Genomic DNA, 69,421 nt, shown 5'->3' on the forward strand with positions numbered 1-69,421 from the left:
AAGTTTGTCTAAATTAAAATAAATAATTTCATAAAACTCAAAACAATGAAATGGTTCAGTTTACTTAAAATAGTTCTGTGAACTTGAAAGAAAAAGAAAGTGCTAAATACTCATAAAAGTTAATTTGACTGAACTAATTAGTTTAATTTAAGTTTTTCCTACTCAAACCAATTAATTATTTTGAGCGTTAGGGTTTACAGTGTGCTTAAAGGGCGAGACGGCGTGGCCTGGCCTTGAAAGCCTAAATTATTTCATCCAGGTCCAGTGTCTCTGCGAGTTCTCGTTCAAATGTCAGCAACGAGAGGCTATTTAGTCTTTCTGTGAGCATGGTTGCTCTGTTGCTGGATTTGATTCGGTTCACTGCTGAAAACAAGCGCTCCACAGAACAGCTTGTAACAGGCAATGTGAGCAAAACACGCAGTAAACTGTTCATGTTGGGGAAAACGTCCTTCTCACATGAGTCTAAGACTTCAATTAAGGATGGGTACAGGTGACCCCCATCCACCTTTCGTTTGAGCAGTTGCACAAATACTGTAAATTCAGGACCTTCCACTCCAAGTCCATAGTGCTTGCTCGGTGCCTGTAATATTTCCATCTGGCCAAACGCGTCAGATCCGGGCAGCAAGGAGGCAGCAGCCTTCATTATTCCGTAGGAGTCACTCTGAAAACGGTTGTTAAGTTCCATTAGCTGTCTGTCAAGAATGGAAATCCACAAGGATTGCAAATCTAAGTCACTCCTCATGGGCGTACACCTGCCCACTGTAGAGGTCACATGCGAGTCGGAAAGCCTGGCAGGTAATTTTTTGTTACGTGCACCCACTATGTCCCAGTTGTGCACATCATTCTTCTTCATGACGTCATCAGTAAGCCCAATGATTCTTTCAAATTCCCCATCTGAGTTATTCCTAAATGTAGTAAAAGTTTCTTTTAAACCCTCAATCATGTGGACAGAGTCAGTAACAGAAACAGATAGGGACTGTAGGCCTTTTGTCACAAATTCACTTGCACTAAACAGCTTAGAAAATGCAACAAGGAGAAAGATGAACCTCTTGGTCTGTATTTGTTGCAAAAGAGACTCTGCATCTATTTTGGTCTGGCCTGAACCTTCTGCAAACTCACTCAGTGTTTCCAATATGACGTCATACAACTTCAAGACTCGACTCACAGACTCAGATTTTGAACTCCATTTAATATCCGTGGAGCGCACAAGCTCCAGACAGGGTTTGTCGGGGTGCAGCTCTTTTTGGATATGTAGAAACCGTGCGTGTCTGTTAGCTCCGGTCATGAAATGGTGCAGTGAATTTATAACATCAAAAAAAGTGACCACAGTAGGAGACACTTTTGAGGCTGTTGAAAGAACAAGATTCAGGCGGTGCGAGTGGCAGTGTACATACACTGCATGGGGGAAAGTGTTTTTGAGGAGCACCTGCACCCCAGCTCTCCCACCTGACATGACTGCCGCTCCGTCAAAACTGAAACCCACACACAATTCAGGATCCAACTGCAGCGGTTCCAGTACTTCCAAAATTTTGCCAGCGATGCCAGAGGATGTCATATCATCTGTTGCCACAAATCCGACAGCTCTCTCTCTTAGATTGCCATTAAATATATACCTCACACAGACAGCAATTAGTTCCTTCTTCGAGAGGTCCTTGTACTCATCAGCTAAAACGGCATAATAGGTGTCAGCCTGTGCATGCAATTCTGCTCTGATTTTTCGTCTGAGAAGTGATGCTGCAGTTTCAAGGAGGTCGTTTTGAATATCTGGACTCATCATTTTTGCATTAGCTGGAAGCTCATCAAGGCGTCGTTTTATCTCGGGGTCATATTTACAAAGCACGTTAAACAACTCCAAAAAGTTTCCTCTGTTAAGACTTTCTATGTCTTCCTTGTGACCACACAGTGCAATCCCTTGTTTCGCACAGAAAAGCAAAATATCAATGATAACTTTGACATGTGCCCGGTTTCTTTCAATCAGGTCAGTAAAATGCTCCTGTGTGTCTTTTGTTACCTGATGCATGATGTCACCTTTTCCAGCCCTTTTTATCTCCATGAAACCTTTGTGTCGGGCCACAGCAGCAGCATGGGCTTTACTGGCTTCATGTTTTATACAAAACTGACCAAGATGTCCCCAGTCTCTCAGTCCTGCTTTGCTGAATCTGTCCTCCTTTGCATCAGTGTTAAAGTGGCGACAGGAATGGCAAAAAACAGCATCCATTGTGATACTGTACTCTAACCAAGTGTACCGGTCATACCACTTAGCAGAAAAATTCCTCCTCTTTCCACTGACTGTTTGCGTGACTGGAAAAGCACACAGTTTTGGCTGACATGCAGGCTCATCTGCTGCGGAAAGGTTAGGCTTAAGCTCTGAGATGGAGGCCATTTCGGTGTCTTCTGATTCAACAGTTTTTTCCGTAGCCAGGAGTGCAGGAGGAGTCACATCTGTTGATGTTGGGCCCGGGGAGGGAGAAACATCCTCATCAGGTGTAACGTTAGGCCTTGTGTCTGGCTGTCCATCAAGCCGAGGTTTTTTGCTAAAAAAATTAAGAAGGGAGCTCTGCAACATATTGCTAGCTAGCAAAGTGCAATCAAAAATTCTCTGTTTATATGCGCGGCAAACATCTCTGGGGAGCTGCTGGGGTCACAGTCAGCTGCTGTTTGCTGATTGGTTGGCAGTCCGAACGTCGGCAGATATTTTTTTAACGAAAATAATTTAAAATGTAAATTACATTTTAACATTTTGAGCGTTATGACACCATATATTGGATTCTTATTTCTGTGCCCCTGAGAGTATGATTTATAATGTTCAGTGACGTCACAGAACTGCCAGATTCAAACTGCTTTCGCGCGTTGGCTGGCGCTGAGGCAGAGACGGACGCGCTCAGCGCTGATATATCACAACTAATATGCAGTGTTTTCAACCACATAATGTTTATTTTAGGTTTCATACATTTAAATATACATAATCACTAGTAAAACAATACATTGGTAGTTTGTAAAATACACACTGATGTCTATATGGAAGCATCAAAAACTAGATCTATTCAAATGTAATTTGCCGACGTTTTATTCATATATCAGACACACATAGCAGAAGAATAAAGTTGACTCTATTCTTCTCCCAGTTCAACAGCCACTTACTTTCATGTATTTCGGGAGAAACTGGGGAATTCAAGTGCTGTAAATCCGGCTGACAGGACTCTGAACTGCAGCGCTCATCTCGTTATAGATCAAGATAATTTATAAAGGTTTTTAAACGAAGAATCGGAATATCAGATAGTTGACATGGTAAACAAGTTTGTGAATTTTTTTTGATAAAAAAGGAAAAACGAAATAAAACGAATAGCGAGACATCTGTTAGTTATTGTGGCTGCGGTGTGTCACGTGACAATCATGACGCGTCGCCATGGAAACAAGGGGTCAGTTAAAATATGTGTAACTTACGCGTGAAAGGGTTGATTTAAAATATATATATATTCTAAGTAAACTACAATAGCCCAAGTTTAGTAAACATTTTTTTATTGAGACTATAAAAAATAATTCTGCATCTATTTTTAGGTGTGCCAGCTGCCACTGTGGGTGGCACCGGCACACCCTGGCACACCCGTGGCTACGCCCCTGATATATATATATATATATATATATATATATATATATATATCCCTCTATGGTACGGTGTTGCCTCCAGGCAACATAGTCTATTTTAGCTTTTTTATAATAAAAACTTAGTTTTTCTCGATTGCTTAAACACTATAACCAGGCTTTTGAACTAAAATTTCAAAACCATAATGCCATCTATCAAAAAGCACACCCATTTCACTACACTATAGACACTATTCCCTGTTTTGACACATGAGTCAGATTTGTTGAACTGTCACTGCAAAACTCTACACACAAATCCCTTCATTTCTCATTGCCTAGACCATGTTGTCATTTAGAAAGCACTAGCATTCAATATTGTTCACTCAAGTCAGCACAGCTTCAGCTCAGTTAGCACACAATTACCCAGGTGGAAACACTAAGAGTCAAAATTGAACACACATCAATCAGATCCTTCAATAGATAGATAAAAGGGCCCAAATCAGTTTATTGAGTTTTGGAACAATGGATCCAGAAAGACATGAAGGAAGAGACCGAGGAGGGATAAGGAGGAGGAGGAGGAGGAGGAGGAGGAGGAGGATGGGCAAGGGCAAGAAGACAAGCAGTCTCAGATGAAATTCAAGCCACTCTACTTGCCCATATCTTTATCAGTGGTGTGACTATGAGGGAGGCTGGGCTACGAGTAAGGCCAAATTTGAGTCGCTTTACCGTCGCCTCGAGAACCTTCATGGAGGTGCGGTGGCAAACAAAATTCAATCACTGAATAAAAGACAAACATTGCCAATAGTCTTTGATGAGGTGTATTTTCTTGCAAGAAAAGGCCAGCAGTCGTACAGTCACACAGAGTGTTTGTATAGTGTGACAGTGAAGGGAGGGCATCCTTTCTCCTTTTGTCACGGTTCATGAATTCACTGTCTCTCTCTCGTCTAACGTGCTGTTGTGTGTGTGTGTGTGTGTGTGTGTGTGTGTCTGTGGGCGTGGTCACTGATCATCAGTGATCAGTAGCGCCAGCTGGTTTCAATTGTATGTCTCTATATAAGCTCAGTAACTGGTGTCTCATGTTGTCAGATCGTTGTGGTTTCCCGGTGTGTTTCCCGTGCCTGTTCCTGTGTTCCCTGTGCCGTTTTGGATCTTCCTGTCTTCGTCGTGTCTTCCTGGATTACCTGCACTCTTCTCAAGATCATCGAGCACTTCACTAGGGATCACCACAGGATTACTGCACCAGCACCAGTTGCCCACCGAGGTCCCTGCGTCACTATTCCACCAGCGTCTGTGTCCGTCCACCTGTCCCGCTGTGTTGGCGTTCATCTGTGTGCTGTGTTTCTGTCCATCTGTGTGTTTTCAATAAAGAGCGTTGTTGCATATACATCCTGTCTGTCATCCGTTACAGAACGATCTGACCATCTATGGATGTAGCAGGCGCCACGAGTTGGGACGAGTTTGCGACTCGAAGCATTGCGAGAATGGACACCCAGGAAGAGAGCATCGCCAACACAGGTCGGGCGGTGCAAGCGCTTGTGACGCAGGTGTCCGAGCTCACCCAACAACTCCAACAGCTAAGAGTTCCCACTGCGCCGCCCACACTGCCCGTTCAGCCCAATCCACCAGAGCCGCCCCAGCAGCGCGAACCGAGACTACCGACACCAGAGGGATATTCAGGTGAACCGGAGTTTTGCAGAGCATTTTTGACCCAATGTTCTATGCACTTTTCATTACAGCCGCTGACGTTCAGTCAAGAACAGTCGAAGGTGGCATTCGTGCTGACGCTGTTATCTGGCAAGGCGGCTCTCTGGGGAACGGCAGTGTGGGAGAATCAAGATCCGTGCTGCGCCTCGTTCCAGGCACTCTCCGAGGAGATGAAGAGGGTTTTCGATCGTGCGGTGGCGGGTAGGGAGGCGGCCAGACTACTCGCCGATCTCCGCCAAGGTAACGGCTCGGTGTCGGAATATTCCATCCGGTTCCGCACCCTGGCTGCAGAGTGCCGATGGAACGAGGAGGCGCAGTGGGATCGATTCCTGCATGGGTTGGCTGACCGTGTCCAGAGGGAGATTTACATGCTGGACCTTCCACGCAGTCTGAATGGACTTATTGAGTTGGCGCTGCGAGTGGATGCTCGGCTGAGCAGAATGGGTCGCTTCCAACAGAACCTTCCGTTTCGCGGGATGGAGAACCCGCGCTCTGAGAACCTGGACACGGTCAGTCCCGTTTGTGATCCCGAGCCCATGCAGGTGGGTAGAGCTCGGCTTTCCCGGGAGGAGAGAGAACGGCGGAGGTCCCAAGGACTGTGTCTATACTGCGGGAGGGCGGGTCACTTCATCCACTCGTGCCCGTTAAAAGATCAAGCCCGGTAGTAACAATGAGGCTACTATCGGGTGGGATCTCCGCCGAGAAGACCTCATCATCACCATCATCAGCTACTCTCCTTCCGGTAAGACTAAGGTGGGCAACCCACACGCACGACACCAAGGGTTTACTGGATTCGGGGGCAGAAGGTAATTTTATGGACTCAGAACTGGCTCATCATCTTCACATCCCGGTTTCCCCTCTTCCGTACAAGATCTCTGTCAAGGCTCTCAATGGACAACAACTTCCTGACATTTCACACTCCACTGAACCTATCACTCTCATCACTTCTGGCAACCACACAGAGACTATATCATTCCTCCTCATGAACTCACCTCTTGCACCCATCGTACTCGGACATCCCTGGCTCACTTTACATAATCCCAGAGTCGATTGGGGTCACAATTCTGTTTCTATGTGGAGTAATACGTGTCATGAGTCATGTCTTGTGTCTGCGTGTTCGTCTGTACCTGTGTCTGTATTCCAGGAGGAGGCGGTGAATTTGTCTAACGTGCCCGGGGAGTACCAGGACCTGAGAGAAGTGTTCAGTAAGTCTCGTGCTGCTTCTCTCCCTCCACATCGTCCCTATGACTGTGCCATAGACTTAGTGCCAGGTGAGTCTCCGCCTAAAGGCAAGTTATATTCACTTTCTGTTCCAGAAAGGGAGGCTATGGAGAAATATATTTCTGATTCTCTAGCATCCAAATTCATTAGACCTTCCTCATCTCCAGCGGGGGCGGGGTTCTTTTTTGTGGGGAAGAAGGATGGATCTCTGCGACCGTGCATTGATTACCGAGGGTTGAACAACATCACGGTAAAGAATACTTATCCTTTGCCGCTGATGTCTTCAGCCTTCGAGCGGTTACAGGGAGCATCCATCTTCACAAAATTGGATTTACGTAACGCTTATCATTTGGTTCGCATAAGGAAGGGCGATGAATGGAAGACCGCGTTCAATACCCCCAGGGGGCACTTTGAATACTTGGTCATGCCCTTCGGGCTGTCCAACTCCCCAGCGGTCTTCCAGGCACTCGTCAATGACGTGCTGAGAGATATGGTTGACCAGTTCATATATGTCTACCTGGATGACATATTGATTTTTTCGTCTTCTCTCCAGGAACACGTTCAGCACGTCAGACGAGTGCTTCAGAGGTTGCTAGAGAATGGGCTTTTTGTCAAGGCGGAGAAATGCGTTTTTCATGCACAGTCTGTTCCTTTTCTAGGGTACATCGTCTCGTCTGAGGGAGTGCGTATGGATCCTGACAAGGTTAAGGCTGTGATAGATTGGCCAAGTCCAGATTCCCGTAAGGCCCTACAGAGGTTTCTGGGGTTTGCCAATTTTTATCGGCGTTTTATTCGCAATTTCAGCCAACTAGCCGCGCCTCTGACTGCCTTGACCTCCCCCAGAACGACGTTCTGGTGGTCCGATACAGCGGAAGCTGTATTCGCCAAACTGAAAAGCCGCTTCGTTTCGACTCCCATCCTCGTTGCCCCTGATCCATCACGTCAGTTCGTGGTGGAGGTCGACGCGTCAGAGGTGGGGGTAGGAGCAGTTCTTTCCCAACGTTCTTCCACAGACGACAAGATGCATCCTTGCGCGTTTTTGTCTCATCGTTTATCACCTGCCGAACGTAACTATGACATTGGTAATAGAGAATTGTTGGCAGTCAAGTTAGCGCTGGAAGAGTGGCGTCACTGGTTAGAAGGGTCAGGGGTACCTTTTATCGTATGGACCGATCATAAGAACCTAGAATATATCAGAACCGCCAAAAGACTCAACTCTAGGCAGGCTCGGTGGGCACTTTTTTTCGGACGTTTTGATTTTTCTCTTTCGTACCGCCCGGGTTCCAAAAACATCAAACCCGATTCCTTATCTCGTATTTTTGACCAATCCGAACGCCCGTCTACTCCCGAGTGTATTTTACCCGAGTCATTAGTGGTCTCCACTCTCAGATGGGAGGTCGAATCGAAGGTCATGAAGGCCTTAGAAGGGGTAACGCCTCCGCCCGATTGCCCACCGAATCGTTTGTTTGTGCCAGAGGGGTGTCGGTCCGAAGTCATTCAGTGGGGTCATTGTTCCAGCATAGCATGTCATCCAGGGGTTAATCACACCAGTTTTTTGGTAAGGCAACGATTCTGGTGGCCATTAATGGCTCGCGACATCCGCAGTTTTGTTTTGGCTTGCTCAGTTTGTGCCACTGGTAAGACTTCCAATCGACCCCCGGATGGGTTACTCCAACCGCTGTCTGTCCCTTCGAGACCCTGGTCCCACATTGCGCTAGATTTTATTACCGCCCTCCCGCCCTCCCAGGGCAAGACGGTCGTTTTGACTGTCGTGGACCGGTTCTCGAAGGCGGCTCATTTTATTCCCTTGCCCAAATTACCCTCAGCCAAGGAAACAGCGGTAACTGTCATAGATCACGTCTTTCGCTTACATGGCCTCCCGATGGACGTGGTTTCCGACAGGGGTCCCCAATTTGTGTCCAAATTTTGGCAAGAATTTTGTAAGTTACTGGGGGCGACTGTCAGTCTCTCTTCGGGGTTTCATCCTCAGAGCAATGGTCAAACGGAGAGAGCCAACCAAGATCTGGAGAGAGTGTTGCGATGTTTGGTTTCCAAGAATCCTTCCTCCTGGAGCCAACAACTCTCTATGGTGGAGTACGCCCACAATTCATTACCAGTGTCATCCACGGGCCTTACTCCGTTTGAATGTAGTTTAGGTTACCAGCCACCAGTTTTTGCTAGTACGGAATCCGAAGTCGCGGTCCCCTCCGCTCACGCCTTCGTCCAGAGGTGTCGCCACACTTGGACTAGAGCCCGTGAGACTCTTCTCCAAGTGGGGGCGCGCACCAAGGCTAAGGCCGATCGCCACCGGTCGAAGCCTCCCGTATACGTCGTTGGTCAAAAAGTGTGGCTTTCAACCAAGAACATTCCTCTCCGCTCCGTTTCTAATAAACTTGCTCCCAAATTCATCGGCCCGTTTCCTGTCACCAAGATCATTAGTCCGGTGGCAGTCCGTTTCAAACTTCCTCCTGCGTACAGGAGAATTCATCCCGCCTTTCATGTGTCAAAGATTAAACCTGTGTTTTGGGCACGCATTAATCCGCCAGTCCCGGTTCCCCCCCCGCCGCGTCTCGTAGATGGGGAACCAACTTATTCGGTTAACCGTATTCTGAACTCGAGAAGGAGGGGACGCGGATTTCAGTACCTGGTGGACTGGGAAGGTTACGGTCCGGAGGAGAGAAGTTGGGTTCCTGCTAGAGACATTCTGGATCACTCCCTTATCGATGATTACAATCGACAGGTAAGTCCGTCGGGGAACGCCAGGAGGCGTTCCTAGGGGAGGGGGTACTGTCACGGTTCATGAATTCACTGTCTCTCTCTCGTCTAACGTGCTGTTGTGTGTGTGTGTGTGTGTCTGTGGGCGTGGTCACTGATCATCAGTGATCAGTAGCGCCAGCTGGTTTCAATTGTATGTCTCTATATAAGCTCAGTAACTGGTGTCTCATGTTGTCAGATCGTTGTGGTTTCCCGGTGTGTTTCCCGTGCCTGTTCCTGTGTTCCCTGTGCCGTTTTGGATCTTCCTGTCTTCGTCGTGTCTTCCTGGATTACCTGCACTCTTCTCAAGATCATCGAGCACTTCACTAGGGATCACCACAGGATTACTGCACCAGCACCAGTTGCCCACCGAGGTCCCTGCGTCACTATTCCACCAGCGTCTGTGTCCGTCCACCTGTCCCGCTGTGTTGACGTTCATCTGTGTGCTGTGTTTCTGTCCATCTGTGTGTTTTCAATAAAGAGCGTTGTTGCATATACATCCTGTCTGTCATCCGTTACACCTTTATAGTCTTGACTCCCAGAATGTTATCTTTCTAGGCCAATGATGGTATTTCAACCATATGTGGAACATTCAGACTTGTTCATCATATTGTATCCTTGAGTGGAGGCCCTCCTTTCACGTCTTAACACTCTTTACCATTCCAGTACAATTCCATATTAGAATAAGGTTTGTGTGTGCTCTTTTACTGTCATATGATGGTCACACACATCTTACTGTAAGTAAATATAAAAAAAAAAAAAAATAGAGGAGAGAATAGGGAAAAAATGTTTGCTTTGTTTTGTTGTGTGTGTGTGTTGTACTGTGTAGTACATGAATGAATAAAAATGTGCCAATGTATCCATTGGTTGCGTCTTTTGTGTTCATCATGTGAAAAGGTTTGTGAGGGGGGGAACCACAAGCAACATAACTTACCAGTTTTGGAAATGTTGTTTTGAATTTATTGCACCATTGTGTAAGACTATGTTGTAGTGTGTGTGATTTTGAGGGCTTGTGTGTCCTGTCTGAGGGCAAAGTTTGGGAATTGGGTGAGACGTTATGGATTTGTGTTTACAGTTTTGACAATACGAGGCATAGTTTCAAGAAATGTGTTTAAGCAATCGAGAAAAACTGTAATAGGTCATTTTCATTGCTATTTAAGTGAAATTACTGAACTTAAATATACGAGCTTGATAAAAATGATCATTCAAGAAGAAAATTTCACATGGCACTTAGAGGCTTTTGCATCTTATAAATCAATGTGTAATGGATTATGAGCAATTTTAGCACTGGAGTTACTTGCTGATGTTGGAATTTTAATTTAGATACAATTAACGAAAGATTATTCTAATTGAAAAAGATAGTTACCAGGTGTTTGAAACCAGCATGCATCACCTCAGTTCCCAGAATGGTTTGATATACTCAATTTTATTTTATGTATTATTTACAGTAATAAAATGTAATTGGTCAATGCTCTCTACGGGGAGGGGAACTCAAATACTAACCGATGAAAATGCAAAAGAGTGGCCATATGACCCACAGGGGTCCATTTTGGTCCCTCTTTCAGCACACGTGCACATGTCACATGGCTCCATATTTTATCCACTGAAAAGGACATTTTTCACTAATTTCTGTCCAGATAATCAGTTACAAAAAATCTGAGTCACCTTCATTGGTAAGTAAAGAAGTATTTTCAAAAACTTTACATTATATATCATCAAATATTTCATAGGAAATTACATAAAACTGCATGTTGCCTCGAGGCAACATTGTACCATAATGGAATCACATAAGGCCATACCAGGCATACTAGGTTTGAATACTTGAAAGTATATTTTATTTGTAAGGAAAGAAGTTTGAATTATCTAAATGTATTTGCATTTTTGCAAACTGAGAACTCGGCATGGTTCGACGGGACATTTGGCCACTATAGTGGGAAATCAGACAAATAGTGGGTTCGTGGGACGAGGGCGTGGCTTGTGAGTGGTCAGCGGGGGCCGACTGGTCATTTGGCCACTATAGTGGGTAATCGGACAAATAGTGGGTTCGTGGGACGGGGGCATGGCTTGGGACCGGTCAGGGGGGTCAACATGACATTTGGCCACTGTAGTGGGCAATCGGACAAATAGTTGGTTCGTGGGACGGGGGCATGGCTTGGGACCGGTCAGGGGGGTCAACAAATAGTTGGTTCGTGGGATGGGGGCGTGGCTTGTAAGTGGTCAGCGGGGGTCGAGGGGACATTTGGCCACTATAGTGGGTAATCGGACAAATAGTGGGTCCATAGGACGGGGGCGTGGCTTGTGATTGGTCAACGGGGGTCGACGGGACATTTGGCCACTATAGTGGGCAATCGGACAAATAGTGGGTTAGTGGGACAGGGGCGAGTGCCGCCAAACTGAGGATGAAGGCGGCGCTACTTCTGGGGGTCTCGGATAATAGGGGGGCTCCCCCCCCCCCCCCCTGACCCCACACGGGTCATTAGGTCGGCCAGGGAGGTCATCCACATGTTTGATCTTGCTGTTGTTGAGGCCTGGCTCCTCTACCGGAGAGACAGTAGAGTTAGGATGAGGTTCATATTAGGATAAGGTTATGGTGATTGTTAATGTTTTACCTTGAAACAACACTGATTATAATGTTTTGATATGATAACTTGATGATATGATGGTTTGTAGTACTTGCGTTCCATGATGGTACAATGTTGCCTGAGGGCAACAGTTGGATAATAAATGTTACTTTTTATTAAATATGAAATGTGTAATTCATTAAAAACTTGATAAATATGTTTGTTCAAGTGTTTAGTTAAAGAAATTGATGTTTTCAATAAATATATAATTTTTTTCTTCATGAAAATATCAAATGTTTCAATTTGTCCATTGTGGTACAATGTTGCCTTGAGACAACAAACTTTTAATTAATAAATAAATGTAAAAAATAATGATAATGTTTATTGATATTGTTATAGTGTCCATTTTTAAGCAGGAAAAACATAACAAACAATTTTTTCCTCACTGATATCATATTGCGTACCATAGAGGCATATATATAAAAAATATATCATAATTTCTATGCCACTGTTTAAACCTGCACAGAAACCATTCAAGCCACTGCTACCAAAGACTGTATCGCTAATAGCTCGACATTAGCACTCAAGCCGCCGGCCGCTAATAGCTCGTAAACTGCACTTTTGGCGAAGTTTCTGGCTGTTTCTATTCAGCTATTTAGAATAAAAGACTGCACGCTGTACGTGTAACTGTGAGGGAACTAAGAGACGATTCTGAGAGAGTTGGGGGATCGTTTCCATTCAGAAATGATCACCCTATTCTTTTCGACTTTACCATTCACTGTTAGAGCTTTGGAGCCCTGGGGCTCAAAAATAATTGTCATTTGAAATTGTGTGTGTGTGTGTGTGTGTGTGTGTGTGTGTGTGTGTGTGTGTGTGTGTGTGTGTGTGCCCTTGTTTATATTACATTGTGGGGACCAAATGTCCCCATAAGAATAGTAAAACCTGAGATCACCTACATTGTGGGGACCAGCCAGCGGTCCCCACTTTTCAAAAGGCTTATAAATCACACAGGATGAGTTGTTTTGAGAAAGTAAAAATGCAGAATGTTTCCTGTGATGGGTAGGTTTTGGGGCAGGGGCAGTGTAAGGGGATAGAATGTACAGTTACGGTATAAAAACCATTACGTCTATGGAGAGTCCCCACAAACATAGTGAACCAGACATGTGTGTGTGTGTGTGTGTCATACAATATTAATATAGATTATTTTATGAATAATGTCTATGTAGATCTTTATTCTACTCTTTAATCCTATAAATATAAATCTTTTAGAAAATGTTTAGACATTGCTTCCAAACCATCATGGAACTTCTTAAGTGATTTGGAACACTACAGCTCTGCACACCACGCAAATAGTGCTACTAATGCGGAGACCAAAGAAGTCTTGATTTATAAATCAAGCATCATGTTAGTTCAGGGAGGTCACATCAGTTATGCTTGCATCAGTTCACCCATGATTTGACAAGTACCTTGTTACAATGATCCTTTAAATTCACTCTATTCAGATGATAATGCTAGCTGCATTTAGACTCCCACCTCCATCTTCAGCTACAACTTAGCTGATGGATGTCAGTGATTCTAGGCTAGTGATGTAATCTTGTTTACCTCTTCTGTGTATTGTCATTTGTATTAAGCCATTTTTTCTGTCTTACAATTGTGTGCAACTATCAAATATGTGAACTACTGTAGCTGTTTTATTTTAGCAGATGGGTAAAATATTGCTGATCTCCTCGCCTTGTCCAGGCATGGCTTCATCATGCTTCATTCAGTTTGACCCAGAACAAAATTGTACAAACAAACATAACTGTTGCCACGTTTAAATAAACTATTGATAAAAGTTGCCCTGATTGAATTAATTTCAAACAGAATTTGAGCTAATAGCAAGATATTTTAATAAGCATAAAAATCCACAGCACACACAATTATTACACATAACTTTTTTGTATTTCTGCATTTAACTACTGTATAAAATAAGTTTATATAAGTACTATCAACATTTCTAGTACATCGTCCACATCTTGGGTTTACATTTTCAATTTTCACAAATTTCACAAATAGGATTGCCTGTAAAGGATACATGTCATGCTGCCTTGGAACACAAAAAAGATAGCAGTATCTGACAATGTCAGTCATCATTCACTTTCATTTCATCCTTTTTTTTTTTTTTTTGTTGTTTTTTTTTGTTTATACAATGAAATTGAAATGTGACAGAGGCAATCATTCTGCCTGACATCTCCCTCAGTGTTTGAGTAAATGAGTAAATACCTGAGGTTGAGTAAATTAATTTTTTTTTTTTTTTATGTTTGGTTGAACTCTCTCTTCATTATTAGGTTAATGTTGATCACTAAATTGTATGTGTCATTCTCGCTCCTGAACACCTAAATACATATGACATATTCTGTAATAGCGTTTTTTGTGTATTTGTTCACCCCCCTCCTCCCTTCAATCATGAATGACAATCTGTAAAAATGTCCATCAGAGAGGATGCTGGCTGAAATATTCGAAGAGTTAAGATGTGTTTAACTGATATTTTAAACCAGCGGTAAAATAAAGCATAGACAATAGGATTCAGACCTGAGTTTATATTAAAGGTCCATACTAGTAATGTCATTGTAGTGGATGTAATTGTTGTGGTTTTTGTTAGAGAACAGATATAGAATGGAATAAAGCAAAGCAAATAAGCCGTCACAATGATTCCTAATGTCAGAGCAGCTTTACTCTCAGATTTCCTCCTAACTGAAACTTCCATTACACATTTTACACCATTCATTTGAGAGTTAATAACCTTCACTTGCTGACGTGCAACATAAAATATCCTCAAATATGCAGTGATTATGACAGTACATGGAAATAAGAAGGAAAATATCAAATCAGCGAATCTCCAAGCCGGAGTAATCAAAACAATACACTGACCGTAACACATTGTTTTGTCTGAGATGTTAAAATATCCATTACTAATTACAAACCAAATAATGTAAAATGAACAGCAAAACCAGCAGAGACAGATGCTTATTAAGGTTTTAGTTATGGTTATTTTCTGTGGGTACTGTAAAGAGTAACACACAGCCACATAACGATCAACAGCAATTAAAACTAAATTACTAAGAGATATAGAAAGGAGCAACCTAACGATAATTACAAACAGTCCACAGTAAGTGTCTCCAAAGTACCAACATGTCTCAATTTGCTTGATGCCCTCTACGGGTATCACAATAAGTCCAATAAGCAGGTCGGCCACAGCCAGAGAGAGAATAATTAGGTTGGTTGGAGTGTGAAGCTTCTTGAAGTGAGAGATGGAGATGATCACCAGCAGGTTCAGAAACACAGTCCATGCTGACAGCAATAATACAAAAATGTAAATGATATTATGTTCAAAACTGGAGTGTTTTCCCTTGATACATGATGAGTTGATGGCAGGAAAGCAGTATTGAGTCTCATGATCCTCTGTCTCATAGGCCATGAGTGAGTCTCCTCCTGTTAGGAGTTTGTTCTGCTCTCCTTTCTGTCCTTTCATTTATAGTGTCTAGCTCAGGCTGGCCCACCCATTTTCACCCACTCTGATACTGCATAATGAAAAAAATAATTATGGTTATGTGCTCTTACAAACTATTGTAACTCAAACGTTCTGGGAAAAAGTTTTTAGATAAACCTGAAAGAGCTGTTGGAAGCTTATTAGTGATGGTGACGTTGAATTCGTGGGACTGTGGTGTAGTTCGTTTATAGCCTACCCTTAACTTTTTTCTTCTGGCAACTGCATTTGGCTTCAAAATTCATAAAAGTTTTTGATGAATTTGATGACCCCCCCCCCCCCCACACACACACACACACACACACACACACACTCACCCACCCCACCCCACCCCACCATCATTCCTATTAAATTAACAGTGTTGTAAAACTTATCACACAAATGAAATATTAAAATTCTCATAAATATGATAATTAACAAACGTCCCGGGTTACGTATGTAACCCTAGTTCCCCAAAGGGAACGGACGCTGCGTGGAAACGCGGTGGGAACGCCTCCAGCGTAGTGCGTCTGAAGCATGAATGAAATCAGTCAATAGCGAGACGGAACGTAGTAGGCGGGTGACGTCACCGACCAGGAAACTATAAAGCACCCCTGAAAACACAAGCGAAACAGCTTATGATGTTACTGAAGCAAGCGATCACAGGGATGCCGGGAGTATGGCAAAGATACGCAGCGTCCGTTCCCTTCGGGGAACTAGGGTTACATACGTAACCCGGGACGTTCCCCGTTCAGGGAACTACCGCTGCGTGGAAACGCGGTGGGAACGCAATACCCACGTCGCCATACGAGCAAGTCTCCGTAGTGTGTAATCAAGGCGCACAGGCTGACGAAAGAACTTGCGCCCCAGGAGTGGAGCTAAAATCAAGACTATAAAACCTGACGAATCTGTGCGGTGATGACCAGCCTGCCGCATCACAAACGTCCTGAAGAGAAACTCCTGAAAGGAGAGCTTTAGAAGCAGCCATACTCCGGGTGGAATGAGCCCGTACAGCCAAAGGTGAAGGCTGACCGACCGACTCGTAAGCAACTGAGATGGCCTCGACCACCCACTTGCTCATCCTTTGCTTAAATGCAGGGCACCCCTTGTTGGGCGACCCAAAACAAACAAACAGCTGTTCAGACTTCCTCCACAGGGCAGCTCTGTGGACATAAGCATCTAGAGCCCGAACTGGGCAGAGCAAATTAAGTTTCTCCTGGTCCGACGTCAGAAACGGAGGAGGACAAAAAGCCTGCAGTATGACAGGTCTAACTACAGTAGTTGGAACTTTTGGAACATAACCTGGCCTAGGATAGAGGAAGGACTTAGCCATGCCAGGTGAGAATTCCAGGCACGAGGGAGCAACCGAGAGTGCTTGAATGTCTCCAATCCTTTTGAGAGATGAAATAGCAAGCAGGAGAATAGTTTTGAGAGTAAGGAACTTCTCGGAAACCTCTTCAAGGGGCTCGAAAGGAGCTAGGGAGAGACCCTCTAAGACGATGGCCAAGTCCCATGATGGCACCCTCGTGCGTACTGCTGGCCTCAGCCTCAAAGTGCCACGAAGGAAGCGAGATATAAGTGGGTGTCTCCCAAGAGAAACTCCACTCAAAGGGGCGTGGTAAGCAGCCAGGGCCGCCACGTATACCTTCATTGTGGAGTGGGATAACCCCGTGGAGAGACGGTCCTGCAGGAACTCCAGCACTGTACCAACTGGGTAGTTAACTGGGTCCTGTTGGCGCTCTCCACACCAAGAGGTGAAAAGTTTCCACCTCACGGCATATAGCTTCCTTGTAGCGGGAGCTCTGGATTGGAGAATGGTCTCAACGACCTCAGTCAAGAGGCCGGATTCTATGAGCTGAGCCCCCTCAGAGGCCAAGCCCACAGTCTCCATAGCTCTGGGCCGGGGGTGAAGGATCGACCCACTCGCCTGAGATAGTAGGTCCCTCCTGATCAGAATCTCCAGGGGAGAGCCGTCGAGGAGGGACACAAGGTGCGAAAACCATACTCGGGCCGGCCAGAACGGGGCTATCAGGAGTAAGCTGACTCCGTCCCGGCAAACCCTTTCCAGAACTCCTGGGAGCAGAGCAATCGGGGGAAATGCATACAGACGTGACCTCGGCCACGCCTGTACCATAGCGTCCAACCCCAGTGGGGCTGGATGGCTGAGAGAGAACCACAGAGGACAATGTGATGTGAAGCGAATAGGTCTACCTCGGCACGACCAAAATGTTCCCAAAGGAGCTCCACCACCTCGGGGTGAAGTCTCCATTCCCCGGGCCTCGGCCCCTGCCTCGACAGGATGTCTGCCCCCCGATTCAGATACCCCGGGAGATAAATCGCTCTCAAAGACAGAAGTTTCCCCTGGGACCACAGAAGGATCTGACGAGCTAGCTTGAATAATGGACGCGACCGCAGACCCCCCTGATGGTTTATGTAGGAGACCACCGATGTGTTGTCTGAGCGGACAAGCACATGGTGGCCCCTCAGGTCTGGGAGAAAATGTTTCAGAGCCCGAAACACCGCCAACATGTCTAGACAGTTTATGTGCCACGAGAGATGATGGTCCTGCCACAGACCCTGAGCTGGGCGACCGCTCATGATCGCCCCCCAGCCCGTGAGGGAGGCATCCGTCGTTAGCATTACACGACGACAAGGAGCTCCCAGCACGGGACCTTGGGACAAGAACCGAGGATCTTTCCACATAACCTCGTCGTCGAATCCCACACCACACCGAGAAAAGTGGATCTCTGTACTGGAGAAAGCACACTCTTCTTGACGTTTAGCCTAAACCCCAATTTCTTGATGTGAGCGAGAACGACATCTTGATGCCGAACCGCCTGAGACTGTGATTGAGCTAAAATCAACCAATCGTCGATGTAATTCAGAATGCGGATGCCCTGTAGACGCAGAGGAGCTAGAGCCGCATCCATACTTTTTGTGAACGTTCGGGGTGACAGTGCTAGGCCGAACGGAAGAACCCGATACTGGTACGCTTCGCCCCCGAAAGCGAACCTCAGGAACTTCCGATGTTGAGGAAGAATAGACACATGGAAGTAGGCGTCCTTCAGATCTATCGTGACAAACCAGTCCTCGGACCTGATTTGTGACACGATCTGTTTGAGAGTGAGCATCTTGAACTTGAGCTTCCCTACAGTGCGATTTAAAAGACGCAGATCTAAAATCGGACGCAACCCCCCGTCTTTCTTTGGAACAATGAAGTATCGGCTGTAAAAAGCTGACTCCCTGCTGGAGGGAGGAACCCGTTCTATGGCTTCTTTTTGTAGAAGAGTCATAACCTCCTGTTCCATTACCAGAGCCTGCTCGGGGCCCACCACTGTGGGTAGAACCCCACTGAATCGAGGCGGGCGAGACCTGAATTGAATTGCATAACCTCTTTCGACCGTGTGCAGGACCCACTGAGATATGTTGGGAAGATTTTTCCACTCCTCCAGAAAATCTATTAAAGGTACCAGCCTCTCGAGGCTGGCCTCTGGTTGAATATTCTGAGTGACAGACACAGCGCCCTGTAACGGCGCACCGGCAGGGAACGACTGGTCTGACCGCTCCAGAGCCCTCCTCAGAGGGGGCGAGCATCCCTCGGGAAAACACTCGCCGGGTCCTTCTACGCCCTGTTTCGGCAGGGTTAGTAGAACAGACCCCTGAGGGCACCGGGAGAGACAGGGCACCCTTAAGGGAGGTGAACACAAGTCTCTCTCGGTGGGGACCACCCTCAAAGCCCTGACGCTGTGGGCGTCAGGACTTCTTAGACGCGGCCTTCTTGGCGATAATGACTGTCCTCAGATCAGCCCTAGGCGCATTTAACAGAAGAGACTCATCTTTCTCTTTCATAGAGGTCTGACTCAACCATAAATGCCTCTCCGTGGCCACCAGGGCTGCCATAGAACGGGCGATAGATTTTGCCGTCTCCTTAGTGGCCCGGAGAGTGAGATCTGCTGACTGCCTGAGCTCATTGATGGTTTCCATGGAGATCTGCCCCCCCTCGCTAGCTTCTTTAAGCAGATCGGCCTGATAAGCCTGCATAATAGCCATAGTATGTAGGTAAGCGGCCGCCTGGCCCGCCGCCGAGTAAGCCTTCCCAACCAGCACAGATGTATTTTTTAATGGTCTGGTGGGAAGAGCCGGTGCTTTAAGCGACGATGCCGATTCGGGAGAAAGACAGCTCACAAGCGTCTCCTCCATCTTCGGCATCGTCACATAACCATACGCTTTAGCACCCATAATGTTACCATAAGCGTTAGATTGATTGGTGTAAATTCTGCTAGATACAGGTCTAACCCAGGTCTTCGACACCTCAGTGTGAAGATCTGGGAAAAAGGGTAAAGACCGGCGAGAAGGCTGTGTGCGTGACGGCAGAAATCTTTCTTCTAATTTGCTTTTAGGTCTAGACTCCTACCTATCAACTGGCCAATCGATGCTGAGCTTTTCAACAGCACGGGACAAAACATCGATAAGCTCATCTTCAGCATGAGGCTGGAGTGACGAGTCTCCAGTCTCCTGAGTTCCAACACTTTCAATATCCAGCTCCTCAGAACTGGATAACTGAAGCTGCTGAAACTCATGTGCCTCATCCTGGCCGGAAGTAACCGCAGTGCGTGCTTCCAAACCCGGGACAGAGGCACTGGATCTCATCGGTGAAAGCTGAGATAGGGCGGGGCCCGTCTCAACATCCTCGGTGAGATCCATCTGCGAACCCCACGACGAGCGTCTCCGCTCTGCCTCGACAGAAGCAGGACCCAAGCCGCGGGGCGCGCGCAGCGAACCGCCCTCCTCGAAGAGCGATCGCCGCGAGCGCAACGCTCTTAGGGGAAAACGCTCGCAATGCTCGCAATCAGCCCCCTTGAGAGCTGACTGGGCATGCTGCATTCCCAAACAAGCAACACATAGCTGGTGTGAATCCCCACCTGTGATGTAACGTGTACAGGGGGGAACACACTTCCTAAAATGCTGCTCGCTCGTCACTTTTTCTGTCTCTTAACTCATTTTTGTTTTTTTAATATATATGGGGATATATATAGTGAAAACTCCTGCCTAGTAACAACTAGAAACAGACAAACACGAAATAGACAGTTTTCAAACACACACAGAGCGCTGCTGAAGTAACAGAAGCTGTTTCGCTTGTGTTTTCAGGGGTGCTTTATAGACCCTTTTACAGTTAGTAAACATGGTGACGTATTTGTGTGGGCGGGGCTTAGCTGGAGGCAGAAAGATCCCTCTGGCCGCTTCACTAACGTTAGTTTGCAAGTTTTGTTAGCTTGTTTTTTAACAATGACTGGAGAAAATCCGATTTTGTCTTAATGTGCAAGGTCACTCACTGTCCAGGACCGCGATTGTTATTTGCAAAAGTTAATTTTAACGGACGGAACCAGATGACCGTACACGCTCAGTCAATGGACGATCTGACAGGATTAACGTTAACGCTACCTCCGGTTGAGTGGCCTGACTTCTACACCTACCCGATAGAGAAACCGAGGGTAAAGAGAAACTGAGGACATATAAATATATTTAGATGCCTATAATATAACTATGTGCTGAATGGTCATGTAAAGACTTGTGTGGTACGATCCGCAGTTCTGCCTAGCCAGCACCAAGACGACAATGTAAAGAGTGACACTACGGTGCAATTTTAATGATATGAATATTTTCTAGAAATAAAAATTCCAGATACAGCATACTCATTTTTCATCGATTCTTGCACCCAAGAACACAACAAGATGACATTTAATAATAAAAATAATAATTTAAGCTCCTTATTATGTAGCCGAATCTGTGCTGGTTTGTATTGGCCGCCTCCAGTTTTCCGTTTGTTTTGCCTCCAGCTAACGCTGTGACGTAACTGTGACGTCGGCGCAAAAGGGGTCTATACACGAATCCGACGAGCGTTCTGTGTAGGCTGCCATCTTGTGGCGATGCCATTACTGAGCTGTTACTGGTATGTAAACAAACCTCCGTGATAACGCACCCTCGATGACAGACAGCCAGGCAGTATGACCTGTTGGGTTGATGATGTTAGACAGTGGCCTCCAGTCACAGATGAAGGTACAAACGATCTTACAGATTATTTATGAAAATAGCTTGGCAATAACTATGCTAGCTAGGCTAGCTAACGAGGAAACTATAAAAAGATCTGTCCATTTGGCAACAATAAATAAATGAATGATATCAAATAAATGAATTCATGTTTTTCATTTGTGGCCATTATTTATCTCATTTTCACATTTCAAAAGGAAAGGGTAAGGTACAGCTAACTGCTAGCGTTGTTGGTTCTCAGAGTGAGAGTCACAGTCAAGCAAATCAAACATTAACAACAGACATAACAGTAATGTTACTACTGCCCCAACGCGACCCTTCTGTTGTTTTAAAGGTATTCAAGAGTATTTTCTCCTTCGCCTGGCATCCGATGATCAACAAAATGCCAACTACAGGTCACTGATAGAGGGTCAAAATTATCTGAGCTCCGGATTGGTTGGTCAAATAATGCACACTCTACCAGATGATAAAATACAATTTTACTGCCGCCATTGAAACAATTTATAACGGAACATGTTTTCCCACTCGACATTATAAAAGTTGTAACGTTAGTAACGTTAGTGACAGTCGTAAATCGCGGGCTGTTTATTCTAGTGGACGCCACCAAACCAATAGGAGGCACTGGCGCAACGCTACCCAGCAACAGCTCAGTTATGGCGCCCGCTTACTTCCGGTAGTTTCGCCGGATTCGTCCAGAGAATGTCTAATAAGGGGAGAAGTTTCACTCTCAGTACACTTCCGGCTTCTGAACTGGTTGCAGTTTCACTCTGATTCCATATGAGGGCGCTCACAGGACGAGTGCAGAATGAATGGAGGTCTATGGCGCTATACACATCAAAATCCACTTTTCTCAGGATATAATTTTTTGTCTAGTAATTTGAATGTTGTATTCGAAAGGAGTTGCAAAGAAATTACACACTGCGGGGTGTTAGATTTTTTAGAGTCACTTATTTGCTTTAAAACGTCTTTTAAAGTGTCAATGACGTCATACACATCGTACGACCAGAGACACTGCTTAACGGCAATCCTTCACTTACTCTGGTGCTTTCGCGCTCTGCACTTTCTTTTCTCTCGAGGCATCGACAACACAGCTGACACAGGTAAATACACGTGCTATAAGAGTTTTTGTTTTGTTTGTTTCTGGTCCCTCTTCGGATGCCACGATGCCATCAAGCGGCATCTCTGGTCGTAATCAGTCCTTCACTGACCAATCAGCGTTCATTAGCAGAATGCTAGCGTGTTATGGGCAACAACAACTCAACCTGTAAGAAATCGAAAGGACATAAGTACTCGTTCATTCAACTTTCGACCTATAACCCATGTTGAACTTACAAAACCTAGAATCAAATCTGAGATTTCTCAACGGCAATCGGATGAAAGAGACAAATTTAGCCGTCTAGCCCCATAGACTCCCATTCATTCTGCACTCATGGGCGATCGCCCCCAGTGGAACTCTGGTGGAACTACAACCAAAATTCGGTACAATAGGACTTAATAGGGAGTGGGAAGGCTCTCCGTAGACGGGCTCTGATTCGTCTATAGTTTCCTGGTCGGTGACGTCACCCGCCTACTACGTTCCGTCTCGCCATTGACTGATTTCATTCATGCTTCAGACGCACTACGCTGGAGGCGTTCCCACCGCGTTTCCACGCAGCGGTAGTTTCCTGAAGGGGAACTATAGTGATTTAACAATAACTCAATTTTGTAATGCGCTGCAAACAGTCAAACAAGCTTTCATTTTTCGCTCGCTGAGAACGGTTTAAAAAGAAGAGAACAAGCTAAGGTATTTCTTTAATTAGTGTTTAAGGACATTCCCTGACATAACATTAGAAAGAAAAATGAACATAGCTAAAGTGCGTTGATTCAATAAGGGATCTTGTCAAATTACCATTGAATTATTGAAAATGAATGCAATCAAAGAGGTGATAATGCACACATACATATGCTAGTGTTAATCTATTTATAAATAATAAAAAAAATTTTTTCCTATGCCTCTGTTTAAACCTGCACAGAAACCATTCAAGCCACTGCTACCAAAGACTGTATCGCTAAAAGCTCGACATTAGCACTCAAGCCGCCGGCCGCTAATAGCTCGTAAACTGCACAAGTTTCTGGCTGTTTCTATTCAGCTATTTAGAATAAAAGGATGCACGCTGTACGTGTAACTGTGAGGGAACTAAGAGACGATTCTGAGAGAGTTGGGGGATCGTTTCCATTCAGAAATGATCACCCTATTCTTTTCGACTTTACCATTCACTGTTAGAGCTTTGGAGCCCTGGGGCTCAAAAATAATTGTCATTTGAAATGAATTTATTAAATCTCTTGATTATGATTAGACTATAAAGGCATCATTTAGGTAGTTATAAACCCAGGGATTGTGTGTGTGTGTGTGGGTGCGTGTGCGTGTGTGTGCGTGTTTGTCATACAATATAGATTATTTAATGAATAATGTCTATGTAGATTTTTATTCTACTCTTTAATCCTATAAATATAAATATTTTAGAAAATGTTTAGACATATTAAAAAACATCTGAACTTGAATTAAACATTTTTTTTTTACCTCTGCTTCCAAACCATCATGGAACTTCTTAAGTGATTTGGAACACTACAGCTCTGCACACCACACAAATAGTGCTACTAATGCGGAGACCAAAGAATTCTTGATTTATAAATCAAGCATCATGTTAGTTCAGGGAGGTCACATCAGTTATGCTTGCATCAGTTCACCCATGATTTGACAAGTACCTTGTTACAATGATCCTTTAAATTCACTCTATTCAGATGATAATGCTCGCTGCATTTAGACTCCCACCTCCATCTTCAGCTACAACTTAGCTGATGGATGTCAGTGATTCTAGGCTAGTGGTGTAATCTTGTTTACCTCTTCTGTGTATTGTCATTTGTATTAATCTTCTTTAATCTTCTGTATTTTTTCTGTCTTACAATTGTGTGCAACTATCAAATATGTGAACTACTGTAGCTGTTTTATTTTAGCAGATGGGTAAAATATTGCTGATCTCCTCGCCTTGTCCAGGCATGGCTTCATCATGCTTCATTCAGTTTGACCCAGAACAAAATTGTACAAACAAACATAACTGTTGCCACGTTTAAATAAACTATTGATGAAAGTTGGCCTGATTGAATTAATTTCAAACAGAATTTGAGCTAATAGCAAGATATTTTAATAAGCATAAAAATCCACAGCACACACAATTATTACACATTACTATTTTGTATTTCTGCATTTAACTACTGTATGAAATAAGTTTATATAAGTACTATTAACATTTCTAGTACATTGTCCACATATTGGGTTTACGTTTTCAATTTTCACAAATTTCACAAATAGGATTGCCTGTAAAGGATACATGTCATGCTGCCTTGGAACATAAAAAAAGATACTAGGCAGTATCTGACAAAGTCAGTCATCATTCACTTTCATTTCATCCTTTTTTTTTTTTTTTTTTTTTTTTTTTTTGTTCATACAATGAAATTGGAATGTGTCAGAGGCAATCATTCTGCCTGACATCTCCCTCAGTGTTTAAAAACAGATTTGGAACAACCTGAGGTTGAGTAAATGATTATCATTTTTTTAATGTTTGGTTGAACTCTCTCTTCATTATTAGGTTAATGTTGATCACTAAATTGTATCTGTCATTCTCGCACCTGAACACCTAAATACATATGACATATTCTGTAATAGCGGTATTTGTGTATTTGTTAACCCCCCTCCTCCCTTCAATCATGAATGACAATCTGTAAAAATGTCCATCAGAGAGGATGCTGGCTGAAATATTCGAAGAGTTAAGATGTGTTTAACTGATATTTTAAACCAGCGGTAAAATAAAGCATAGACAATAGGATTCAGACCTGAGTTTATATGAATGGTCCATAGTAGTAATGTCATTGTAGTGGATGTAATTGTTGTGGGTTTTGTTAGAGAACAGATATAGTATGAAATCCAGCAAAGCAGATAAGCCGTCACAATGATTCCTAATGTCAGAGCAGCTTTACTCTCAGATTTCCTCTTAACTGAAACTTCCATTACACATTTTACACCATTCATGTGAGAGTTAATAACCTTCACTTGCAGACGTGCAACATAAAATATCCTCAAATATGCAGTGATTATGACAGTACATGGAAATATGAAGGAAAATATAAAATCAGTGAATCTCCAAGCAGGAGTAATCAAAACATCACACTGGCCGTAACACGTTTTGTCTGAGATGTTAAAATATCCATTACCAATTACATACCAAATATTGTAAACTGAACAGCAAAACCAGCAGAGACAGATGCTTATTAAGGTTTTAGTTATGGTTATTTTCTGTGGGTACTGTAAAGGGTGACACACAGCCACATAACGATCAACAGCAATTAAAACTAAATTACTAAGAGATGTAGAAATGAGCGACGCAGTGGTAATTACAAACAGTCCACAGTAAGTGTCTCCAAAGTACCAACATGTCTCAATTTGCTTGATGCCCTCTACGGGTACCACAATAAGTCCAATAAGCAGGTCGGCCACAGCCAGAGAGAGAATAAGCAGGTTTGTTGGAGTGTGAAGCTTCTTGAAGTGAGAGATGGAGATGATCACCAGCAGGTTCAGAAACACAGTCCATGCTGACAGCAATGATAGAAAAATGTAAATGATATTATGTTCAAAACTGGAGCGTTTTTCCTTGATACATGATGAGTTGATGGCAGGAAAGCAGTATTGAGTCTCATGATCCTCTGTCTCATAGGCCATGAGTGAGTCTCCTCCTGTTAGGAGTTTGTTCTGCTCTCCTTTCTGTTGTCACGACTTGGGGAAGTACAAAAGGTGCGAGGACTCAAGTGCGGAAGAGTGGTTATTATTTAATAAAGAAAGAACAAACACAAAACAAAACCCACGAGGGGGAAAAACATAACTAGTAAACACAATACCAAACAAAACCAGAACATGAAACTAACTGCAGGGTCACGGGGAAACAAGAAACATATGACAACGAACCAACACAGACAGCAAACAAGAGGGGACTTAAAAAGGGAATAAATCAAGAGGGAACAGGTGGAACAAATAATCAATAATTAGATAACAAGATGGGAGGGGCTAGACAATAGACACGAGCACATGGCCCAAAATAACAAAACACCCATGTGCAGCACAAGACAGGACAGGCATGTGACATTACCCCCTCCCTACGGAGCGGCTACCAGACGCTCCATCAGGCCAGGCCAGGGCGGGACGGGAGGGACAGACCAGGGAGGGACGGGAGGGACAGACCAGGGAGGGACGGGAGGGACAGACCAGGGCGGGACAGACCAGGGCGGAGACGACAGTCCAACGGGCGGCCAGGGCGGAGAAGACCCCTCGGGCGGCCAGGGCGGAGAAGACCCCTCGGGCGGCCAGGGCGGAGAAGACCCCTCGGGCGGCCAGGGCGGAGAAGACCCCTCGGGCGGCCAGGGCGGAGAAGACCCCTCGGGCGGCCAGGGCGGTGAAGACCCCTCGGGCGGCCAGGGCGGTGAAGACCCCTCGGGCGGCCAGGGCGGTGAAGACCCCTCGGGCGGCCAGGGCGGTGAAGACCCCTCGGGCGGCCAGGGCGGTGAAGACCCCTCGGGCGGCCAGGGCGGTGAAGACCCCTCGGGCGGCCAGGGCGGTGAAGACCCCTCGGGCGGCCAGGGCGGTGAAGACCCCTCGGGCGGCCACGGCGGAGACGACCCCTCGGGCGGCCAAGGAACAGTCACCGGTTCAGGAACTGAAACAGACTCCAGCGGCTCAGAAACTGGAACAGACACCGGCTCCGGCTCAGGAACAGACACCGGCTCCGGCTCAGGGACAGACACCGGCTCCGGCTCAGGAACAGACACCGGCTCCGGCTCAGGAACAGACACCGGCTCCGGCTCAGGAACAGACACCGGCTCCGGCTCAGGAACAGACACCGGCTCCGGCTCAGGAACAGACACCGGCTCCGGCTCAGGAACAGACACCGGCTCCGGCTCAGGAACAGACACCGGCTCCGGCTCAGGAACAGACACTGGCTCCGGCTCAGGAACAGACACTGGCTCCGGCTCAGGAACAGACACTGGCTCCGGCTCAGGAACAGACACTGGCTCCGGCTCAGGAACAGACACTGGCTCCGGCTCAGGAACAGACACTGGCTCCGGCTCAGGAACAGACACTGGCTCTGGCTCCGGCTCAGGAACTGGAACAGACATCACCGGCTCAGGAACAGACACTGGCTCCGGCTCAGGAACAGACACCACCGGCTCAGGAACAGACACCACCGGCTCAGGAACAGACACCACCGGCTCAGGAACAGACACCACCGGCTCAGGAACAGACACCACCGGCTCAGGAACAGACACCACCGGCTCAGGAACAGACACCACCGGCTCAGGAACAGACACCACCGGCTCAGGAACAGACACCACCGGCTCAGGAACAGACACCACCGGCTCAGGAACAGACACCACCGGCTCAGGAACAGACACCACCGGCTCAGGAACAGACACCACCGGCTCAGGAACAGACACCACCGGCTCAGGAACAGACACCACCGGCTCAGGAACAGACACCACCGGCTCAGGAACAGACACCACCGGCTCAGGAACAGACACCACCGGCTCAGGAACAGACACCACCGGCTCAAGTGTGTGCGTAGCCCACACACACCACATGGCTGTGGCCATAATGGCCAGTGTCGCGGTCACTGAGGGCTCAGGCTCAGGAACAGACACCACCGGCTCAGACACAGGCTCGACGGCGGCCATCTTGTCAGGGGACACAGGTTCGGCAGGCGTGACGTGAACAGGCTCGGCGGCGGCCATCTTGTCCGAAGACACAGGCTCGGCAGGCGTGACGTGAACAGGCTCGGCGGCCATCTTGTCCGAAGACACAGACTCGGCAGGCGTGACGTGAACAGGCTCGGCGGCGGCCATCTTGTCCGAAGACACAGGCTCGGCAGACGTGACGTGAACAGTCTCTGTGGCGGCCATCTTGTCCGAAGACACAGGCTCGGCAGACGTGACGTGAACAGACTCGGTGGCGGCCATCTTGTCCGAAGACACAGGCTCGGCAGACGTGACGTGAACAGTCTCTGTGGCGGCCATCTTGTCCGGAGACACAGGCTCGGCAGACGTGACGTGAACAGTCTCTGGATTGGCCGACGTGGCGAGCAGCTCGGGCGGGGCCGGCAGGGCGAGCAGCTCGTGCGGGGCCGGCAGGGCGAGCAGCTCGGGCGGGACCGGCAGAACAGTACGCCTGGGCGGCGCGGGCAGGGCAAGACGCCTGGGCAGAGGACGACGTCTGGGAGGTTCATTAAGGACGATAGTCACCTCCGGGATGGTCTCCGTGTTATGATCCACCGGATTCGGGACCACCGGAACTGGGACCACCGGAACTGGGACCACCGGAACTGGAATCACCGGCACTGTTGCGAAGGGATTCTTCCTTCTCCTCCTCCGTTTCGGGACCACTGGACTCGGGATCACCGGACTCGAGACCACCGGACTCGGGACCACCGGACTCGGGACCACCGGACTCGGGACCACCGGAACAGTCACGGAGGGGTTCTTCCTTCCTCTCCTCCGTCTTGGGACCAGCGATGAAGGCTTGCCCTTCTGCTGACCGCCATCTGCCATGAGTCTCTCCTCCTCCATAGTCCTCTGAGCACACCTGGCGAAATACTCAAACAAGGAGATTGGAGACCCCTTATCCTCGCCAGAAAAAAACTCACTCCGCTGAATCCACATCTTTGGGTTGGTTCGTTCTGTCACGACTTGGGGAAGTACAAAAGGTGCGAGGACTCAAGTGCGGAAGAGTGGTTATTATTTAATAAAGAAAGAACAAACACAAAACAAAACCCACGAGGGGGAAAAACATAACTAGTAAACACAATACCAAACAAAACCAGAACATGAAACTAACTGCAGGGTCACGGGGAAACAAGAAACATATGACAACGAACCAACACAGACAGCAAACAAGAGGGGACTTAAAAAGGGAATAAATCAAGAGGGAACAGGTGGAACAAATAATCAATAATTAGATAACAAGATGGGAGGGGCTAGACAATAGACACGAGCACATGGCCCAAAATAACAAAACACCCATGTGCAGCACAAGACAGGACAGGCATGTGACATCTGTCCTTTCATTTATAGTGTCTAGCTCAGGCTGGCCCACCCATTTTCACCCACTCTGATACTGCATAATGAAAAAAACTATTATGGTTATGTGCTCTTACAAACTATTTTAACTCAAACGTTCTGGGAAAAAGTTTTTAGATAAACCTGAAAGAGCTGTTGGAAGCTTATTAGTGATGGTGACGTTGAATTTGTGGGACTGTGGTGTAGTTCGTTTATAGCCTACCTTTAACTTTTTTCTTCTGGCAATTGCATTTGGCTTCAAAATTCATAAAAGTTTTTGTTAAATTTGATGACCCCCCCCCCCCCAACCCCTCACCCTACCCCCCACCATCATTACAGTGTTGTAAAACTTATCATGCAAATGAAATAATAAAATTCTCATAAATATGATAATTAACAAACTATAAATAATAGTGATTTAACAATCATAACTCAATTTTGTAATGCGCTGCAAACAGTCAAATAAGCTTTCATTTTTCGCTCGCTGAGAACGGTTTAAAAAGAAGAGAACAAGCTAAGATATTTCTTTAATTAGTGTTTAAGGACATTCCCTGAAATAACATTAGAAAGAAAAATGAACATAGCTAAAGTGCGTTGATTCAGTAAGGGATCTTGTCAAATTACCACTGAATTATTGAAAGTGAATGCAATCACAGAGGTGATAATGCACACATACATATGCTAGCTAAATGTATCTATCTATCTATCTATCTATCTATCTATCTATCTATCTATCTATCTATCTATCTATGCAATAACAGAGGTGATAATGCACACATACATGTGCTAGCTAAATGTATGTGTTAATCTATCTATCTATCTATCTATCTATCTATCTATCTATCTATCTATCTATATATATATATATATATATATATATATATATATATATATATATATATATATATATATATATCCTATGCCACTGTTTAAACCTGCACAGAAACCATTCAAGCCACTGTTATCAAAGACTGTATCGCTAATAGCTCGACATTAGCACTCAAGCCGCCGGCCGCTAATAGCTCGTAAACTGCACTTTTGACGAAGTTTCTGGCTGTTTCTATTCAGCTATTTAGAATAAAAGGATGCACGCTGTACGTGTAACTGTGAGGGAACTAAGAGACGATTCTGAGAGAGTTGGGGGATCGTTTCCATTCAGAAATGATCACCCTATTCTTTTCGACTTTACCATTCACTGTTAGAGCTTTGGAGTCCTGGGGCTCAAAAATAATTGTCATTTGAAATGAATTTATTAAATCTCTTGATTATGATTAGACTATAAAGGCATAATTTAGGTAGTTATGCACCCAGGGATTGTGTGTGTGGGGGGGGGGGGGGGGGGGGGGGGGGTGCGTGTGCGTGTGTGTGGGTCATACAATACTACAGTCACATAGATTATTTAATGAATAATGTCTATGTAGATTTTTATTCTACTCTTTAATCCTATAAATATAAATATTTTAGAAAATGTTTAGACATATTAAAAAACATTTGACCTTGAATTAAACATTTTTTTTTTACCTCTGCTTCCAAACCATCATGGAACTTCTTAAGTGATTTGGAACACTACAGCTCTGCACACCACACAAATAGTGCTACTAATGCGGAGACCAAAGAAGTCTTGATTTATAAATCAAGCATCATGTTAGTTCAGGGAGGTCACATCAGTTATGCTTGCATCAGTTCACCCATGATTTGACAAGTACCTTGTTACAATGATCCTTTAAATTCACTCTATTCAGATGATAATGCTCGCTGCATTTAGACTCCCACCTCCATCTTCAGCTACAACTTAGCTGATGAATGTCAGTGATTCTAGGCTAGTGGTGTAATCTTCTTTACCTCTTCTGTGTATTGTCATTTGTATTAAGCCATTTTTTCTGTCTTACAATTGTGTGCAACTATCAAATATGTGAACTACTGTAGCTGTTTTATTTTAGCAGATGGGTAAAATATTGCTGATCTCCTCGCATTGCCCAGGCATGGCTTCATCATGCTTCATTCAGTTTGACCCAGAACAAAAGTGTACAAACAAACATCTACAACTATTGATGAAAGTTGTGCTGATTGAATTCATTTCAAACCGAATTTGAGCTAATAGCAAGATATTTTAATAAGCATAAAAATCCACAGCACACACAATTATTACACATAACTATTTTGTATTTCTGCATTTAACTACTGTATGAAATAAGTTTATATAAGTACTATTAACATTTCTAGTACATTGTCCACATCTTGGGTTTACATTTTCAATTTTCACAAATTTCACAAAGAGGATTGCCTGTAAAGGATACATGTCATGCTGCCTTGGAACACAAAAAAAGATACTAGGCAGTATCTGACAAAGTCAGTCATCATTCACTTTCATTTCATCCTTTTTTTTTTTGTTCATACAATGAAATTGAAATGTGACAGAGGCAATCATTCTGCCTGACATCTCCCTCAGTGTTTGAGTAAATGAGTAAATACCTGAGGTTGAGTAAATGAATTTTTTTTTTATTTATTTATTTTTTTTTTTTTATGTTTGGTTGAACTCTCTCTTCATTATTAGGTTAATGTTGATCACTAAATTGTATGTGTCATTCTCACTCCTGAACACCTAAATACATATGACATATTCTGTAATAGCGGTTTTTGTGTATTTGTTCACCCCCCTCCTCCCTTCAATCATGAATGACAATCTGTAAAAATGTCCATCAGAGAGGATGCTGGCTGAAATATTCGAAGAGTTAAGATGTGTTTAACTGATATTTTAAACCAGCGGTAAAATAAAGCATAGACAATAGGATTCAGACCTGAGTTTATATGAATGGTCCATAGTAGTAATGTCATTGTAGTGGATGTAATTGTTGTGGGTTTTGTTAGAGAACAGATATAGTATGAAATCCAGCAAAGCAGATAAGCCGTCACAATGATTCCTAATGTCAGAGCAGCTTTACTCTCAGATTTCCTCTTAACTGAAACTTCCATTACACATTTTACACCATTCATGTGAGAGTTAATAACCTTCACTTGCAGACGTGCAACATAAAATATCCTCAAATATGCAGTGATTATGACAGTACATGGAAATATGAAGGAAAATATAAAATCAGTGAATCTCCAAGCAGGAGTAATCAAAACATCACACTGGCCGTAACACGTTTTGTCTGAGATGTTAAAATATCCATTACCAATTACATACCAAATATTGTAAACTGAACAGCAAAACCAGCAGAGACAGATGCTTATTAAGGTTTTAGTTATGGTTATTTTCTGTGGGTACTGTAAAGGGTGACACACAGCCACATAACGATCAACAGCAATTAAAACTAAATTACTAAGAGATGTAGAAATGAGCGACGCAGTGGTAATTACAAACAGTCCACAGTAAGTGTCTCCAAAGTACCAACATGTCTCAATTTGCTTGATGCCCTCTACGGGTACCACAATAAGTCCAATAAGCAGGTCGGCCACAGCCAGAGAGAGAATAAGCAGGTTGGTTGGAGTGTGAAGCTTCTTGAAGTGAGAGATGGAGATGATCACCAGCAGGTTCAGAAACACAGTCCATGCTGACAGCAATGATAGAAAAATGTAAATGATATTATGTTCAAAACTGGAGCGTTTTTCCTTGATACATGATGAGTTGATGGCAGGAAAGCAGTATTGAGTCTCATGATCCTCTGTCTCATAGGCCATGAGTGAGTCTCCTCCTGTTAGGAGTTTGTTCTGCTCTCCTTTCTGTCCTTTCATTTATAGTGTCTAGCTCAGGCTGGCCCACCCATTTTCACCCACTCTGATACTGCATAATGAAAAAAACTATTATGGTTATGTGCTCTTACAAACTATTTTAACTCAAACGTTCTGGGAAAAAGTTTTTAGATAAACCTGAAAGAGCTGTTGGAAGCTTATTAGTGATGGTGACGTTGAATTTGTGGGACTGTGGTGTAGTTCGTTTATAGCCTACCTTTAACTTTTTTCTTCTGGCAATTGCATTTGGCTTCAAAATTCATAAAAGTTTTTGTTAAATTTGATGACCCCCCCCCCCCCAACCCCTCACCCTACCCCCCACCATCATTACAGTGTTGTAAAACTTATCATGCAAATGAAATAATAAAATTCTCATAAATATGATAATTAACAAACTATAAATAATAGTGATTTAACAATCATAACTCAATTTTGTAATGCGCTGCAAACAGTCAAATAAGCTTTCATTTTTCGCTCGCTGAGAACGGTTTAAAAAGAAGAGAACAAGCTAAGATATTTCTTTAATTAGTGTTTAAGGACATTCCCTGAAATAACATTAGAAAGAAAAATGAACATAGCTAAAGTGCGTTGATTCAGTAAGGGATCTTGTCAAATTACCACTGAATTATTGAAAGTGAATGCAATCACAGAGGTGATAATGCACACATACATATGCTAGCTAAATGTATCTATCTATCTATCTATCTATCTATCTATCTATCTATCTATCTATGCAATAACAGAGGTGATAATGCACACATACATGTGCTAGCTAAATGTATGTGTTAATCTATCTATCTATCTATCTATCTATCTATCTATCTATCTATATATATATATATATATATATATATATATATATATATATATATATATATATATATATATATATATATCCTATGCCACTGTTTAAACCTGCACAGAAACCATTCAAGCCACTGTTATCAAAGACTGTATCGCTAATAGCTCGACATTAGCACTCAAGCCGCCGGCCGCTAATAGCTCGTAAACTGCACTTTTGACGAAGTTTCTGGCTGTTTCTATTCAGCTATTTAGAATAAAAGGATGCACGCTGTACGTGTAACTGTGAGGGAACTAAGAGACGATTCTGAGAGAGTTGGGGGATCGTTTCCATTCAGAAATGATCACCCTATTCTTTTCGACTTTACCATTCACTGTTAGAGCTTTGGAGTCCTGGGGCTCAAAAATAATTGTCATTTGAAATGAATTTATTAAATCTCTTGATTATGATTAGACTATAAAGGCATAATTTAGGTAGTTATGCACCCAGGGATTGTGTGTGTGTGTGTGTGTGGGGGGGGGGGGGGGGGGGTGCGTGTGCGTGTGTGTGGGTCATACAATACTACAGTCACATAGATTATTTAATGAATAATGTCTATGTAGATTTTTATTCTACTCTTTAATCCTATAAATATAAATATTTTAGAAAATGTTTAGACATATTAAAAAACATTTGACCTTGAATTAAACATTTTTTTTTTACCTCTGCTTCCAAACCATCATGGAACTTCTTAAGTGACTTGGAACACTACAGCTCTGCACACCACACAAATAGTGCTACTAATGCGGAGACCAAAGAAGTCTTGATTTATAAATCAAGCATCATGTTAGTTCAGGGAGGTCACATCAGTTATGCTTGCATCAGTTCACCCATGATTTGACAAGTACCTTGTTACAATGATCCTTTAAATTCACTCTATTCAGATGATAATGCTAGCTGCATTTAGACTCCCACCTCCATCTTCAGCTACAACTTAGCTGATGGATGTCAGTGATTCTAGGCAAGTGATGTAATATTTTTTACCTCTTCTGTGTATTGTCATTTGTATTAAGCCATTTTTTCTGTCTTACAATTGTGTGCAACTATCAAATATGTGAACTACTGTAGCTGTTTTATTTTAGCAGATGGGTAAAATATTGCTGATCTCCTCACCTTGTCCAGGCATGGCTTCATCATGCTTCATTCAGTTTGACCGAGAACAAAATTGTACAAACAAACATAACTGTTGCCATGTATAAATAAACTATTGATGAAAGTTGGCCTGATTGAATTAATTTCAAACAGAATTTGAGCTAATAGCAAGATATTTTTATAAGCATAAAAATCCACAGCACACACAATTATTACACATAACTATTTTGTATTTCTGCATTTAACTACTGTATGAAATAAGTTTATATAAGTACTATTAACATTTCTAGTACATTGTCCACATCTTGGGTTTACATTTTCAATTTTCACAAATTTCACAAATAGGATTGCCTGTAAAGGATACATGTCATGCTGCCTTGGAACACAAAAAAAAGATACTAGGCAGTATCTGACAACGTCATTCATTATTCACTTTCAATTCATCCTTTTTTGTTGTTTTTTTGTTCATACAATGGAATTGAAATGTGACAGAGGCAATCATTCTGCCTGACATCTCCCTCAGTGTTTGAGTAAATGAGTAAATACCTGAGGTTGAGTAAATGATTTTTTTTTTTTTTTTTTTTTTTTTATGTTTGGTTGAACTATCTCTTCATTATTAGGTTAATGTTGATCACTAAATTGTATCTGTCATTCTCGCACCTGAACACCTAAATACATATGACATATTCTGTAATAGCGGTATTTGTGTATTTGTTCACCCCCCTCCTCCCTTCAATCATGAATGACAATCTGTAAAAATGTCCATCAGAGAGGATGCTGGCTGAAATATTCGAAGAGTTAAGATGTGTTTAACTGATATTTTAAACCAGCGGTAAAATAAAGCATAGACTATAGGATTCAGACCTGAGTTTATATGAAAGGTCCATAATAGGAATGTCATTGTAGTGGATGTAATTGTTGTGGGTTTTGTTAGAGAACAGATATAGAATGGAATCCAGCAAAGCAGATAAGCCGTCACAATGATTCCTAATGTCAGAGCAGCTTTACTCTCAGATTTCCTCCTAACTGAAACTTCCATTACACATTTTACACCATTCATTTGAGAGTTAATAACCTTCACTTGCTGACGTGCAACATAAAATATCCTCAAATATGCAGTGATTATGACAGTACATGGAAATAAGAAGGAAAATATCAAATCAGTGAATCTCCAAGCCGGAGTAATCAAAACAATACACTGACCGTAACACATTGTTTTGTCTGAGATGTTAAAATATCCATTACTAATTACAAACCAAATAATGTAAAATGAACAGCAAAACCAGCAGAGACATATGCTTATTAAGGTTTTAGTTATGGTTATTTTCTGTGGGTACTGTAAAGAGTAACACACAGCCACATAACGATCAACAGCAATTAAAATTAAATTACTAAGAGATATAAAAAGGAGCAACCTAACGATAATTACAAACAATCCACAATAAGTGTCTCCAAAGTACCAACATGTCTCAATTTGCTTGATGCCCTCTACGGGTACCACAATAAGTCCAATAAGCAGGTCGGCCACAGCCAGAGAGAGAATAAGCAGGTTGGTTGGAGTGTGAAGCTTCTTGAAGTGAGAGATGGAGATGATCACCAGCAGGTTCAGAAACACAGTCCATGCTGACAGCAATAATACAAAAATGTAAATGATATTATGTTCAAAACTGGAGCGTTTTCCCTTGATACATGATGAGTTGATGGCAGGAAAGCAGTATTGAGTCTCATGATCCTCTGTCTCATAGGCCATGAGTGAGTCTCCTCCTGTTAGGAGTTTGTTCTGCTCTCCTTTCTGTCCTTTCATTTATAGTGTCTAGCTCAGGCTGGCCCACCCATTTTCACCCACTCTGATACTGCGTAATGAAATAATTATTTTATTCTCCCAACTTTTGATATGATAAATACACACAACTGTAATTAGAAGCATAATTCAAATCAGAATAACCCTTATTCTTGTGCGCATCAAATAATTATTTCATAATTATTAATCATTAGAGATGCACTGGTCAACCGGCCATCAATTGGAAGCGGATAGTTTTTGCTCTAAACACATGATCGGCAAACGTCTCGGTTACTATTGTACCTCGGTTCCCTGAGAAGAGGGAACGAGTATTGCGTAAGTAGCTTATGATATGGGAAAACTCCTTTTTTGAGATAACTTTCCTTTGCGAAATCACACCCATACTCACGCTGGTTTGGTACCAGCCGGCTGCTTTCCAATGAGCCAGAGCTCTGATACAGCCGTGGTTCACTTTGATGTGCAAGTGGCCAGATTAAAAACGGCGTTTGTTTGCAGGTGTGCATGTTTCAGAACAGACTCGTTTACTGCAGTATTGACATTTCCAGCCGCCTGAGCTAATGAGGGGACTGGAAAATGTATAAAAGGCTTTTAGTAGATTGTCCCGGGCTCGGCAGGACTCAAACACTCTCTTTTCCTCCCTTTCGCCATGGCTAGGAAGGCTTTTGAGGCTCGGGGTCCAACACAATCTTGGGTCGGTGTACCCGCCGCTCTGGGAACTGCTGCTGCTTAGCTGAGCGAGAGTGGTGACGGACCTCAGCCGCTGGGCGGGGCTGTGTGACCGGCGGCGCTGACTTTACCTGCTGAGGAGTTGGCACCTTTTTGTGGCGGCTTGAAGCAGAGCTGGAACGCTTATGGGAGGAAGTGATATAGCTTGTGACGTCTTCTGAGCCTCAGTGTAGCGTTCCACGAAACCTTTGACTGCTGGGCCGACCAGACCGGTGGTGGAGATAGGGGAGTCGAGAAAAGCTGCCTTGTCTGCATCCTTCATCTCTGTTAAGTTTAACCAGAGGTGACGTTCAAGCACCGTCAAGTTTGCCATTCTCCTTCCATTCGCCTGAGCGGTTGATTTTGTGGCCCGCAGAGCCAGGTCTGTGGCGCTGCGCAGGTCCCTGAAAGCTTACGGTTCATGTCCAGTCTCGTCCATCAAGCGGAGAAGTTTGGCCTGAAAAACTTGGAGGACAGCCATGGTGTGAAGCGCCGAAGCAGCTTGGCCAGCGGAGGCGTATACTCGGCCAGCGAGGGCTGAAGTGGCACAGCAAGGCTTAGACGGATGCGTCGCTTTGGCTTTCCATCCCATACAGTGGGCAGGCATAGGTGTGTGGCCACTGCTTCTTTGAGGTGAGGAATCGCCTCATATCCTTTTTCCGCAGCGCCGTCCACAGTCGAGAGCGTTGAGGAGATGGAAGGCTTTCGGCGAGCCGAATGTGGTGCTTTCCACGACTTTGTTAGCTCGCTGTGCACTTCTGGAAAGAAGAGGCGGGCCTCTGCTGAGGAGCCTGTTGGCAACCCTGCAGAAACCATTCATCTAACCTGCTGCGAGTTGGCTCCTTGGGTGAAGACCATTCGAGCCCAAAGTCTTAGTTAGCAAACGGAGAAGCTCTGCATCCAGCCTGGTTCTCACGTCGCACGCGCTGGCTTGTGTTGAGGGTGCAGGGCCGGACACAGAGCCCACCCACTCGTCGCATTCAGATGCAGCAATAGAAAGACTGTCATCCCTCTTTAACCCTAATTTATGGAGTGTGTAGCTTTTCATTTCTTAAACATTCATGGCCATATACCAGGATGACAATGTCAAGATTCATCAAGCTCTAATTGTGAAAGAATGGTTTGGAGGGAGAATGAAGAGTCACTTTCACACATGAATTGGCACCTCTGAGTCCAGACCTTAAATTAACTGAAAGTCTTTGGGAAGTTTAGTAATTGGTGTTAGATACATTTGTATGTGTCATTCCTGCGCCTGAGCACAGGAACACATTGTGATGATATGCCTGCTGCAATATCTGTATGTGTCCATTTTCAGGGATTGATTTTAGAGAAGTATCTCCAAGTTTAAAAAACATACAAAAACAAATCTCCAAAGTACCAACGCATCTCCACCTGCTTGACAGCTCTGACATGCAGTAGGCCTATTCAAACATTTGACATATCAATGTGAATGTACAGTATTTGCATTGGATATGAAATATCAAAACAAGTGACATCTGCAAAAAAAATTGGTTGTATGAAGCCAAATATTTTTGTCAAATGTTTTGTTTGAAAACTATTTATCTTTCTTTAAAATGAACACCTCTTCTTGATATTTTGTTTAGACTCTTACATTTTGTTGCTGTGGCGTGTGTACAAATGCAAATTTGGGTTACTGTATTATCATTGCCATTTATAAGCCCCAAAACCACTTTGTCTGTGTGCACCTGGCCACTGGCCTGTCATTCAGACAGTGACTTTGCATCTTTGTTAGTTTAACCAATTCATTTTTAAACTTCAGACAGAAACTAATCATCTAAGGAAATACGCTTTTGTGGCTATTTAGTATTTCACAGTGGTAAATAATCCTTTGGGCCCTGTTAACACCTGTTCTGTATTCAGAGTTCTGCTGCTGTGACAATCCTCCAGTGATCTGTTCATTAAAGGTGTGAAGCAAACATAGGCAAACAAACACAATAAGCAATACACTGATGTTGCATTGTGCTCAGAGGTATGTGAGTTTGTTTGACAACAAAAATGAGACGCATGAATTCAGAAAATTCTGCTTTTATGTGATGCTATAACAATGATTACAGGTGTCAGTATAAAGTACGAACATTGACGTATTGGCCAGTAAAACAAGTTTACTTAGTATATTACTGTATTACAGAATTATTTAAGATGTTTACCATTTGAAAATGCATGGCTTCTGTAGGTGCATCAATGGACATGATCACATTATATAGATTAACCACTGTAATTGCACACATTTATAGAGACATTGTGATGCTTATCATTAGCCATATTTCCATCCACCTATTTTATGCAAATTTTGGCAAATAGCATAAAAATAAACACTGAATGGAAACGCCATGTGTCTATACTGCACGCTGATTCGCTAAAACTGATTTATCAGGTTGTGTTCACCAACAACAAGGGTGTTTCATCTGAGGAGATTAACATTACAAAGACAGTATGGTGGGTAAAGGAAAATGCGCGCTTTGGCGGAAATGCGTAGATGGACTTTACGTGAGGATGTGGAGAGTGTCAAAATAAAGGTACCTCATATCGATATTTTACTTGTGGCATTGATGCATCGTATCATTAGAGGTTTGATCGATGCATCGATCCATATCAATGTATTGTTACACCCCTAATTATTAGTGTTAATTTTGTTAACGAAATCATGTTAAGTATTCCTGTCTGCAGCCTCCAGATCAGGGCGGGGCTGCACATGTAGCCCCACCCCACACTTATTCTGATTGGCCATATAAATAAGACAGCTTAAACAGGTTGAGCTCAGTTTAGAGCACACTTAATCTGAGAATCTGTCAAATTCAGTTGTTTTTTGTTAACTTAACTCACTATGTCTGCATTATTAAATCACTGAATTGTTAGCTACTGCAAGTTTAATCTTTTAGATCAGTCAAATTCACAAATTAATATTATTTATTGTGAACCAGTTGATTTAAAATAATCGGTTCAAAAGTTTTGGTCACGAAATGGGTCACGGAGATCTCGATTTAATACTTCATATAGTGAATCACAATATTTGACCACTGGGGCTGTGAGATTTGAAACGGAAACAGAAGTAAAACAAATATTCAAGGATGTGCATTACATTCAGTTGAATGATCAAATTTAACTTTATGCTTTTAAGCTGAATTTGACTAAACTGTTTGCTGAAATAACCACAACATTAACAAGAGCACTGAAATAAAAATGCGCTGTTTAGGCTGTCAGTCAGATTCGTGTGAAACTCAGCAAATACAGAACGTTGGTAAAACGTACCCAACCTTCTAACAACGTTTTAACAATGTAACATAATTTAGTGATTCTGACAGGTCAATTTAGCTCAAAAGGAATTATTAATTTATAGACAAGTTTCCCGGGCACTTCCGGTTTACTTCCTGTTTCTGCCAAGAACTTCCGACGCAGGCTGAGTAGTGGTGTAAAAATGGCTTTGGAATGGCAACATTCGACCGAAAATCTTGTTAAAAATGGTGTTTTGACCATTCCGCATCCAAGTAAGGTAACATCATGGGCGGACAACATGTCGATATGGCCCAGCATCACAACATCCAAGATCTTTTCTTATTTTATTGATTCCATGGCGGTGGATGGGAATGCAATTAATAATCTGAAAAGCTCAGAGGCGTTTCAGTACCTCCATTCCGACAAAGTGGGCTGTGTACTTTTACACGATATGGGCAGTTTAATTTACCTAAAGGCCGATGTTCAACCAAGCCAGTCCGTTAACAATTCCGCGCATAACGCCTGGGTTTTGGTTACCAAGACGGGAGATGTGGAGACTGCAGGCTGTACCTGTATCGCCGGACCCGGACGTTCCTGTAGCCATGCAGCCGCCGTGCTTTGGAAGGTACGTTAGCCCATCTTATGCTTGTATTAAGATGTTTGTATGTATCCGTGTGTTAATCTATAACAGAACACGAAGAGTAATACAAATAAAAAGTAATCCCCTCTAGCCTGCCTGCCTAGCATTTTAAATGCTCGTTGATCGGCGCTGTTAGGAAGAGAGACACTTTGCATACATTACGAGTTACTTTTACTTTTTAGAGTTAATTTTAAGACAACAGCAAGGTGTTTACAGTGAGCGCAGAATGCGGGGTTGTTTGACAGTGCTTTAACCCTTGTGTGTGTGTGTGTGTGTGTGTGTGTGTGTGTGTGTGTGTGTGTGTGTGTGTGGTTTATGAGGACACAAATGTGTATAATGACATGGGTGATGGGTATTACAACGTAAACATGGGTTATGAGGACATCTTTGTTCTCATAAACCAAACGGCTAAAAAACATACTAAATGGTGTTTATATGTTTATACTCTCTCACACTTAGACACAATCTCTCTCTCTCTCTCTCACACACACACACACACACACACACACACACATGCATACACACGCACACACACACACACACACACATACATACGTGTGTGTGTGTGTGTGTGTGTGTGTGTGTGTGTTTGTGAGAGAGAGATTGTGTCTTAAGTGTGAGAGAGTGTGAACTACCCCTGCCGTTCCCGCAAAAAACAAACTTGGATACAGTTTATTGTGCAAACGTGTAACCATATCGTATCATTTATAACTTTATTAAATGTTATTTATTTATTTAATATTTAATTATATTTTCTTTTATTCTTGTATTATTCTTTTCATATTTTTCCAGATTTTTTTTATATAAGTCTAAATAAATTCAGGCATTAAGGGGTTAAACATTGATGTTGATGGCTGCAGGCCCAGCTCATTAATTGTTTTGAAAAGTAACAAAAACGCTCTACCTTCATCATACCCTTGTTATTTTGATTTACAAAATGTTGTCTCTAAAAGAAGTCAATTGTGCTGTGATGCTCAAACCATTATTTAAAAAGTGTGTGATTTTGTTTCTATCTGTCTGCAGGTAGAAAATGCTGTGAGGCAAGGGAAGACAGGGCTTGCCTGCACTGATGTGCAGAATTGCTGGAATGCCGGGACAAAAAGCAATACTGGGCAGCAAAAAATCAGAGATGTGTCTTTCCGAAGACACAGCAGAAATAATCTATACCAACCAGCATCACAGGCATCCTCCTCCATAGTCTCTACACCTAGTCGCAAGGTAAAAGTCCATGAGACACTGGAAGAATGGCAAGATTACTGTCTCTCCACACCAATAGCAGCACTTTTTACTGCACCTGGCAGTGGACTAATGCAGCTTACTTTTAACACCAGCCTCCCTGCTCAGTCTGCCGAGACATCAAAAGCTCCACTGCCCCTATATCATGGTGATCACAACACACAACTTGAATGTGAGAAATGTAGGGCATTCTACACCACATACATTGACATGACCACAACCCAATTTATGTACATTGAGCAGCACACAAAAGAACAGAGCAGGGAACAACTGTGGCATGACATGCGACGGGTACGGATAACAGCAAGCACAGCCAAGAACGTGCCAGTTCGGGCTACCACAGCACCAGACAAATTCTTGTCTGAACACCTCCATCCTACCTTTCACGGTAACGCGGCAACCCGGCAAGGAGCAGAGGGTGAAGAGCATGCCAGGCAATACCTGCAAGACCAAGGTCATGACATCGATGTGAAAGGTTTGGTGGTTTGCCCGAGTGAGCCATGGCTTGCTGCGAGTCCGGATGGTGTCATGAACAGAGACACACTACTGGAGATCAAGTGCCCTGTCTTAGTCAAAAACCAGTCCCTTACTGAAGCACTTGCTGCTAAAAGCAGTGAGATCAAACGCATGCCCACAGGGGACTTCCATCTGTCCTTCAATGGGCCAAAGGGATATTACATGCAGGTGCAACTGGGCATGCACTGCACAGGGCTACGGCAAGCCTTGTTGGTGATTTGGAGTAACACTGAATGTCTGCAGCTCAACGTGCCCTACGACCAAACCTTTGTTGAGGGACATATCTCAAGGCTACACTCCTTCTATTTCACCCACATGTTGCCAAAAGTTGTCGATGACTTCGATGATGGAAGGCTGGAGTTGTGCTCCAGATACATGAATGTTGTAAAATCTGCATGACCTGCTTATGTGTACTGGGGTGATTAGTCATTCTTTTTTTAACCCCTTGTCCCCTGTTGTCATAAATTTGTGACAAATCCTTTCTAGCTTTTATTTTTTATCAAACTGATTTATTTTATTTTACTTACTCTTATTTATTTTTATATCAGTCACTTATCATTTATCTTTATTTATTAATTTTATTTATTTAATATTTTATTTTATTCCAGTCTTTTTCTTTGTAATATTTTGAGATTTTTTCCTGTATTTACTTTGTTTTTATTTAATTATAAAAAAAATCAGCCATTAAGGAGTTAATGAAATTGTCCCTTTGTTATGGAATAGGATCAATAAAAATTCATTCATTTCTTCTCAAAAATCAAATTGTTTATTGTCATGTGTCAATATTTACAATACAAGAAAAAGAATAGCACTCACACAAGTTTTTCTTAGTTAAACTCTGTTTTGTCTTAACAATAATCACAACACCAGAAAGGGAACAATAACAAATTTACACAGGTTTTTTTCTAGCTGAAATATATATATATATATATATATATATATATATATATATATATATATATATATATATATATATAAAATAAAAAAAGGAATATGTACAATTTAAAAAAAACAAAAACAACTTTTTACTGTTTTACTAGTAAAACAAGGTTTTACTTTTCATAGGGACTTACACCTCATGTGGCAGTCGGATGAGTCTGGACCTCATGTTTGCTAAAGCAGCGCATATGATAAGAATCTTGTCCAACCTCGGGGTCATGGAGATGGGGACAGTTTGGGACAGAATTTTGAAGACTTTAAGTCTTCGGATTGCCCTCTCCACATGTATACGGACATTGGCCACTCGTCTAGTGCGCGTTACCTCCTCATTGGTCAATTGACCACGCTTGTGGGTAAAGGCAGGAATATTCAATTTCACCTTCCTTTCATGTAGTACATCTCGAATCGTGAAACCCCTGTCAGCCATTACCTCATCACCAGGCCTTAGGGCCTCTAGAAACCCACTGTTTATAGTGATGAACTTATCACTGCTTTTACCAGCATAGGCCTCTGATATAAACATTATTAGCCCATGAGGTGACACAGCAACAAGATATTTGGCAGTATTGGTTCCCTTGTAATGACTGAAAGTTGCACTCCTACAGTTAAGGTTTGTAGCTCTCTGAATAGCCGTTTCAGCACAATCGATGATGCAAGTGGTCTGGGGGTGGTTCTTTTTAAAGGATGGTGGCATGTTAGCACGAATAACACTTCTTGGCAGCCAGGCAACCATGGGTTCAAGCTGCTCACCCAATGTATCAATCCAGTGAGCAATCACCTTACTTACTTCACCTTTAGACACTTTAAAGCGCTTTGCCACATCCCCTAACACAAGGTTCAGTTTCAGTTTCATGAGGGTCATCAGTATTTGGTCAACAACAGGAATACTACATGATGGTTTACTAAATGGCAACATCGTTTTCACCAAAGTAAAAAAATATACCAGACGCAGTCCTGTGTACAGCAGCGAGGTATCATCATCCAGGAGCATATCATCAGCCACAGTCTGACCCCCAGTCTGCGTCGATTTGTTCACGTGGTCCAACTTTGCCGCGTAGCTGTGGTCAGTTTTTGTTAGGTCCTCCCATTGTGTTGCAGCATCTTTAAACTTCGGCTCGATGCACACTTCTAAAAGACAAACAGCATCAACTATAAATGTATATACACATATCAACAGTCGAACTTATGCTGCAAACTTTAGCTAACCAGAAAAATATCAAGATACACTTACCATCCGATTGCGTGTCACTTGTGTTTCTGTCGAGTTTACGTCTCTTTTTCTGAGGAGGTCGCTCGTATCCCAACCAAAGCTCCGGGAAAGGGTTTTCCTCTGTGGGCTTTTTATCAACGAAGTGATAAGAACAAACAAACAGTCTTTTGGGCGGATTCTTCAACTTCAAAGCCGCTAGCCACTTCCGAGATTCAACATCTGTTTTTGGTTTCTCATACAACGCATACGAGGGAGCACATCCACATTGGCGCCTTGTAGATGGTTGATGGTCAAAACATTCTCCTTCCGACCAAACATTCAACAATCGCCACGAGTTGTTGCAACCGCGAACAGCACAATATGTCCCGGAGCCGTGTCGGCGTGTAACACCATCCATAGTTCACTTTTTCTGCACGCTAACCAAAGACCGTAAAAGACGCTAACTCGCTATCCGGAAGTGCTTGGCAGACACAACCGGAAGTCGTTGGCAGAGTGAAAGGCTAATGGCGGCCCGCCTATTTCATTCAGGAAACTTGTCTATAGGGAATTCGAAAGAATCACTTATTACGGCCGAGCAAATGACTCGTACAGGGTTCATTTGAACCGGCTGCAACTATCAGCTCTGCAGCGGATATAAATATCCAAATTATAGTGAAACACTATTTATTAGCAAGGTAACTTAGATCAGCAGTTTAATTACATTTGTAAGCACATAACAAAAGTAACACTTCTCTTTAAAATCCAAACAAGACTTTATTGATTAGTCTAACACATAAAACTATTATCTAATGTTACACCCTTGAAAAAGGGGAGAAATAATCACGAGAGTGATACAGTTAGGTTTCCTCACTGAAAACTTTAGTGTTATCTCTCTTTTACAACAATACAACATTTTACAGATCAACAGATCTACAGGGAATAGTAGTTTTGTAGGATATAGGGCTTATTCATGTCTCAACAGTATACACTGTAATTCACTGGAACATACACTCACCTAAAGGATTATTAGGAACACCTGTTCAATTTCTCATTAATGCAATTATCTAATCAACCAATCACATGGCAGTTGCTTCAATGCATTTAGGGCTGTGGTCCTGGTCAAGACAATCTCCTGAACTCCAAACTGAATGTCAGAATGGGAAAGAAAGGTGATTTAAGCAATTTTGAGCGTGGCATGGTTGTTGGTGCCAGACGGGCCGGTCTGAGTATTTCACAGTCTGCTCAGTTACTGGGATTTTCACGCACAACCATTTCTAGGGTTTACAAAGAATGGTGTGAAAAGGGAAAAACATCCAGTATGCGGCAGTCCTGTGGGTGAAAATGCCTTGTTGATGCTAGAGGTCAGAGGAGAATGGACCGACTGATTCAAGCTGATAGAAGAGCAACTTTGACTGAAATAACCACTCGTTACAACCGAGGTATGCAGCAAAGCATTTGTGAAGCCACAACACGCACAACCTTGAGGCGGATGGGCTACAACAGCAGAAGACCCCACCGGGTACCACTCATCTCCACTACAATTAGGAAAAAGAGGCTACAATTTGCACAAGCTCACCAAAATTGGACAGTTGAAGACTGGAAAAATGTTGCCTGGTCTGATGAGTCTCGATTTCTGTTGAGACATCCAGATGGTAGAGTCAGAATTTGGCGTAAACAGAATGAGAACATGGATCCATCATGCCTTGTTACCACTGTGCAGGCTGGTGGTGGTGGTGTAATGGTGTGGGGGATGTTTTCTTGGTACACTTTAGGCCCCTTAGTGCCAATTGGGCATTGTTTAAATGCCTCGGCCTACCTGAGCATTGTTTCTGACCATGTCCATCCCTTTATGACCACCATGTACCCATCCTCTGATGGCTACTTCCAGCAGGATAATGCACCATGTCACAAAGCTCGAATCATTTCAAATTGGTTTCTTGAACATGACAATAAGTTCACTGTACTAAAATGGCCCCCACAGTCACCAGATCTCAACCCAATAGAGCATCTTTGGGATGTGGTGGAACGGGAGCTTCGTGCCCTGGATGTGCATCCCACAAATCTCCATCAACTGCAAGATGCTATCCTATCAATATGGGCCAACATTTCTAAAGAATGCTTTCAGCACCTTGTTGAATCAATGCCACGTAGAATTAAGGCAGTTCTGAAGGCGAAAGGGGGTCAAACACAGTATTAGTATGGTGTTCCTAATAATCCTTTGGGTGAGTGTATAACAGTTACTCATTTTTTCAATATAGCTGTCAAGCACAAAGTAGCTTTAGCTCAGTAAACCATAACTACATTTACCAAAAATGTCAATAAAATCCTTAAAACACTATACAAATAACACTGCAAAATAGATTATTAACTGCGTATCTGTTAATTCACAATAGGTGGTTTGCAGTCAACCACAATAGGTGGTTTGCAGCTCCGCTGCCCTGCTGAAAATGTGAAGCAGAAACGCCAGATAACGTCAGATTAATGACAGATAACGTCCATAATAATTTGACATTTGGTTCGATTTTTTGACCGTTTTCAGTGGTTATGAGGAGCAATATGAGAGAGAAATTTGGTAATCATTGTAACATTAAACCACGTCATGTCATATTGTCAACATGGTAGGCCTACTTATGAAGCAGAATAGTGGGTCATATGTCTAATGCTTTTTGAAAACTTAAGGCTTTCTTCTTCATAAAACGAGTCAGACATCATCACATTTTTGTATACATTTTTATTTATTTACATTAGTAAGCTACAGGACATAGTCTTTCAAAACATGACCTGCGCGAAAGAGATAAATAAATAAAGCGTCATTGTACCCAGCACATTTCAAACCAAACTGACGCCCATGTGAATACTGCACACACAGGCATTTTCCGATTCGGCTCCTCCCGACCGCAGGCTTAGGTTTTTCTGTCAATTTCTTGCATTTTTCCCCCTTATGAACAACAACTTTTGGTACACGATAAAAACTCCTCGTGGTTTCTCGGTTTGATCAATTTGAGCAACCATAAACGACGCAAAACATAGGCATTTTGAGTTTGTTATAGTGCTTCCTAAATGTAGCACATTACTTCCTGCCCTCCATCTGCATTTCGCGCCATGGCAACGCAGTGACATGACATCATGCAAACAAGCTATTGACATAAAATGGTGGCTACTCTCGGTACAAAGCTATTTTTCTCTGTAACCGAGCGGGGGCTCCGCTCACACACGCACATATTACACTCGGCAAATTTAACTCTAACTTACTCAAAATGTTACTAAAACACACCTTCAACACTCTTGACATGTTAACACGTTATTACATTTACTTAACTCAGTTTTATACCAATAACATACCTGAAAAAGGGGAGAAATAATCACGAGAGTGATACGGTTAGGTTTCCTCACTGAAAACTTTAGTGTTATGAGGAAAAAGACCGCGATTTCCCCGGAAACTTGGGTGGAGACGTAAGCAATTGATCACAGGCGCATAGATTAAGATCACTTTGTCGATCACAGATTAACACTTTTTACTAAATTAGGCACTACAAAATTAAGTAATCAATATAACATTTACACATTCCTCTTACAATTTTTACCCTTTGTACACATGACAGATATTAACTTTTTAACACAGTTATATGAATTGTATCAATCCCTATTAACTAGTACTGAATGCATGAACTTTTTAACCTCAGATATTTTAAGATCTTCACATCCTATTAACTCAATAAAACATTTTAGCCCATAAGAGTACAATAAGTATTTCCTTTAACCTGTCACACTAACACAAACACACATTCATACAAGTTGCAGAAAGAAAGAGAGTGAGGAAAGAATGAGTTTTAAGAGTGAGATGATGAAATCTCAAGTTCCTATGCACTTATAAGACATGACCTGAACGAACCAATCATTAATTTAACCATTCTACTGTTTCTTAGGCGGGTTATTATATCAATGCACCAGTTCAGTTTAAGAGTCTGGAGGCTACTTGCTTGTCTTTGCTTTTTGGGATTCCCTTCATCGGCGTGAAAGGGGTTTCCCAGGTCTGTTGGCTCCTCCTGCCTGAGATGTCTGGGGCGGCCAATCACGTGGTGTGCTGGCGGATGGATGGAAAGTCTTTGTTGCTGGAAAGCAGGCTTTGCAGTCGAATCGTGGACCGAATCTTTGCCGCAAAACTTAACTTAGAACCGAAAATCACAACGGAAAAGAAAAGAAAACTAAGAAAAGAAAGAAAATTGAGACGAGAGTAGATGGATGGCTTGAATGAAGCTGTGTAACCCATGTTCTTCTGAGTCTGTCTAGTCACTCCGTCATGGCTTCTCCATGATGGTTTTCGAATCTACTATTCTCTTTTTCTCTTCTCCCGCCCTAAGATTTTAAACTCAAATGTTTGTCCAGCCTCCTGGATGAGTTCTGACCAATTAGACATTGTCTTTATTTGAGAGGTGGAAATCATGTAAATCATGCATTATCTGTGATCCCCTTACTCTCCAAGCTCTAGCAGAGAGTACAGAGGCCACAGTTTAGACATCATTACTATTATAAGAATACGAAACATTTTACACAGATTTCAATCAAGCCATCTTTTGAATCAAGAACATACGATCATACTGATAGGAAACAAGACACACTTTCATTCAAACATCTAACAGTTATGACAATTACATGACTTATATGGGATCTAAGCATATTAGACACACATATAGGTTGTAGACACAATATAGAATTATGTAGTTGAACGATGTTTGATTATAAGTCCATCAAGAATTGTTTTGGGATGATTTTATGTATTTTTATAGTTAAAGTCCCAGTCTCTTTGGTTTTAAGAGATTTCAACCTTGGGGTCATTGAGAGTTCCTTAAGAAGAAGCAGATCTGTTTTGTATATCTGTCGTGGGATCAAGCAACCTCTGCCGTTATCTTGATCGGACCATGAGTTTTTGCCATCCCTGAACCAATCAGTCTTTTCCAAACCATCTAACATTGACAACGTTCTTCCTTTAGTTGCTTTAGTTGGCCATAAAGTTCTTAGCGTAGACTGGCTGGAGCCTGGATTTTACGGTTCTGGATTGGTGATTTGGGGTCTGGAATGTTGAGTTCTGTGTGGAATTATGTTTGAACAAATCACCTGGAAGATTCATTTGTGTTTGGTTCGCCCTCAAACCTTACAACAACATGGCCAAATTGCTATAACTATGTTGTGTGGTGAAGGTTGTTACAGCGTTGTCACAATGTTGACATTGAACCACTGTTCAGAGCCATTGCTTAAGGTTGTGCCAAGGGTGTCTGGACAACCACTGGACGACATGTACTCGCCACTGCTCTGAAGCGCAAAAGTCAGCCTTTTAAATTTCAACCGACCGCTGGGCTGTCTCATTCTTCATCGAGCAATGATACGCGAGTATTGCTTTAATTTACCTCAGCTAAATAAGATACTTAATTATTCAAACAAACTACAACTTCCTTGTCTAATGTGACATTTATTTGTTCTGTCTAACTGAAGGGACAGAATAACCTTAGCTGATTACAGTACCAGACAGTGTATGCTAACGTTAGCTATATTTCGTTTAGTACTAATAATTCGATATCCTTTAATCCTCACTGTTAGGAAAACTGTTGAACATCTTCTGGTCAGGTATGACAAATATTTTAACTTTATGCCAAAAGTTTTTAACATTAAGACAAAGCCAAAATGGCTTTAATGATGAGTAACTTAATTGACATCTCAGCACTCTTTGAACAGTCAGTGACTTAAGTTAAGCGCAAAACTTACTTGTTGCACGTTAAAGGTGCCATTGCATGTATTATTTTATTATTTTAGAATGTTTCCTGGGGTGCCCTTATAATGTTAGTATGTTTTTTAGATAAAAATTTGTTAGAATTTAGAAATAAAAGGCATTTTTCCTAGCCTGATTTTAGCCTCTGATTTGAACACTCTGTTTGAAGGGGCGTGTCTGCTGGGAGACTTCAGTGTAAACGCCCACTGCTGTGATTGGCTGCTGTGAGACTTCAGTGTAAACCTGTTGATCACGTGAATGAAGATCTTATCATTGCAACGCAGTTTCTGCACTCTCACTAATGATTTCACCAATGCAAACATGATGTACGTACAGTAAGAGCTTCGTTGTGCAGCGTAATAGCGTCATTGATTTCATAGCGAGTTTTGGCAAGTGTCCAGATAAACTCGCGCTGTGTGATTGACAGCTTGGGCAACTGGAAAGGGATTGTTCTTTGATCGCTATCTGTATATTAATCACAATTTAAGTAAGATTATTTTCATCCTACCAAGAGAAACGATGTGAAGTTGATCGTTTAGTCACTGGCTTGATTTACTGATGCATAAACAGTATTGAACGACTTTGAGAGAAAGATTATCTGTCTGAGCTTGAACAATTACACATCAGACATTCACATAACCCACTGGTTCTTCAGAGGCTCGGATGAAGGAACTAAAAAAATACCTTTGTGTTCATTTGTACATCCAAACACTGAGCAACTGCCATGCTTCGCTCGTTTGCAAGCCATGATGTCTCTCGAAGAAAAATGATTCGGACGATGATTCGGCTTGAGTTCCGCCTGGCCTTGAACACGGGCTGGCATATGCAAATTTTTGGAGGCGTACATATTAATGATCCCGACTGTTGCGTCACAGTCTGTGTTATGTGGAGATTCGCCTATTTTTCAGGGGTGTTTTTAAAAAACGAGATTTAAATAAGAAGGAGAAAACAATGGAGTTTGAGACTTACTGTATGTCATGTCCATGTACTGAACTCTTGTTATTTAACTATGCCAAGATAAATTCAATTTCAAATTCTAGGGCACCTTTAATGTTCTTTCATGTTTTGGAAAGGCAAAGAGAAAAAAAATTAACACCTGTTTATTTTTTCCTTTGATTTGTCTGCTATTTAGTCTCATTCGTTTCTTTGCTAGATTTTCTCATGTCTGCTCATGCTAGTTAACATTAGTATAGTCCTGTCATGTGAAGCTCTGATTTGCTTTGTTCTCTGTCAAATTTAACTGTGCCTGCAGTGCCACCCTCTCTGGGCCCAGATTGTCTACCTGGTTTCGGACTCATACCTGCCTACTGGTTTCTGGGCTTGCATCTCTGGATTTGTTGATGTTTCCTGGACTGATTCCGGTTATTGATCTTTATCGCCCGGCTTTGGACTACGTTCCCCTGTCTGCCATGTACAGAACCCGGTTTTGTTCAGTACATTTTCTGATCTGCCTTTGCTTTTTATGTTTTATTTATTATAGTTAAAATAAATTAGTATATTTGTAATTATTATTTTTATTATTATTATTTTCAAAAATGACTTTTGGAAGTGCACTTTGATTACCATATGCAGTTTTAATAATGTTGAATTAGCTAACCTATGTCATTTTAACTCTTCAAAGTGTACACTTGCAGGTGCTGATTATAATTAATTTACTGTTAGGCCCATAAATAATAATGATAAACAATATTTAAAAAGTATATAATTATCTAACACCCGACTAATTAAAATTAACCACAAAACATAACATGCTAAATAAGGGATATCTATATTTAGCAATAGCATAAAAAAATGAATTGTCAGAACATCGTCTCGCAGTTGCTGAATGTCAGATTTTTTTTTCTGAAATAAAGTGTAGCAAAAAGTCTGATAGTATGCTCAATGTAGTGAAAGAAATAAAGCTTCATACACAAATAAATAGATAACAAGAAGGCAGACAAATTAAGAGTTTAGTGCAGTTGTAGTTACTAGAAACGGTGTTTCTTTACTGTACTCACGAGTTGAAATCTCGTTGGTGAAGGTTTGTTCGCGTTTAGTCACGTGGTAAACTGTTTCGGTAGTGAGGTGTGGCCTAAGCCATCTCGCACTATTTATACAGTTTGTTTTGTAGCACTCATTAGAAAGAAGCAGTCAAGCTACAGGAGGTGAAAGTAACTAAGTGTTTTTGTATCTTTTTCTCATTTGATAAAAAAAAAAAAAATATATAGGCCTATATATATATATATATATATATATATATATATATATATATATATATATATATATATATAGCCTATAGGCTAGCCTACATGTAGGCTACTGCGTTAGATTAAACTGGGAAGGGTTATAGCACTTGCATGTTGTCCTATAGTTAGTTTAACTGCTTCTATTGTTCTCATTTGTAAGTCACTTTGGATAAAAGCGTATGCAAAATGAATAAATGTAAAATGTAAATGTAAAGACCAGCTTAATTTACCAAAACCATCATTTCAGGGATATTGCGAGTTACAGGCTAATATTCTTTTCCCTTCTGTGCATTATAATAAAGGCTTTAATACATAATAATGTAAAATAAAAGCATTAATAAAACCTCTCTTTGTTTTTGTATTACAGACTGTTTAACAAGCCACTATGAGCTTTCATGCTTGCAGTTGCCAGATTTCAAGAATTTAAAACCCCCAGTCAGAGCTTTTCTGTTAGAAGGACACGTTTTCTACCCGACGTTTTACTTAATATTTGCAGTCTGGCAACAATGCGTCGCGCTCTCTCTACACTGCTTAAGAAGCGCAGAAAACCTCAAAAACACAGACAAACATGTAAGCTGGAGTTCACCGATCTCCATTTGAGTTTTTCTGCTTGTATGAAAGTGTCATTCAGCCAGTCTGTGTTCTTTCACGAGCCCCTTGCGCTAGGTTATGTGATCAAAACTTCTGTAATAATTGTCGAGATTCATGTTAGGAATTATTACAGAAGAGAGCGTGGGGAATGTTCATACGCGTGCTGTGAGACATGTACGGCTAGGGCTTGTATTTACATTTAATAATTTAGCAGACGCATTTATCCAAAGCGACTTACAAATGAGTATAACAATAGAAGCAATCAGACAACCAAGAAGGCAACAGTAAGTGCTGTAAGTATCAGTTAGTCTAACACAGTAGCCTAAACATAGCTAGTTTTTTTTTTTTTTTTTTAAATCAGAAAAACAAAACAAATAGTATAGAATAGAATAGAATAGAATAGAATAGAATAGAATAGAATAGTTAATTGTACAGAGATGTCATGCGTTCGTGTAGGGTTTGAGTTCCTCGTGTGTAGATCTGTTATCCGAAGTAATTTACCGCGCGCCAGCATCAGTTGTGAGCTTCAGCTTGAGCTTTGTGAGGAATTCAGCGCAGGTTTTGGCGTACGCACGGTTTTGTAAGTCTGAGGCTGTGTTCGAAACCGCATACTTCCCTACTACATATAGGGGAAAAGCATTGGTGAGCGAAAAAATATGTACGAACCCTTAGTATCCATAAAAGAGTAGGCGAGAATTACCTGGGTGATGTACTAATTCTCTCGAGATTCGGACGTACGTATACTTATAGTGCGTTCGAATATGTCCACTTACCTACTATACAGTAGGAGAAAACTGTACGTGAAAGGAGTAGTATGTTTGAAACATCAGTATTCACAAAAGAGTAGGCGAAAAGTTCCCGGATGTCTTACTGCTTCCGCCCAGATTTTCGAGTGCTCAACCGTTGGATACTTTTCTATCCCAGGAGGCCACGTGAGAGAATACGTCATAATCGAACATTATGGAGATCAGCGACGCGGGTGCTTTCAAATATGAGTAAACACGGTTCTTTGTGTTAAAATCGCATGTTGAACTATTGTAAACTGTTGAATTGTTGAAGGTGTAAAGGAGTTAGACCATATAGTATAGTTGTGATTTTGCTGTAAAAACATGTTTTATTATAGCTATCAGGAGAGCTTTATGTCTCCAAAGTGGATTTACATAAACCATATATGTTGGGGATTGCCCCACTGAAAACTGGTGGATTATATTATTGACCGCTGGAGAACTCTGGTCGGAGTCATCAGAAAGAGTTTAGTCGTTTATTGCACAAGAGTGACCATATACACATAATAGTGTACTTATAGTTTCTGAAATAAATAATATAACAGAAATAAATATTCACTGTCTAAAATTATTCAACAACTTAAGAGATTGCAAACTCAAATATAAACATCTCTGTAAAGTGCACTGATACATGAAATATAAATCGAGAAATATATTAGTATGAGTCTGTAATAACAAACTGCATAATGCAATGAAACTGACAAAACACCAAAATGTGGATTATAGAAATTGGACTGTCAGTAATAAATGACAACCAGTGAAAGATATTATCCACGGAGAAATTCACTTCAAGCATATACATACAACCGGCACATCCGGGAACTTCACTGTCAATTTCGTAACCGCCCCTTTTTAGGGGAAAACAAGCCAGACTTCCCATAGACTTCAATACAAAATAGCGGCACAAAACAACGTCCGTACACAGCCGGCAGACGTGTATAACTTCAGAAATCACTTAGATGAAATATGTCGAGTAATTATATGTCCACCCTGCCTTCCATAGAGTGTGAACGATACATTTATAAACTTAATTTGGGCAACTTAAAAACATGTCCCTTTCATTCTACCAGCATCAAATTGGTCTAACAACCCCACCCATTGGCCAGAAGTGTATTACCCGGACATTTACTCGTACCTCATCGAGTCACCAGGTAGCCAGTGAATGATTTTACTACGGTTTTAAGAAGTAAACATCTTTAAATGTACCTATAATATTATGTCTTTATATTTAGAGTAGCTACTGAGTGCACTTTTCTGTCCAGCCATACAACTAGCCTGATTTAGCTTTCGATAGCATCATCCGTAATTCATGATATTTCCATAACAGCAAGATATTGATGATGATGGCAGGCAGAGATGGGCATAAATACATGGAAATGTATTTAAATAAAATAAAAATACAAAATACTGTGTGGAAAAATTTAATTAAATACAAATACATAATAGGGGTAGCCTACTGTGTGAAAAAAAAAAGTTTAAATACAAATTACATGTTTGTAAGGGTTAGTACCATAGACTGTAAAAAATAGGTTAGTACACGTCCTCAATCCGATAGCTACTGTGTATGGCGCTCGCCGGATTGGTTTCCCCTAAAAGTGGGCGTGAACCTTTTCAGAGACGTTCTATGACGCTACGCCGGTTGTATGTATAACTAGTAAACATGACCAGTACATCAAACACACCACAAACATGGTCTAACTTAGCGCAGTTGGGATACAGTATGACAATCTGTTATTAACAATATACATAAAAGGAGAACTTACTTTCTCTTGCACATAAACACTGCACATGAATGCGTGCACGCGATATGATCGCTCAACTGGAGTAGCTTAGTGAATAGGCAATTACACTGAGTCCGTACGTGCTGAGAACGCTGCACTACGTTATTTGCGTACAACGCAGCTTAAAATGTCACACACGAAGCCAACTTAATATTTAAAGGGAGAGAATTCACAACAATATACATCTTAAAGATGCTCATTTTAAATGTCTATTTACATCTGACAGGAAAATCTTCTGTAAGTATTGCAGATGAGCACATCACTACATGAAATAGACATCTGAGTGATGAATGTGTGGTATTATGTAGGATAATTCACTGTTGTCAACACTGTTTAGCACATTAGACAAATGTGCTGTTAGTAAAGTAAATAAACAAATCTATAAAGTAACTAAACATAAGTTATAGCCTATATTTTATTTGTCCATTTGTACTGTTGATAAATTGAGGATTATGTTGGATAAAAGTGAGTTAACACATCAGCAACAACCTCAACATGTAAATGTAGCGTTGAGCTCATAAATCACAGAGGTAACGTGAATCTTGTCTGGATGTTACAGGGACAGATGAACAGATGTGTTTATCCGGTGGAGAGTGGCTGAAGAAGGCTTTGAGTGATTATACTACAGAAATGAATAACAAAATATATTTAAATATTAAGTTGTAGTTTATTTTAATTATTGTAATTTCAAGCAGAGCTATTACAACACTTTTCTGATTCTTGATTTCTGTGCATTTGCTGCAGATCTTTTGATGGTGGAGCAGGACCTGCAAGGAAAGATGATGGCAGCACTTTACTAAAATATAAAGTAAGATCATTTTGTTACTTCTAATACAATCAAACGACATTGTGCTGTTAAAATTACTGCTTTTGTATTATGTTTGTGTATTTTTGTAGGATCTGAAATCTCTGCAGGCTGGTGTGAGCACTGAGGATGAGGAGCCCAGAGCTGAATCCTATTATTCTATTATTGCATATCTATTATTGTTTTAGGTAAATATAATGATGCATACAGTGAATAAATAATTACAACATTATGCATTCTCAGTGTGGGCGGTAGATGGGTTGGTCGGTCTGATCCAGACTGTATAAATTATGACAATAAAGAGAGCAGAACAAACTCCTAACAGGAGGAGACTCACTCAAGGCCTATGAGACAGAGGATCATGAGACTCAATACTGCTTTCCTGCCATCAACTCATCATGTGTCAAGGGAAAACGCTCCACACATGAATACAATATTATGTATGTATTTTTTTCATTGCTGTCAGCATGGACTGTGTTTCTGAACCTGCTGGTGATCATCTCCATCTCTCACTTCAAGAAGCTTCACACTCCAACAAACCTGCTTATTCTCTCTCTGGCTGTGGCCGACCTGCTTATTGGACTTATTGTGATACCCATAGAGGCCTTTAAACTGATTGAGACATGCTGGTACTTTGGAAACAATGTCTGTGGACTGTTTACTTTTATCCTCAATTTGACTCTTTCAGCATCTCTCAGTAATTTATTATTAATTGCTGTTGATCGTTATGTGGCTGTGTGTCACCCTTTACTGTACCCACAGAAAATAACCACAACTAAAACTTTAATAAGTATCAGTCTGAGCTGGGTTTGCACCTCAGTTTATAACACTGCCTTTGTAATTAATAGTGGCTATTTTAACACCACACACAGATCAGACGTGTTATGGCGAGTGCTCCATTATAATTAGTTTTGTCTGGACAATCATTGATCTGATTTTGTTCTTTCTGTCTCCATGTATTCTGATTATAACTTTATATTTCAGGATTTTCCATGTTGTACATCAGCAAGTAAAAGTTATAAACACTCTAAAGGGTGGTAAATGTGTAACTGAAGGTTCATTGAGGAGACAATCTGAGAGTAAAGCTGCTCTGACATTAGGAATCATTGTGACAGTTTATCTGCTTTGCTTTGTTCCATACTTTATCTGTTCTTTATCAGTAGTCTCTTCCACAACCATATATATTTTGACATGGGTTGTGTATACAAACTCAAGTCTGAATCCTATGATCTATGCCTTATTTTATCCCTGGTTTAAAAAGACAGTTAAACACTAGCCTGACTACGTCAGACTTCGTACTTCCGCTCAATTTCATTTCGCTTCTGTACTCAGTCTGAGACAGCTTCAGAGCTTTCTGTTTGCCACCGGTCTGGAAACAGCCGGGCCAATCAACGAACAGAGGGCGGGCTGAGAGCCGTGACGTACACGCTGATTGTACCGTGGATGCGTAGATTTACTTAACTTAACCTGCAAAAGTCGTTCACAGCCATGTTCACTCCGGTATTTCGCTCGATGGTTTTGTTTTCGCATTATACATGTGTTTACAGTGAAAGTTAAATGCGGCCGAGCATGCGCATAACACACGCCATAACCAAACGTTATGTGATTGGCTTACGGGTAACCAATGATTTTAAACTTCAGACAAGCGCCCCCTAGCAAGAGAGAAAACACTTCTCTGTTATGCCATTCCAGACTCTGTCTACGAAGCAAAGTGAAGTAGCAGAGTCTGGTATTACCAGGCTAGTTAAACACATCCTAACTCTGAAAATATTTCAGCCAGCATCCTCTCTGGTTGATATTTTTACACAATATCAAATGTAATTAAATTGGTAATTTACACTACATGTATCTTAATAGTATAGTTTGTTTTATATAGTACGCATTCGGTATAATTCTTGCATTGATGCAATTGATTGAATATTTATAATTTAACAATTAAACAGACCTTTTAGGCTGTAAAAAGGTGACAATGTTCAGTTGTTTTATTAGCTTTAAGTAAATTGAGCAAGAATCACAAATCTTCAGTCTACTGAAATAAATGATAAAAGTAGATATTATGTATTTTATGCTTCACTTTCATCCGTCATTTTGAATCTGTTTTATCAAAAATAAAACACAATGACAAAAAGAGGACAGTCAAGAACTATGTGTAAGTGTCAAATGTATTATTGTGGTTCATCACAAAGTGAATGATTAAAATGGCTTATAACAGGCCTCAGAGGGTTAAAACATCTGAAACAGAGTAACTTCAAATTCACCCAAAATAAATTTAAAGAGTGGAGCTACACAGACGAATTAACAGTTGAGCCTAACACTAAAAATATTAAATATAAAATGTGCTTAATGTAGCTTTTCAAGTAAGTTGATGTAATGTAATGTTTACAGTATGTTGTTTCACAAAAAGTGATTTGTATAAATTAATACCATATTGAAACTATTTTCAATAGTCAATGAAAAGCCATTTATAAGGCCATTTATAAGTCAAACAAGGTTAACATTAATATAAAACTTTTTTTTTTTCTCGATAAATTCATTTGATTAACTATCCAGATGGCTTTGGAAGTTCACACACTTTGGCAAGATCACTGACGTCGTTTAAACACCAGTATACGCTAGTCATAAAATTAGAATATCATCAAAAAGTTGATTTATTTCAGTAATTCCGTTAAAAAAGTGAAACTTGTATATTATATAGACTCATAACATGCAAAGTGAGATATCTCAAGCCTTTATTTGTTTTTAATTTTGATGATCATGGCTTACAGCTTGTGAAAACCACAAAATCAAAATCTCAGAAAATTAGAATATTACATGAAATTACACAGTAATTACACAGTAATCCCATGGTCATTTTGGCAGTGTGGGCCGGTGCAAATCCTGCTGGAAAATGAAGGAAGCATCTCCATAAAGCTTGTCTGCTGAAGGAAGCATGAAGTGCTCTGGAAATGTCCTGGTAGACGACTGCGTTGAGTGGACAGCGCAGTGGACCAACACCAGCCGATGACATGGCTCCCCAAACCAACACAGACTGTGGAAACTTCACACTGGACTTCAAGCATCTTGGATTGTGTGCCTCTCCATTCTTCCTCCAGACTCTGGGACCTTGGTTTCCAAATGAGATGCAAAATTTGCTCTCATCAGAAAAGAGGACTTTGGTCCACTGTGCTTTATTAAATCCAGAGTCAACGCAGCCGTCTACCAGGACATTTTTAGAGCACTTCATGCTTCCTTCATTTTCCAGCAGGATTTGCACCTGCCCACACTGCCAAAAGAACCAAAACTTGGTTCAATGACCATGGGATTACTGTGTAATTACTGTGTGATTTCATGTAATATTCTAATTTTCTGAGATTTTGATTTTGTGGTTTTCATAAGCTATAAGCCATAATAATCAAAATTATAACAAATAAAGGCTTGAGATATCTCACTTTGCATGTAATGAGTCTATATAATATACAAGTTTCACTTTTTTAACGGAATTACTGAAATAAATCAACTTTTTGATGATAATCTAATGTTATGACCAGCACCTGTATATTGATATGTTAGTTGATCTAGAGTTGTCGGATTTATTTTAAAAATAGAGGATGGAGGGAAATTAATTTTTAAATGCTTTTGCATTTTCACGCAATTGTTTTGTGTTCCCCCAAGAAACTTTTCCTTGCAAAAATGTTTGCATTTTTAGACTTGAGTCTACACTCAGTGAACACGCCTTCAAAATTAGTCCTCAACCACACCCTATTACATCTAATAAATTCATATCATGCACAAATCATATGCACGTTCAAACATACAAAAATAATTAACAAAAATTAAAGATCACAAATAATAAAGTAACAAACATAACACATCGGGATTTGTTACACAACTGTTGGTCATTCATCTCATAACCATGTGTATTTAAGTTCCTGCTGTTTACTTAGTCTTTGTCTGGTCATGTTCACGAAAGGTTGTGTTTTGCTAATGCCTCTTCGCATGCCTTTGAGAATACTTGCTATTAAACTTCGTCGAGAACTTTATTCATCTGTCTTCGTCTGTCTGCCTGCAAACAAACACATTGTGACATTTCCACTGCCATCTGCGCTTTTCTGGAATTGTGCTCTCACGCTAATTTGCCCTGTATAGTAATATTGTTGTGAGTTTAATACATGCTTGAAATATATATGGCATGTATTAATCTCACAACATTATATCCCGTATTCAAGCAGATATATTATTACTATTTCTGACTGATTAAAATGATGACCATTATTATTAAGACCACATTGTATAAAGTGTGTATACAGTGTTGCAGGCCCCATGCAGAAGGCTGTGTTGACAGATTAGAAAGTCCCTGTAAAAACAGAAAAAATTGAGGAGACTGGAGCAAATGTTGTGCCGAATTTCGACTCCCTGCCAAATTATAATCCCCCTCGTTGAAGTCAATAGCTGTGTCCCAATTCAGGGGCTACATCCTCCAAAGGCCACATTTGAAGGGCAATTGTGTCACAGCGGTGCGACAAAGCTGTCCAAATTCGAAGGATCCTTCTATGGCCCTGTCCCAAATGGCGCACTTCATGCAGACTTTCGGTCTCGTGGACTTGAATTGCGCGTGCTCGCTGAGTCTACGAGTCCGTAGGCCGTCCCATTCAGCATTTTACCGCTCTGAAGTATGCTCAGCAGCGCCCCCTTTGTACCCTTGAAGCGGTCTTCCTCGAAGCCCGCATAGAAGCAGGCTTCACGCACTTTAACTACCCAGGAATCCTTGCGAAAGGCCAATCAGACAACGGATGGGAGGAGATTTCGCTCAAGAAAATATTACGTTTTTTATGACCTAGATGTACATTTTACCAGTTGTAACCTACAGTTTACAAACATTATGGTCATCGAGCAGTGGTTGATGTCTCAAACATAATAATAGCGCATTCAATAATATGATCGCATTATGATTTATTAAATAAATAGAACCGAATGTCAGGGCTTTACTGAGTCATATATTTACACAGTATGAATATTGAAACCTGTAAATTCATCTGAAACTGATGCACATTTTCATTATGTGTTAAAATTGTAATCTTAGTTCAAATGGAACATTATGTATTATTATGTACAACTGTTCACATAATTTAAATAAGCATGATGTATTGTCTAATGCCCATCTAGATGGCATGCATAATATCAAAATATAGAACTGTAAAATTAGGCTGTGTTGACATGGAGATAAGATGTCGGAGCGCAAAAATGTGACTTCTCCTGTACAACAACAACCAGACCGTTATTTCCGGCGTGACGATCGAGTCTGCCCCAAAATACCTCTCAATGCGCCCTCGTGGACTCGCGCCAAGGGCCCTACAGGTCTGCACTACATGACGTCACCAAAGTGTGGACTCTGAGGAAGTCCACAAGTCCGGAGTGTGCCATTTGGGACAGGGCCTAATGCGTAGTACCCCAGAGTGCAGTCTGGACGATGGGGCGGGGGCTGCCGATCGACTGTCCTGCACAGTTCATCTCCAACCCTAATCAAACACACCTGCCTTTAATTTTCAAGTGATCCTGAAGACCTTAATTGGTTGCTTCAGGTGTGTTTGATTAGGGTTGGAGATGAACTGTGCAGGACAGTCGATCGGCAGGAGCAGGATTGGGCACCCCTGCTTTACTGTGTAATGATACTTAATCAGCATGTGTCACTGAACATTAAACATTTAATCACATTACAGCATTAAACAGACAAAACAATAAAACTAACAACTTGAGACAATCTTGGAACTTGGGATGTTGCAACCATAGACTGTAAAAAAATATGGACGTAGTATCCGTGACGTCACCCGTAGGTTTCTGAAGACCGTTTTTGAAGCCTAAAGTGGGCGGAGCCGGCCGTCGCCATCTTGGCCTCGCGTCACCTCGCGTCACTCCCGGATAACAGAAAATGGGCAAAGAGGCGGGGCGTGAGTGGAGCTCAGGAGCCTGTCTATCTGAAATCACCACCTAGCTCGACGTGATCGAGTTAGCTCATAAACTGTCTATGGTTAGCTCAGGCTGGGGAGGTAATGCTATAACGTTATGCTGCTTACAGTACCAAGTCGCGACTGCACAGGGCCTCGTGCCTATAGTGACAGTTGATGATGTAAAGCCAATTAAAAGTTCCTATTTTTGCCCTTCGAAATATTAATAGTTAAAAGACATGGCTACAAGTGAGACTGTGTATCGTGATTCTGTACTATTCTGCTAGTTGAAAATGTATTATGCAGTAACTTAAGTTAATATTACTCTTGAGTGTGTGTGTGTGTGTGTGTGACAGTGATTTATGTGCATAACGTTACATGTCAGTCACTTTTTCTATAGTCTATGGTCCGTCAGCGGCATCGCTCGTCAAGTTCGTAGAGAGCTTATTCAGTACATTTTAAATTCTGATTTTGGCCGCCTCTCAAATGGGTTAAACCATAGATATATTACCTATGAAGTTCAAGTAAATGCGCTAGAAATCCGCGCTCATTCAAGGATTTATTGCATGGACGGAGAAAGTGCCGACGCCTGCATGATTTCATCTGACGGTACATACAGTAAGCATATTATAATCTGTTCCGTGAGAGCAGAACGAACGAGCCTTTATTGACGTTTTTAAATTTGAAAACTCCAAAAAGCAACGAAATTGTCAGACATCCATTAGTGCATGTTCACAGAGGAAAACAACTGAAATACAGCGCTGGTTGTTCTCTCGAACGATACTCGACGACAACGACGGAATCCTAAACCGGGCGAAGTAACATTAATGGGTGTATTAAATTGTATGAAATAATCCCGAAAAAAAGCACAAACACTGCAGAGATGGCAAGTTCAGCAGCAACATTTGCTGAGGTGAAGTGACGGCTAGTAACAGCAGACAAACGGCTAGCATTGACATCAGCGGCAATCCACCTGTCACTCAAGTGGCCACGCCACACCCTTAATTATGCAGAACTTTAAATATTAATCAACTAAACGGATGAGTTATAAAAAAAATTCACCCCCCTCACAGTTGTCATGAAGGGCAAACTTAGCTGTATAGACCAAAACCACATACAGACACCAGGCTGTAAATACGTTTTTTTTCTGCTGTAAAATTTGGCATTTTAACATGGGGGAGATACAGATTTGACTCCCTTTTGACAACAGCCTCAAGCGGCTAGTCAATGAATTGCAGTTTAACTCACTTCCGTGTTGGTTTCAAGAGAGAGACGGGGAGGTTGCCGCTTGGTTGCAACACAAAAATCAGCTACATAAGGATGGTATATTTTGCCGGCATATAGTTTGTGTGTATGTGTAATGGTGGAAACAGCTCGTTGTGTGCACATACCCATGCTCAATCACTTCAAAATAAAAGTCCTGGGTCACAGTCAGTCTGTGACACTTACAGTAGATTCTGGTACTTGTTAAAAAAGTTTACCCAGTGTAGGCCAATCTGGAAGCCAAAAATCCAGAAGTGTGAAATTGGCCTTTTGAGGATCATCTCTGATTGTATAGGTGTTCCTCAGTTACAAGCATAACGTCACTTGAAAAGTCATCGTTTAAGTTTTTAATGTATCTATTCTAGTATTAAAGGTGGGATCAGAAGTTTTTGAAAAACGCTTTTGGCCAATGTTGATATTTGAAATCACCAAAACAAACACGTCTCTACCCCAAAAGGATCTCGCCCCTATTTTGATAGCTCCACCCCATACTTACATACGCGACTGTAACCCAAGCAACGACTATGGCGGAATCTGCTCTACCTGCCGGCCGAGGTTAAGTGAAAGCAATGTGTTATTATGGTAATCCATGTTGAATGTATTTTAGTAGTAATGTGTGTTTTAACGCGTCAATGGGTTCAGCTCCGTTTTTACGTGGAAAACTACGCTCAACACCAACAAAGTTATCATGATCAACTCGATAGCACGAGCATGACATTCATAATAACGAATATATTACAACTATAACAAGATTAGGGAGTTATATCGATCACTAAATGAGGAACCAAAGGAAACAAACATTAGGAGTATATTATCTTACTTTTCAGACACACTTTGGGAGCCGACGCTTGAAACAGACATTGGAGGAGGTTTAAACACGCCAGGCTTATATGTGTCTTTTTTATAGCTGAATCAAACAACAATAATATCCCAAATGAAAAAAAAAAAAAAAAAACAAGCAAAGATGACACATGAGCATATCCAAGCAATTGCCAGCATAAATTAGTTTTGTGAAACAAAGCTAAACAATGTTACTCACCTATCAAGAAGAAATAAAGCAAACTCGGCGTCCGATGTTAGGCCTTCCCGCTCCTTGAGTTCTCTCTAGCGCTGATACGTTAAGCTTCTCTGATATTAACACAAGTTCTACCTCTTACCTGATCGTAAGCCTTCTTTTTCATTTAAGTTCCTCAGACATTTTCCACTTTTGTTTTTTTTATCTGTCCTCTCTCTTTTTCCATAGTCGTTCTTGTCTGTGGCACTGAGCGCTCTCTCCTCCCCATCATTAGTAGACATGCCCCTTACTGCAGATTGCTAGCAGTGTTTTGGTAGTTGGTCCACACAGTTTCCAAAAACTACTGATCCCACCTTTACAGAAATACTACAGTTCTATTATTATTTTATTACTGTTTTTTTACAATACAAAAAGCAACTCCAAAACTGATTTAATTTTAATTGAAGATGATACTGTGGTGGAAAAAAGGTCTACTTTACCTCTGGATCAGAAGTCAGTGTGATGTGGAATATTAGCATACAGTACCTTAAAGTGATAAAAAATCTAGTACAGGTGCTGGCCATATAATTAGAATATCATCAAAAAGTTGATTTATTTCAGTAATTCCGTTAAAAAAGTGAAACTTGTATATTATATAGACTCATTACATGCAAAGTGAGATATCTCAAGCCTTTATTTTGATGATTATGGCTTACAGCTTGTGAAAACCACAAAATCAAAATCTCAGAAAATTAGAATATTACATGAAATCACACAGTAATTACACAGTAATCTCATGGTCATTGAACCAGGTTTTGGTTATTTTGGCAGTGTGGGCAGGTGCAAATCCTGCTGGAAAATGAAGGAAGCATGAAGTGCTCTGAAAATGTCCTGGTAGACGGCTGTGTTGACTCTGGATTTAATAAAGCACAGTGGACCAAAGTCCTCTTTTCTGATGAGAGCAAATTTTGCATCTCATTTGGAAACCAAAGTCCCAGAGTCTGGAGGAAGAATGGAGAGGCACACAATCCAAGATGCTTGAAGTCCAGTGTGAAGTTTCCACAGTCTGTGTTGGTTTGGGGAGCCATGTCATCGGCTGGTGTTGGTCCACTGTGCTGTCCACTCAACGCAGCCGTCTACCAGGACATTTCCAGAGCACTTCATGCTTCCTTCAGCAGACAAGCTTTATGGAGATGCTTCCTTCATTTTCCAGCAGGATTTGCACCGGCCCACACTGGCAAAATAACCAAAACTTGGTTCAATGACCATGAGATTACTGTGTAATTACTGTGTGATTTCATGTAATATTCTAATTTTCTGAGATTTTGATTTTGTGGTTTTCACAAGCTGTAAGCCATAATCATCAAAATTATAACAAATAAAGGCTTGAAATATCTCACTTTGCATGTAATGAGTCTATATAATATACAAGTTTCACTTTTTGAATGGAATAACTGAAATAAATCAACTTTTTGATGATATTCTAATTATATGACCAGCACCTGTATGGCAATTGAAAAAATATATTAACTTGAAATATATGGAAATAGCCTATTGGTTACTGACAGAAACAATTAATGTAAAAAGAAATAGTAAAAGAAGTTTGTCATGTAAATAAAAAGCATGCAAATATTAATTTAAACTTTAGCACCGTTTTACCATATTATTGTGTGGCTAAATATAAAAATGCATACAATGAATAAATAATATAACATTGTGCAGCATCAGAGGGGGCGGTAGATCATGGGTTGGTCAGTCTGATCCAGACTCTGTATAAATGAAAGGACAGTAAGGAGAGCAGAACAAACTCCAAACAGGAGGAGACTCACTCATGGCCTATGAGACAGAGGATCATGAGACTCAATACTGCTTTCCTGCCATCAACTCATCATGTATCAAGAGAAAAAGCACAAGACATGAATACAGTATCATGTATGTGTTTGTATCATTGCTGTCAGCATGGACTGTGTTTCTGAACCTGCTGGTGATCATCTCCATCTCTCACTTCAAGAAGCTTCACACTCCAACAAACCTGATTATTCTCTCTCTAGCTGTGGCCGACCTGCTTATGGGACTTGTTATGCCCATAGAGGCAACCAGACTGACTGAGACGTGTTGGTACTTTGGAGACACTTTATGCGGACTCTATTCAATATTTATTGAGGTGCCTCTTTCAGCATCTCTCAGTAATTTATTTTTAGTTGCTGTTGATCGTTATATGGCTGTGTGTCACCCTTTACTGTACCCACAGAAAATAACCACAACTAAAACCTTAATAAGCATCTGTCTGAGCTGGATTTGCTCTTCAGCTTATATTACTGGCTTTGTAATTAGTAGCGGATATTTTGACACTTCACACAGAACAGACATGTGTTATGGAGAGTGTTCTGTTATTATGAATTTTGCTTCGAGAATCATTGATCTGTGCATGTCTTTTATTTTTCCTTGCATCCTGATCATAACTTTATATTTGAGGATTTTTTATGTAGTACATCAGCAAGTGAAAGTTATAAACTCTCTGATAAAGGGTGGTAAATGTGTAACTGAAGGATCAGTGAGGAGGAAATCTGAGAGTAAAGCTGCTCTGACATTAGGAATCATTGTGACAGTTTATCTGCTGTGCTTTATTCCATACTTTATCTGTTCTATATCAGTAATCTCTTCCACAACCATAAATGTTTTGACATGGGTCTTGTACACAAACTCAGGTCTGAATCCTCTGGTCTATGCTTTATTTTATCCCTGGTTTAAAAAGACAGTTAAACACATCTTAACTCTGAAAATATTTCAGCCAGCATCCTCTCTGGTTGATATTTTTACACAATATTAATTGTAATTAAATTGGTTAAACCTTCACTCTGAGAGCAATTTCACATAAACTGCATTATTGTTATACAGTCATAAAGGTAGATTAACAGTTTATATTTGTAATTTACACTACATGTATCTTACACTGTTGCAATTTCTGCATTATTGATGGATTGATTTATAGTTAAAATGTAACGATTAACCAAACTTTTTACACGGCACAATGTTCAGTTGTTGTATGAACCAAACAAGGTAACATTAGTGTAAAAAAAAAAATTCCCAAACAATTCCTTTAATTATCCATTTGGCTTTGGAAGTTCATACATTTTGGAGGGATCACTGAGCCTGTAGGCCTAGTAAACAGCAGCAACTGTTGCATCAGTCTGTTGTGTGTATTTGTGTGTCTGTTTTGCACCTTTAATGAATGGTTCACTAGGCCAATTACACAAGAATCTGAAATTACGTGACCGCTGTGTAAAGTTAGTCTCATTATGCTTCTGTGGCTATTACATTAGTATGCTGTTTTCTCATACAGCTTTTTAGCTTTTCTGTTTTGTCTGTTTTCCAAGCTACTGTTATATAAGCTACAAAGAAATTAATTTGTACTTGTTTGTAGCTTATACAGTGGGTGGTTTTAATTCACCAGCTGTTGTAACAGAAAGATGTAATCATTCAGTATCTCCCCTGCTCATATTATATGCCAAGCTTTTATAAAAAAACAACAACAAAAAAAAACAGTACATATACAGTAATATAATATCTCTCTCTCTCTCTCTCTCTCTCTCTCTCTCTCTCTCTCTCTCTCTCTCTCTCAAACATGTATTTTATATATACATGCGATTTTGACACAAGGAATCGTGTTTACTCACATTTGAAAGCACCGGTGTCGCTGATCCCCGCGATGTTCGATTATGACGTATCCTCTCGCGTGGCCTCCTGGGATAGAAAAGTATCCATCGGTTGAGCACTCGAAAATCTGGGCGGAAGCAGTAGATCATCCGGGAACTTCTCGTCTACTCTTTTGTGGATGTTTCGAACATACTACTCCATT

At 41.6% G+C, this 69,421-nt stretch overlaps 5 protein-coding genes and 2 pseudogenes across 7 annotated transcripts; 2 read left to right on the forward strand and 5 right to left on the reverse strand.

Annotated features, from left to right (window-relative positions):
- Positions 1–241: 241 nt before the first annotated feature.
- On the reverse strand, positions 242–2,218 carry LOC307152083 (zinc finger MYM-type protein 1-like; the record flags this gene model as incomplete). Its single annotated transcript, XM_079860475.1, has 1 exon — positions 242–2,218. The coding sequence occupies one exon, from the start codon at positions 2,216–2,218 to the stop codon at positions 242–244; it is 1,977 nt and encodes a 658-aa protein (XP_079716601.1).
- A 12,047-nt stretch (positions 2,219–14,265) lies between these two features.
- On the reverse strand, positions 14,266–15,333 carry LOC307152780 (trace amine-associated receptor 13c-like; the record flags this gene model as incomplete). Its single annotated transcript, XM_079861707.1, has 1 exon — positions 14,266–15,333. One exon carries the CDS (start codon positions 15,331–15,333, stop codon positions 14,266–14,268), a length of 1,068 nt encoding a protein of 355 aa, XP_079717833.1.
- A 9,784-nt stretch (positions 15,334–25,117) lies between these two features.
- Positions 25,118–26,167, reverse strand: LOC307153019 (trace amine-associated receptor 13c-like; the record flags this gene model as incomplete). The annotated part of the gene is made up of 1 exon (XM_079862085.1): positions 25,118–26,167. Exon 1 carries the CDS (start codon positions 26,126–26,128, stop codon positions 25,118–25,120), a length of 1,011 nt encoding a protein of 336 aa, XP_079718211.1. The 5' UTR covers positions 26,129–26,167.
- Positions 26,168–32,178: 6,011 nt separating this feature from the next.
- Positions 32,179–33,243, reverse strand: LOC307153110 (trace amine-associated receptor 13c-like; the record flags this gene model as incomplete). The annotated part of the gene is made up of 1 exon (XM_079862284.1): positions 32,179–33,243. The coding sequence occupies one exon, from the start codon at positions 33,241–33,243 to the stop codon at positions 32,179–32,181; it is 1,065 nt and encodes a 354-aa protein (XP_079718410.1).
- Positions 33,244–35,909: 2,666 nt separating this feature from the next.
- Positions 35,910–36,977, reverse strand: LOC307152217 (trace amine-associated receptor 13c-like; the record flags this gene model as incomplete). The annotated part of the gene is made up of 1 exon (XM_079860649.1): positions 35,910–36,977. The coding sequence occupies one exon, from the start codon at positions 36,975–36,977 to the stop codon at positions 35,910–35,912; it is 1,068 nt and encodes a 355-aa protein (XP_079716775.1).
- A 14,135-nt stretch (positions 36,978–51,112) lies between these two features.
- On the forward strand, positions 51,113–59,205 carry LOC307152084 (trace amine-associated receptor 13c-like; annotated as a pseudogene). Its single transcript has 5 exons — positions 51,113–51,162; positions 57,324–57,387; positions 57,477–57,498; positions 57,710–58,648; positions 59,128–59,205. The product of its transcript is annotated as a trace amine-associated receptor 13c-like (transcript).
- An 8,195-nt stretch (positions 59,206–67,400) lies between these two features.
- Positions 67,401–68,392, forward strand: LOC307152086 (trace amine-associated receptor 13c-like; annotated as a pseudogene). Its single transcript has one exon. The product of its transcript is annotated as a trace amine-associated receptor 13c-like (transcript).
- Positions 68,393–69,421: the final 1,029 nt, after the last annotated feature.

Source organism: Squalius cephalus (assembly GCF_949319135.1).
Source record: "Squalius cephalus genome assembly, chromosome: 24".
NCBI classification, from domain to species: Eukaryota; Metazoa; Chordata; class Actinopteri; order Cypriniformes; family Leuciscidae; genus Squalius; species Squalius cephalus.